Source organism: Ptychodera flava, chromosome 4 (genome assembly GCF_041260155.1).
Source record: "Ptychodera flava strain L36383 chromosome 4, AS_Pfla_20210202, whole genome shotgun sequence".
NCBI classification, from domain to species: Eukaryota; Metazoa; Hemichordata; class Enteropneusta; family Ptychoderidae; genus Ptychodera; species Ptychodera flava.
This window is the reverse complement of record NC_091931.1, coordinates 2,253,151-2,321,444: the sequence shown is the minus strand read 5'-3', so window position 1 is coordinate 2,321,444 and position 68,294 is coordinate 2,253,151. Positions and strand designations below refer to the sequence as shown.

The window sequence follows — 68,294 nt, the reverse complement described above, 5'->3', positions numbered from 1 at the left end:
ACCTGTTCAACTCCCAACAGCAGGATGAATAGACAAGCGTTTATCTTCTCAACAAAGGTTATATGTGTGCAAGTAGCATTGTTAGTGTCGTTTTTGCATTGAAATGCGGACTTGAATTCATTTGTCAACAATAACAATGGTCATGCTACATATGGAGGCTATTTTTGTCATCAATATGCTGAACATTTTAGGATTCTGTGGGGAGTAGAACAAGAAACTGGAGGTAACTACACAGAGCAAAATTCTGAAATATATCCAAAGGTTACAAATAGTCCATAGTACAACGTGTGGTGGTTGTGCTAATAAATACAATTGCCACATCTTGACGGCACACTTATAATATTTTTATTGATTTCATCAGATCAATAATTTTGACTGTGGGGTCACATTTTACAATTGATGGATAGAGGGAGTCATATTTTAATGTGAACATTCTTTTGGCGGGGGAGGTAAACTTTTACATTTCTACGTTTCTTATCGATAAATTCCATCGCCTACCCCTCCCCATAAATAATGAAGCCTTTCTAATCTCGCTTTTCAGACTTCCAACCTGAGTTAGCGCACTGAGAATCACGAGCTCAAATCTGCAGAGCGTAGTATAGAGAATTACAATGTGAAGAAGGATAGCGTCATTTTCGGCCACCGTAAAAATGCCTTCTGATGTCACTCTATTCCGAACTACTTGGTTATGACCGTATATTTTATTTTCTCGTCACGTCACGTCACGTCACGTTCGGTACGGTTAGGCTGCGTTCATAAAAACGGTGAGGGGGCTGGAGGGGGATTTGAAAAGTTTGGGGGGTAGTAGAGGGGGACTTGAAAGTTTTGCTCTACCTATAAGAGGGACCTGAAAATATGTTGTTCCCTTTTACTTTTTACATTTTCGATTCCAAGGTTTTGTAGGTGATTCAATGAAAAATGAATAACATTTTAACGTCATCAAATTATTCTAATGTTAGTAATAAATAAAAATCTAGAATAATTTTGTCACATTTCATGACTTTTATCTCGAAAAAATCTAAAAATGTATGATATTCGTAAAAAACAAACATGTACGCCTGAACATCTGTGAGCAGAACTATGAAATACATGTTTATTTTTTATTTGCCTGCAGCTCTAATTAGGGGGGGGGGTGACTTGAAAAGTGTGGATCATATTGACAGGAGGGGGACTTGGAAATTTTTGAGGCTATAGTCCGTGGGCTGGAGGGGCCCACCGTGCACCCCCCCCCCCCCATAAACCTACTACACGGGTATTTTTTTGTTCCTTGAGATCTGCTGAACTAGTAAAAAGATGTAAACATTGGATATTTTGGGATGCACTACCTGTCTGCACTGGTTTTTGATTTGTATGTACCGCAAAAAATGGCGAAAAATGGGTAGGGGTAAGGGGTACTATATCCTCCCATAAATTGAGTAAACTAGCATGAAATAGCACAAACCTTACATTTTTGGAAAGCTCAGATACTGCTCTTTCTGAGGAATACCAACTTTAGCAAAATTAATTTGTGTACATAGAATAGGACGACTTTAAAATGAATTTTTTTGACAATTTTGAAATTTTTTACCCAAAATACCATGTAACAATTGTGATCTACTTTTTATTAAGCAAAATTTTCACAACTTTTTGTGTTTAAATTATTAATTCCGACATATTAAACAAGAAAAAAAGTGTTAACATCAGATATTTAACTATACACTACTTCTCTGGCGTCAATTTTGAATTGCGTGTATCTGTATGGGGTGTGCAAAAGCTAGGGGTAGGGGTACAACATTCTTTCCTTGATGAAGTAAACTGGCTTGAAATGCCATATACCTTATAGTTTTAGAAAGCTTAGATACTGGTCTTTCTAAAATGCATAAGGTTTTAGTAAAAAAATATGACGTCATAGAATTGGATAACTTTAAATCGATTTTTTCTTGTAATTCAGCAATTTTAACCGGAAGAAAATACGATAACTATTGTTTCCTCCCAATGAAGCAAATCAAACAGATTTATGGATGTTATTTACTAATTGCAATGTGCTGAAGAAGAAAATAAATGCCAAAATTGGGTATTTACAATCAATTATTGTCTCTACTCACTAAAATTGCAAGTTTTGCTACATTGGTATATCGTGAATGGGCATTTTATTGTTATGCAATAAACTAATGCACAGCCTTAAAAAGAAGACTTTAAAACGCACACACATAGCCATATTGCCATTTTCTCCTTAAAGTAAATAGATTGTTGATGACTGTCTATTTTTATAATTTACTTTTTAAATATTTTCTATAAAATAATTTTGATAAGACGTATTTGGAAAATTGTGTATGCCTCCTTGTCTTACTTATACAGCAAGCATTACTAACAATCTATTAGGCCGTGGGCTAGAGGGGGCGTCTACGTGCACCTCCCCCCCCACCGCACAGGATAACTAACCTGTATTTTTTAGAAGCCTTTGGATCCCTAGAATAAGAAATAGGATTTTAACAGACAAAATATAGGGACTCAATAGCTGTTACGGTCATGTTTTGAAGGGTACCGCAAAATCACGATTTTGTGACCCACATGGATTTTTGTCAAACCTGTCTTCATGTACGTCATCTGCTGAGCTTACTGTTTAACATGACCTGGCTTATGGGGTATCATTAGAAAAGTGATGTATTCTTCTTGATAATGGTATGTAGCAATATGCAATATCTTCTATAGTTTTCATGAAATAGGGCCATAATTTACCCCATACCCCAAGTTATGTCGCAAATTACAGTCAAAACTAATCTAAATTCTACCAATTATTTACCTAGACATAATACAAAGGGTAATGCCGTGTATTAACTTTGTGTTATTTGCTACAGGTACATGTTAGAAACCTGAAATAAACTTTTGACAGAAAAAATATTGGGATCCTGTAGCTGTAACAGTCATATTTTGAAGGGTTCCGCAAAAATCACAGTATTACTGAATCACATTCGTTTTTGTTAAACCTGTCTTCTTGTAAGTCTTCTGCTGAGCTTATTTTGAACATAAAGAGGCATATGCGATATCATTTAAAAGTTAATTTACTTCTCTTTAAGATGATATATTGCAATATGCAATATCTTCTATAGTTTTCATGAAATGAGACCAAAACTTACCCCATACCCCAGAGTTTTATGTCGCAAGTTACAGTCAAAACTAATGTCAAATTCTACCAATTATTTTCCTAGACACTTTACAAAAGGCAATGCTTTGTGTAAAATATATTTTATTTGGTACGGGGGCATGTCAAAAATATGAGTTAGACTTTTAACAGACAAAATATTGGGGTTGAATGACTGTTACTTGCATGTTTTGAAGGGTACCGTGAAGTCAGAGTATTACCGACTCGCATATGTTTTTGTTAAATGTGTCGTCTTGTAAGTCATCTGCTGAGCTTACTTTTTACCATAACCTAGTTTATGGGCTGCCATTAGAAAGACAATTTATTTGGCTTTAAAATGGCATATTGCAATATACAATATCTTCTATAGTTTTCATGAAATGAGACCAAAACTTACCCCATACCCCAAAAATTATATTGCAAATTACTGTCACTACTGATTTCAAATTCTACCAAGCTTTTACCTAGACATATTACAAAAGACAGTGATTTGTGTGAAATCTGTTTTATTTGCTACATAGACATGTCACAAATATGAGATAGACTTTTAACAGACAAAATACTGGGATTGAATGGTTGCTGCTGTCATGTTTTGAAGGGTACCGTAAAGTCACAGTCTTGCCCACTCGTATGTGTTTTTGTTTTATCTTGTAAGTCATCTGATGAGCTTACTTTTTACTCTAACCTATCTTATGGGCTATTATTGGAAAGACAATTTTTGCCAGAAAGCGACCGACATATTGTAATATGCAATATCTTCAATAGTTTTCATGAAATAGGACCAACACTTACCCCATATCCCAAATTCGCAAACTGCAAAGTTTTAGAACAGATGTAGTTTGCAAATCAAACTAAGGGCTGGGGTGATGAGGTGTTTGCTATTTCATTACAACTTAAGATGATATTACAATATTACAATGCATATTACAATATGTCGGTCGCTTTCTGGCAAAAAAATTATATCAAAGGAAAAAAAAACTTTTTAATGATACCCCAATAGCCAACTTATGTTAAAAAATAAGCTCAGCAGATGACTTACAATAAGACAGGTTAAACAAAAATGTATGCGAGTTGGCAATACCATGATTTTGTGGTACCCTTCAAAATATTACTGTTACAGCTACAGCATCACAATATTTTTTCTGTTAAAAGTTCGTTTCAAGTTTCTAACATGAACCTGTAGCAAATAAACTAAATTTAATACAAATTATTGCCCTTTGTATTATGTCCCGGTAAATAGTTGGCAGAATTTGAGATGAGTTTTGACTGTAATTTGGAACATAAAACTTTGGGGTGTGGGGTAAGTTGTGGTCCTATTTCATGAAAACTGTAAAAGATATTGCATATTGCAATATATTATTTTAAAGAAGAGTAAATTAACTTTCTAATGATGCCCAACTTGCCACGTTATAATAAAAAATAAGCTCAGTAGACGACTTAAAGAAGACAGAATGTATGCGAGTTGGCAATACTGTGATTTTGCAGTACCATTCAAAATATGACTGTTACAGCTACATCATCCGGATATTTTGTGTTAAAAGTTTATTTCAAGTTTCTAACATGTACCTGTATCAAATAAAACAATTTGATACAAAGCATTGCCTTTTGTAAAGTGTCTAGGAAAATAATTGGTAGAATTTGACAAATATTTAAAAAGTAAATTATATAAAAATAGACAGTCATCAACAATCTATTTACTTTAAGGAGAAAATGGCAATATGGCTATGTGTGTGCGTTTTAAAGTCTTCTTTTTAAGGCTGTGCATTAGTTCATTGCATAACAATAAAATGCCCATTCACGATATACCAATGTAGCAAAACTTGCAATTTTAGTGAGTAGAGACAATAATTGATTGTAAATACCCAATTTTGGCATTTATTTTCTTCTTCAGCACATTGCAATTAGTAAATAACATCCATAAATCTGTTTGATTTGCTTCATTGGGAGGAAACAATAGTTATCGTATTTTCTTCCGGTTAAAATTGCTGAATTACCAGAAAAAATCGATTTAAAGTTATCCAATTCTATGACGTCATATTTTTTTACTAAAACCTTATGCATTTTAGAAAGACCAGTATCTAAGCTTTCTAAAACTATAAGGTATATGGCATTTCAAGCCAGTTTACTTCATCAAGGAAAGAATGTTGTACCCCTACCCCTAGCTTTTGCACCCCATACAGATACACGCAATTCAAAATTGACGCCAGAGAAGTAGTGTATAGTTAAATATCTGATGTTAACACTTTTTTTCTTGTTTAATATGTCGGAATTAATAATTTAAACACAAAAAGTTGTGAAAATTTTGCTTAATAAAAGTAGATCACAATGTTACATGGTATTTTGGGTAAAAAATTTCAAAATTGTCAAAAAAATTCATTTTAAAGTCGTCCTATTCTATGTACACAAATTAATTTTGCTAAAGTTGGTATTCCTCAGAAAGAGCAGTATCTGAGCTTTCCAAAAATGTAAGGTTTGTGCTATTTCATGCTAGTTTACTCAATTTATGGGAGGATATAGTACCCCTTACCCCTACCCATTTTTCGCCATTTTTTGCGGTACATACAAATCAAAAACCAGTGCAGACAGGTAGTGCATCCCAAAATATCCAATGTTAACATCTTTTTTCTAGTTCAGCAGATCCCAAAGAACAAAAAAATACCCGTGTAGTAGGTTTATGGGGGGTGCACGGTGGGCCCCTCCAGCCCACGGACTACTATCGCCGGGGAAATTTGAAAAAAAAAAAGCTTTCCATCGCGATTCCTCCAGCCCCCCCCCCCCCAAAAAAAACCGTCATTTGTGAACGCAGCCTAATACAGCTGCCGTGCTACTGCAGTATCTCTGTTACTACATACCTGTAGTGACAGTGATATCCGAACCACATGCGACAGCTAGCTAGCAGCAGTGTTTCAGCGCCACCGCGTCATTTTTCGAGCGCCGTTACACTTCTCCATACAGTCTCTATTCTGATCTGTTTGCCGTCGAGCGCCCGCAAGAGTTCGAAGGAGGACACAGTCGGTATCTGTAGGGTACACTGGTCGATGTTTAACCAACAAGTATTCCCAATGGTTCTTGAAACTTGAACAGAAAAGACCTCAAAAATATAATCTTATTGAATCGAAGACTCTCACCGAAATTTAATATTATGCATTGACTGAAAGGCGCTCCGACATGTTCGCTTCAAAATTCAACACAGGGCTTCTTTGCCAGATACAGCCCTGAGCGTAGTTGCTATGTATGCTGGTTTTATTTTCAGCTTAAAAGTAAATATAATGCATACATTTATAAACGTCTTTGTCATAATATTTGCATGATTTCGCTGACGCTTCCGTATTTCGGAACCTCAACTGTAATCTCATTGTATTGATGAAATACAGTTTTTTTCATACGACAATGCATGGCAACCATCGACAGAACGATACAACATCGTTCAGAGTACAAAGGACAATGTCATCGCTGGTTTGCAGTATACAGTACTTAGTAATAGACCAAGGACAATGTCGTGACTGGTTTGCAGTGTACAATACTTAGTAATAGACCAAGGACAATGTCGTGACTGGTTTGCAGTGTACAATACTTAGTGATAGACCAAGGACAATGTCGTGACTGGTTTGCAGTGTACAATACTTAGTAATAGACCAAGGACAATGTCGTGACTGGTTTGCAGTGTACAATACTTAGTATTAGACCAAGGACAATGTCGTGACTGGTTTGCACTGTACAATACTTAGTAATAGACCAAGGACAATGTCGTGACTGGTTTGCACTGTACAATACTTATAGACCAAAGACAATGTCATGACTGGTTTGCAGTGTACAATACTTAGTAATAGACCAAGGACAATGTCATGACTGGTTTGCAGTGTACAATACTTAGTAATAGACCAAGGACAATGTCATGACTGGTTTGCAGTGTACAATACTTAGTAATAGACCAAGGACAATGTCGTGACTGGTTTGCACTGTACAATACTTATAGACCAAGGACAATGTCGTGTCTGGTTTGCAGTGTACAATACTTAGTAATAGACCAGGGACAATGTCGTGACTGGTTTGCACTGTACAATACTTATAGACCAAAGACAATGTCATGACTGGTTTGCAGTGTACAATACTTAGTAATAGACCAAGGACAATGTCGTGACTGGTTTGCAGTGTACAATACTTAGTATTAGACCAAGGACAATGTCGTGACTGGTTTGCATTGTACAATACTTATAGACCAAGGACAATGCCATGACTGGTTTGCAGTGTACAATAGTTAGTAATAGACCAAGGACTATGTCGTTACTGGTTTGCATTGTACAATACATAGTAATAGACCAAGGACAATGTCTTGACTGGTTTGCAGTATACAACACTCAGTAATAGACCGAGGACAATGTCGTTACTGGTTTGCATTGTACAATACATAGTAATAGACCAAGGACAATGTCGTGACTGGTTTGCATTGTACAATACTTAGTAATAGACCAAGGACAATGTCGTGACTGGTTTGCAGTGTACAATACTTAGTATTAGACCAAGGACAATGTCGTGACTGGTTTGCAGTGTACAATACTTAGTGATAGACCAAGGACAATGTCGTGACTGGTTTGCACTGTACAATACTTATAGACCAAGGACAATGTCGTGTCTGGTTTGCAGTGTACAATACTTAGTAATAGACCAAGGACAATGTCGTGACTGGTTTGCAGTGTACAATACTTAGTATTAGACCAAAGTCAATGTCATGACTGGTTTGCATTGTACAATACTTAGTAATAGACCAAGGACAATGTCATGACTGGTTTGCATTGTACAATACTTAGTATAGACCAAGGACAATGTCGTGACTGGTTTGCATTGTACAATACTTTGTGGGTTCGAATCCGATTGAAAACTATCCGAATTAGTATTAGCCCAAGGACAATGTCATGACTGGTTTGCAGTGTAGAATACTTAGTATTAGACCAAAGACAATGTCGTGACTGGTTTGCAGTGTACAATACTTAGTAATAGACCAAGGACAATGTCGTGACTGGTTTGCAGTGTACAATACTTAGTATTAGACCAAAGTCAATGTCATGACTGGTTTGCATTGTACAATACTTAGTAATAGACCAAGGACAATGTCATGACTGGTTTGCATTGTACAATACTTAGTAATAGACCAAGGACAATGTCGTGACTGGTTTGCATTGTACAATACTTTGTGGGTTCGAATCCGATTGAAAACTATCCGAATTAGTATTAGCCCAAGGACAATGTCATGACTGGTTTGCAGTGTACAATACTTAGTATTAGACCAAGGACAATGTCGTGACTGGTTTGCACTGTACAATACTTATAGACCAAAGACAATATCATGACTGGTTTGCAGTGTACAATACTTAGTAATAGATCAAGGACAATGTCGTGACTGGTTTGCAGTGTACAATACTTAGTAATAGACCAAGGACAATGTCATGACTGGTTTGCAGTGTACAATACTTAGTAATAGACCAAGGACAATGTCGTGACTGGTTTGCAGTGTACAATACTTAGTAATAGACCAAGGACAATGTCATGACTGGTTTGCAGTGTACAATACTTAGTAATAGACCAAGGACAATGTCGTGACTGGTTTGCAGTGTACAATACTTAGTAATAGACCAAGGACAATGTCGTGACTGGTTTGCAGTGTACAATACTTAGTAATAGACCAAGGACAATGTCATGACTGGTTTGCAGTGTACAATACTTAGTGATAGACCAAGGACAATGTCATGACTGGTTTGCAGTGTACAATACTTAGTAATAGACCAAGGACAATGTCGTGACTGGTTTGCAGTGTACAATACTTAGTAATAGACCAAGGACAATGTCGTGACTGGTTTGCAGTGTACAATACTTAGTAATAGACCAAGGACAATGTCGTGACTGGTTTGCAGTGTACAATACTTAGTAATAGACCAAGGACAATGTCATGACTGGTTTGCAGTGTACAATACTTAGTAATAGACCAAGGACAATGTCATGACTGGTTTGCAGTGTACAATACTTAGTAATAGACCAAGGACAATGTCATGACTGGTTTGCATTGTCCAATACTTAGTATTATAATAAACCAAGGACAATGTCATGACTGGTTTGCAGTGTACAATACTTAGTAATAGATCAAGGACAATGTCGTGACTGGTTTGCAGTGTACAATACTTAGTAATAGACCAAGGACAATGTCATGACTGGTTTGCAGTGTACGATAATCAGGAATAGTCTAAGGAGAAGATTTTGAGTTCTTATCTTCTGATGAAGCATAGCTTAATTGAAATCAAGCCAACCATTTTGTATATATTGGAAACTGAAATGTATGTAGCATTTTTCGATCTCTATGGGGCAAAATATCCGATGAGTCTGAAATCGTCATAAAATAATTCATTTCAAACGACAGTGATATAGCCGTTCTTCAGTCAAATAAAATTTCAGAAGACAAGAAACGAATGTATTTCATAAAACCGAAAGTGTGAAAAATGTCCTTGATTATCTGTTTTGACAAGGCGTTCCTACACAGCGGAGTGCAAAGCCGTCGACATTTTAAACAATATTAATGAACCAACATTGTTCCCATTCACTAAGTGACGACTAGTTTCTTTTTATGTACGGACATTGACATATAAAAATAGAGTAACGTCCTGTAAAGAACAGAGTAGACTTTAAATTGGACTTAGGGTGACCCCTGTCATTTGATAGATTTTTTATTCAATCCGTTTAATCATTAAGCCCGCAGGTAACAAGACAATGGTTCTGTAAAATGCGTGTAACTTTGAAGTGTCATCATTCATTAGGTAAGCTAACTCACAATAATGAATAAGAACACCAGTAGTTTTGATTTTTAAACCGCAACAAAAGAATTACATAGTAGTATGTTTAAGTAACTGATGATGAAGTCGGATTTCTAGTGCCTCACCAATTTATTTGTTCATGCTGATCAAATGATTTTCCATACATGTGTATTCAAAGTCTGAAAAGACCTTAAACATTGCATTTATCTCTCTGATGGTGTTTTCATATCAGTCTATGCTTAGAATTTATAAAGCTTAAATCTTGGTGCATATGTACTTAAACATGGCAACTCTTTGCGCATGTCATATAGAACCCTGTGGCATATCCTTGGAAAGCGTAGGGAAAGGAGAAAGACAATGACATATTTGATCGTAAGTGGGATATGTTTGTTGCTGAGCTATGGTATAATTAGAGTGAAAAGATTCAATTAAAATGACTGACGATAGTTATATCGCTGAAGTCACATTATGCAGGCATTCGCCTGGTTAAGTTTTGTCAGACTTGAAACCATCACATCAAGGATCTCTTTATACAGACTTTGAATCCAAGAAGCCGTGAAACGATGTCTTCTATTTCGATGGAGATTTCAATTTACCAGCATTAGCTTGAATTACCCTTGGCACGTTGATAAATCACGGCATGGTACAACTAATGACAAGAAGATATCAGCTAACCAATACACAGTCTACATTTCCCTGCAGAATATAAGCTAGTTACCGTACATTCGGCATTTGCTGCATGTCATTGATGTATCGCTGGATGCGTAAAATACGTTTATTTGATTTTCTGAAGAGATGCGAAAGAAGTCTTCAATTTTAGCTGCAGAAAGCTTTGTCACAAGGGTCAAAGGTCAGGATTTCATGATCGGATGGGAAAATACATCACATGTGGTTCACCTTGAAAGAATAAGCTATTCCATTCTCGTAATGTATTCTCATGTTGTTGAAAACATTTACTAATGATCCAAAGTAGGTTTGAGTATTTTATAATAAAAAAGCAAAACTATGAAACTATCAATGGTCAACCTATATGATTTATTTTTCTATATACACAGTATATAATGTTGTTGAACTATACCTTTCCATATATGTAATATATCAAGATTTGCTAACATTTTTTGTGTAAATATCCGTCGAGTCAGAATAATTATGTTCAGACAGATGCACTTTCCTCATGATGTGAATACTGTGAGAGGACGGCGCCATGTTCAACGACTATCATAATTGAGTTTAACCGAGGCATGGAAATCCGCCAGTAAAATGTCAGTTGACCGTAAACGAGCGCGTTTTGCGCTTCTTTTGAGTTTTTCAATACAAGATATAAAATATCTAAGCGTCATAACAACCAATTTGTTAACTTTGATGGAAGAGTTAGCTTAGTAAGTAGAAAATCACGATTTTGATTGCCAAGCACATATTGGATGTTTTGAAGCGATGCAACGATTATACCGATGCAGTTACAATACAGATGCCGCGATGAATGTACAAGGTCATAACAACATCATCGAGTTCACAATGAAAAGATTGAGTGAGTGAATGAATGCATGTACATATGTTATAATGCATGTGTGTGCATAGATAAGTACATTATCTCAATGTTTGATGTATGTTTATATGTTTGTCTTTATGGTTTTTTTTGTACACATATGTATGTGTAAATAAATAAACACAAATACACACATTTATGAACCAAGTACTTCACAAGTATGCATATATAAAGGTATGTGTGTGTCCCTGTGTCCGTGTCTGTGTAAACATATTAAAGCACTTCAATCTTTATTTTGTACTAAAAGAAATTGTATATGTTATATGGTTCTGCCTTCTTCTGTTGCATTGTGCATTTTACTTTCCGGAGAAGAGATCTGAAAGCTGTAAAGCAAACATCAGATGACGGCTTCAAGCGTCCCGAACAGTCCCATGTAGTTAAAGATGTTGCCTGGTTCCATAATATGCTCAGGACACACTAAGCTATACGAGTACAATCCTTCAACCACATAGTCCATGAAAACAGCAAATAAATGTCCAAGCTTGTTCGGGATCTTACAAACAATCGCAATGTATTCGATATGTCTTGGACTGTCATTCAGAATTAGCTAAGAAATGAAATCACTTTTAATAATTCATGCTGATAAATTCTGACCTTATATAGGCGTTTTTAGATGGTCTATAAGACTCGTTATAAAGGCAAACAAATTTCACTTGCTCAACTTCAAAACCAGCCACAGATCAATATTGGTGTGATCAAGTACACTTTAAATGCGACTGAACCGCAATAGTTAGACCAAGCGTCTGATATTTGCTAAGCTGCATGAAACGAGATTTACTGGTTATACCACTTGAAACTATTTATACCGCCCTGTATTTTTACACCGAGCATCTCACTTTCTTGAGAAGACACTTGGAAATTAGATGAGTACATATTACCTAAATACATGACCATTTTGAAGTAATTTCGTGTCTAAGAGTTCCCTCAGTCCTTTGTTGTGGCTTTGTTCTGGGATTGAAATAGCAAAATAAATAGGTTTGGTACTGTTTTAATCCAATTTTCTGTATTTTAATATGAAAGTATCAAAGTGTCATCCCTTTTCGGGAAACCTATTACATTTGCTGCAGTCTCGATTTCAGTTCATTCCCAGAAGACTCCAACCACTTATGCTTTGAACCTAATGTATAGAGGCCTGCATTTACTATAGAGTCGTGAACACCATATTGCGTTTGTAACGCTCACCGTATTTAGGTATACACGATCAGTTGAGAAAAGACCATTTTTACGGACTGTGCAATGTTATCACGTTAAATTACATATTATAAGACAGAATTATACTAAGATGTAACACGTCTTGCTGTCTTCATATCTTGATAAATAATCCAATCTTTCAATAATATTTTCAATGTTAAAATCAATATGTTGCATTGAGTTAAGTTCTTTGACAATGTCAAAATGTTGGTAAAAGTTACACTGCATCTAAATGTGGGAAAGGCGGTGGCAAAACGTTGAAATCGTTTTATCATGTACTCAACCTTATCAAATGCACAGCTCTTCAATGGTGTTTATGAGCTGTTTGCCGTTTTCCCAAGAGTTTGCCCAAATGACTGTGGTGGTTTATGGCTCTTTGACGGCCGTTTTTGTCCGATAAAAATACTTCCATAGATTCAACGAAAATCGGCAATTGAAGCGATTAACCTAAGGAAGTATGAATTTTGCACAAAACAACTAAACATGTTGCAATACGACCATATTCTTTTAAAATGTTTTATAAAGTGTCCACATTTTGCATAATTCAACATTACGACAAGCACTATAGCTGTCTACACGGGCATTACAGTCGCACCGACGATTTAGTCAGGGCGAAATTAACATTGTTATAGTTTTCATCTTGTGCATTGCGGACGGTTCCTCTGTGTTGCAAAGGTTGACTATGTGATGGTGGGTGACAGTGTGTAGTGATAGTGTATAATTGATCATGTGATAGGCAATGTACTGTTGACATGACGTCAGCAGTGTACAGTTGGCTATGAGTACCGGTAGTATGACATCGGCATTGTATTGTTGACTATGCAACGGGTAGTGAATTTTTGCACCATGTAATGGACAATGTATTATTTAAGACACTATGCGAGAAAAAAAACTGCCCAACGGGCTCGCACGACTCAGATTTGGCCAATTTCACAAGTTTGCTTTCCCCTCCCCCCACAAAATCATCATGCAATACCGCATGTTTGTCACTGCAGACGGTATTACATAGCAGTGCACCACAAAACGCCACACCAAGGTTTAATAGTATTAATATTCAATATGGCTTCTGCCACACTTCAGTTGTACTTGCTGTGACGAATATTGATATAGCTTGTTGCGTTTAAAAATGCCTCTGGCCCATACGCAAGGAGAATATAAAAATTACGTGTGGAAATAATTGCACAGAAATAAAACTATTCGTTATGTACTAAAGTTATTATTATCATTATTATTATTGTACTTGGGCCTCAGCCCAAGTACATTTGTTTTCATTCCGTGGGAAAAAACTCTGTAAGGTATAACCATTTCTGGCTGAGACCAGGGAGGGCAAAATGTCTTGGCTTCATCTTTCTTGGCATAATAAATGGCGTAATGATGCTAACTTATGGAAGTGCTGCTCTCAGCCAGTCTGAACAAGTGAGATGTGAATATAAATGCTTCTCTATCTGAGTTTTTGCCACAAAATCTTCTGAATATAATCAAAATGTGCATCGAAATGCAACAATTAATGCACCCTCCGTTTCCTAAGCGATGGCACGACCCTTGCTACACCCACTGGACGAGCCAAAGTGGGAGGGGTAATTTCAGTTTGGTCGAACAGGAGGGCTCGAGACCAGAATTTAACATTTAAACTTGAAACATGTTTAATCACTGACAAGATGTGGACTAGTGTTAATCAAACTGAAAGTTGAAAAGGAAAGGTTTTATATCCCGGACACAATGAAAAACATTACGACTGGAAACTGTACCCCCAGTTGAGAATAGTAATGCCCACAGCGATGGAGAACACTTATCCTTGAGCTGAGAAAACCAGACCATCATTTCGAAATAGAGCTGCAGATTCGAGAAGCTCGTTCAAAATAGCTAGGTACACCCCATAAAGGGTGGTTTCGAGTTTTGAGGGCAAATTTCGCCTCCTTCATATAGAAATCGTACGTTTGTTTTTCCAGGAGAACACACCATTTGACACAAAATTTGCATGTAAAGGGGTCGCCAGTAAGTACGTGGTCAAATCTGGCATAAGAAACAATATGAAATGTTGGGTAAAGCCAGTCCAAAATAAACTGATTTGAACTTTTGTGTTTTGTAATTTATACCACTGCAGTAACATTCCTTTTTTTGACAACATCACACAATGTAATACGTTTTGAAACTGAATACTCCGACGTATTCTGTGTCTCCTTTGCTAAAAAATACGGTATGCCGATTACCATGTAAGGAGATGATGACGTCAAGACAGATTTGTAGTGCGTTTGGTCCTGGATGGTGCACGAAGTTTTGTCAAGGTAGCTTGTGTATTTGTTTCCTAAATGGGAGAGATTAGGGTCGATCTAAACGAAGGCCGAGAATGTTATGATACTCTAAGCGAGCTGAACTCTAACGCGAATGGTTGGATAATTTGGAGGATGTCTAGAACCGGGGTCTAGAATGATCTCGTCTCATTAAGATTATTTGGCGGTCAGTATTGAATTTCAACTGCGTCACAAGTTTGCGAAATGAGTATTCCGTCGAACGGTCAACGAACGATGTTTTAGAAATCTGGAGACATGGCACATCGCATTTTTATTTTAGTATTTTATATTACAAAAGATTTAAGAAGCAATGATTTTGTCGAAAATTCTGAAAAAAATATAGGAAGATTTGATCGCGAACACATTTTCACTTGGGGTCAACTAGCCCTGCGTACGATGCTGTGTGTTCCGCTACAGCTAATCGCCCCGCACACCACAGCCCTGCAAAGACCCGTACGTAGGGTCGGTGACTTCAAATCCATTTTGGGACTTCACGTAAAAAGCCAAATTACTGCCGAAATTCAGCGTTCTTGGGCCCAAGTCGTATCCCAGCCTACCTCAGCTACTCGATCGCTTCCAAAAATGACAGTCTTTTATTCACTTCTCGTAAATAACCGTCGATGTCGGCAACGTACTCTCTCGCTAGCCCTGCGTACGATGTTGTGTGTTAGCTGTAGCACATAGCATCGTACGCAGGGCTAGGGGTCGACCGGATGCGCTATTTTGCGGGTTGCGGGTTGCGGGCATGAAAAAATGTGTGTTTTTTGATATCATTTTCGCCCTTCTCACACTTGAGATTAGTTCAACCGCCGATAAAAGCACAATTTTCGAAATCGTTTTCAACGCCGTTTCAAATAATTTTATTGTGGTGAACACGATTATAGTCCTAGGAAACTTTTCAAAGTCACGCTGGATCAAATGCTTGAAGGGGGCATACCGGCATGGAGCGACTATTATACTGCAGGTGCAAGTCATACGTTCATGATATTAGGAGATAAATTATTGAGAGCTGCAGAACACAAACTCATCCAAAAATATTTCTATTAGATCGATTCCTGAAAATAAGGCAACGCACCGGCGTGTTTTCCCCACTGAAATTCTCGCGTAAAATGTTAGCAGAATGTCGTTCTCTGAGGTCGCGACCTCGCTTGAACCGAAACGGCAAAGTAAACTAAGTCCTTTGTTGTACGTCTTTTTCTTTTTAAAGATTTCATGAAAAATACACGGCATTTACAATACACATCACTTCTACGCTTTTTTAAGTCAAATCTTTCCTTATGCATTGCATTTAACTATAGGCATTTTTTAATTTTCTGTATGAGTTGCCCTGGAACCGAATTGTGAATGGATGCATTACAAAGAATTTAGTCCTATGGCCTGATACTAGAAATGTAACAATTTCATTCCGCGAGAAGTAGCGACATTTCCGAGGCGCGATTTTTTTTTGTCAGTCTGGTATTACGTATATTTCTCACTCACATCCATGGCAAGAAAGAAAAGTGATTCAGATCCCTAATTATTTGTAATGGCCAGGCAGCTCGGAATAAATAAATTGGTCCTCGGAATCGCCGCTTTTAGTTTAGCAGATTTTGATTTTTTTCAGAAACATAACGTATTTTCACCCATTTGGTTTGGTCTGTTATAGCATCTTTAGTCCAAAAAATCAAGTTTATAGCATTGATGTTTTCAACAGCCTTCAAATATACAGTATTACGTTAAAATACACCATATAGTAGTGTTTCATTAATTTTAACCATCTTGACCTGATGGTGAAATATGGACTTCGCAGGAAAAGGGATACTGTACGATAGACCTGATCATCATTATTTATAATAGACACATTCTAAGGTTTTATTTCTTATATACTAAATGCCATATTACATATATTAGAAATCTAGCCATAATTCTAAAAACCCGCAGCCCGTAGCCCGCAACCCGCACTTTAGCAGATACCGGGGTCAACATGGGGTCGCAGCCATGTTGCCTCAAAACTTATTTCTGTCTGCACTCAAAACTCAAAAATGTCGGATATGAACCTGAAAAATCGATGCAATTTCGTCAAAATTCGGCGAAATTTCAGCCTATAGACAAAATTTCATCACAAGTGCTACACCCTTCATATTTGGTATGATGGGACACCTTATGACACCACATATTGTACCTCATTAATTATGCACATATCTAATTCTGAGCAAGCCAATAGAGCTGGACGTCCGATTTTTGGTATATAGGGATAACTATAGGGCAGAAATCTAAATATGCCCATCTAAATATTAGACATCTACCATCGAGAACAAAAGAAATTTGCTGTAATTTGAATATTTAAGGAGTTTAAGCAATTTTCACTATAAATAAAGAACCCCTGCCTCAAACTCCACAAAAGTTGCTAGACATATTTTGCCGTTGTCATGCCATTGCTTCGTTTAATAACCAGTTAATCAAATGCCTAATTGACAGGAGGAAATTCAAGACCATATTTGAATAGTAGTATATATTGTCCTCAGAATTACTCTATCACGGCCCAAGTACTCATTGCCTTCAGCAATACTGCCTTGTTATCATTATTATTATTGACATAGCTTGTTGATTCTTCGTAAAATCGTAGGGCTATACATCAATATGATTACAGTAAGTGATGTATTTGATAAAAGTATTATTTGGACTTTACAAGATTCTGAAAAGTTAATACAGTTTGATGACAGTGATGAATTATGCAAATTTCTGTACAGTACAGCATACTCAACGTAGCGTGTATATGAACGGATTTAATGAAAGCACGGGCAACGCCCAAATGCAATGAACTGTTGTTGACAAGCAAATCAACCCTGTTAAATCCGTTCAGTGATTTTTTTAGAATTGCGTAATGGAAAGGAAGCTCAACCCTGATCTGATTTTATTGACGATATTCATATTTGTTATTTTGCAGCACATATCCTAAAATGAACCAAGCATATTCTATAATGAACCGGTAACACAGTGGAAAGTACATCTCTTGTTGATCGTTGATTCAATATTACGAGGAAATTATCTGTTGTTTGCCATTTAATGCTGGTTTTTACAATATGACTTCACAAATATTACTTCCGGACAAAATAACAAAGAATTCAATCACAATGAAGCATCTGTAAATTACGTATGCAGACAGCTGTATTAGCTTTTGGAAAGGACAAAAAGTCAAATATTGACCATTTTGTAAAGAGGATTCAGTTAGAAACGATTTCAAAATACCTCATGGCGAGAATGTGAAGTGAAAGTTCGTCATGGTAGATTTCTGAACGGATTCATTGCGAACCAAGCAACATAATATTACAAAATTACAAATATACGATTTTTACCATTGTGACAATTTGGATTCAGACTATACCAAGGTATTCACAAAATCAGTTGCACAGACTGTGGCTTTAGTGCACGTGGTCTATGCAGCTTTTAGAAAAAGTAGTCCTTGTTAATGCCATACTTTCCAGACAGTGAATCAAACGACCAATTAGTAAACACTGCCTCGTACGATTAATTATATTCATGGCACAATGTGAGTTTCATAAATATGAAAGGTTTGTGTGTGTGAATAGGGAAAATTTAACGTATTCTCTCAAAGCTATTTATAGCAGAAAAGAAGTGAATGAATGCCGATGCAATTATGCTTAGAAAAGATCAAATAATAGTGAACAAGTACATATGTAAGCTTTAGATCTATTTTCATTAAGCACATATTCGATGTTTGTCATTGCAGGTGTTGCATGTTTGATTTAGTTAAACAGTTGTTGTAAAGGTTATGGTGTGTCAGCACTTTCACTTCTCTCTCAGAATCCAATTAAATAAACAAGAGCTAAAAATAGGATGAATTGGTTAGTCAGAGAAAGTTAACAAGGAAAATAGAATATCTTGAACAGTTCGTTTCGTAAGCAAAGTAAGTTGTGTGAATTTAAATCGAAAGTCAAAATAATCATGCCGTTTACATATATTATTTTAAAATTTAGTCTTGTTTTTTTAAACCCTACTGGGAGCTATTGTGTCGATTCTATTGTCGAGATCAGTGTCAAAAAAAGCTATTTGCGATGGACGACGGACTTTTACGCATGTGTGCCATCGAGAGAATTGATTTTTAAGAAGCCCTGTCCTGCCATATTAATAGAATCGGAGGCCGAGGATCTGTAAAAACTGAGCAAAAATCTCCTAAAATGTTAACTCTTCCAAAATTGGCTGCAAAATAACATAGGAATTAAGTTAGTTGCCATCATGCCCAAAGATGGATGTATTTCTGTGTATCTTTCACGGTGTTGCTGTTTTTTTTATGTGAATTCTGTTTGTTTGTTTTCCTTGTAACTGTTATATATTTATTGTTTTTGTATTATATTTTTATTTTCAAACGAACCTGTTATTGGGGCAACCTGTTGATTCGAGACTAAATTAAATAAAAAAAAAGAACGTAAATGAATTCATTTCATCCATTTTCTTGATATCAAAGATTCACCCGTGTTCGCATTAAAGTTATATACCGAACTTGTAAAAGTAGTAAGCATGTACTGTGGCAAGTATAACCTACGAATAGTCAGCGATATGGAAATTCTCCTTCCCCGGTATTCACACTCTCACTTGCCTTATCTGTCGCCAAAATCTTCTTATCTTGTACTTGTATTATGGCGATTTAAAGATTTTACGTTCAACTTCCAAATATTGCTGACACTGGTGCATCAGTGGTGCTGATCATCCACCGCTCAGCATACTATTTTGTAAAATATCTACCACGACGGACATTTTGATTTAAAATCACACTTCAACCTAAGTTGTGTAATGATAAATGACACATGATGATGGAAATACAGATAAAATACAGGTTTTGATATAAGATGTCAGGGGTCAAAGGTCAAATTATTTGGATGTTCACACTGCACACTTTTCACAAGGTACACAAGCTGTACATGTCTTCGATTTTCTTCTTCATAATGATTATTGTGGATAATGTTTGGTCATAATCGTTAGCTCATATATGTGTTATTCTTTTGTTGTGATCTTATAGAAAGTCTTACAGTCCAGACATCAGCTAACCAAAGTCTTACAGTCCAGACATCAGCTAACCAAATTTAATATCTTACTGATTCGGTCACCGATTTATCAAAACCATAGCAGTATACTATGCGAGCTGTGATTAGTGAAACTGAAGGTGCTTTGGCAATGACCACTTTTTGAGGAGGCTTTAATGAACATAAAATCTTTACAGAGTGTCTTTGTGTGTTGTGTGTATCTTCTAAGTCCTGAAACCCGTCTGACATTTCGGTGAATGTCATGATCTCTTGGCATGGTTACGTTTTTGCCAGGATTTTGTGTTGATTAATGATGCTTTGTAGCTGTATCGGAACGCAAAGCCTTATCTGCAACAAGTATATTGAACATTATTCAGATATATCTATTTCTTCAATCAATCTGCAAGACTCACATCATGAGAGCTTTAAAATCAATTTGCTAGAGATTTCTACGTAGTTCACGTGTTTTTATAATGATGTCGGGATAATTTTCTGATGTTTCCCGAGGATTCCAGAGCTCTGTGTACGTTACAAATCATACTCTACGATTTCGGTCAGTTTACGATGTAAAACAACATTAGTTTCTTTCCCCGAAAGCTAGAAAGTCGAGGCGGTCAATACAAATAAAAATGACAAGAGTAGACAGAATAGGTGTGGTGATATGGCATACTGTTTGTGAAGTGTCGTTGACCATGTATAACACGCAGCATGTCACTACCCATACACTGTAGTCATTGCATTTACCGTATTCTTTACCAAACTCTAGGTGATTCACAGTAGGACAGAAATCAATACAAGTAAATAGAAAAGGCGAACGAACAGTTAAGCTTCACCGAGAGCTCATACCATGCAAAGGAAAAACGTTGGTATGCGGAGGGACTTATTTTTGAAATAGGTCAGTGCGATACAGAATATGAGAACTGGTAGTTTATTCGAATACGCTGCGACTGTTGCTGATTTTTTTTTCAATATTTCCGTTTTGTATATCAGTCAAATGAACTGTTATTTTTTACATGTGAATTCTACACCGAACCAGAATTCACTTGGCAACAAGTACAATGAAATTTACTCATGGATAGGCTGAATTGACGAGTTGAGTACATGAACGTGCTTTTAGAAGTAGGACAAGAAACTGCAGTTGACAACAAAAATAGAAAATAGTGAGAAAATCACTAAAAGTTATATATATATATATATATATATATATAATATATATATATATATATATATATATATATATATATATATATATATATATTTCCCTCGAGGACATCTGTATACTTCAGTATATATATATATATATATATATATATATATATATAAGTGTGTGTGTGTTTGTGTAATTTCAACAGAATACTTTACATAACACGATTGGAACTAATTTGGGATAATTGGATCTTCATATTTTTCAAATTTCTCAAAAGTGTTAGGTGCCCTACAGCTGAATGGTGCAATATTACAAATTACTCATAAAACAAGTGTATAACTTAAAAAAAGCAGATGAGCTTACATTTGCAGATTAAACAGACATTACTCCACCATCCAATTATCCCAAATTAGTTCCAATCGTGTTACTTATTCTTTACCTCTTCCCTATCAACTACTTTCAAATTGGCAGTAATTATTACTATTACGTTTACCACAGAAACGGTGACTTTATTCTCGGCCAGCCTGAGTTTTCAAAAGTTAAAAAAGTTCACACTTTACCCCTGGTCGATAATTGCTTACCCTTTTGGGGAGTAGTATTAGGCAAATCAGAGACTTTTCCCTCTGAAAATCCACAAGATATGATTCGATTCGCACAAGGTGCTCGTTTTCGACAATCGTTATTCCATACAATCCCTTCCAAGCACTTCAGCAGCTTACGTGCCATTATTCGCATTCTAGTAACTACAACCATTGTCATATCACTGTCCAGTTTTACCTGTTAGTGTCGATACCGGAGCTCAGTGTATCATCATCTATGTTGTACTGGAATCGAAGAAAGGAATGTTCGACTGCAAAATAGACAAGTATCATTAAACTAACAACACCTAACATTAAACTGAACAAAATGGTGCTGTCCCAAATTGATTGATTGACTTTCTGTCCTGTGTTGCATGTATTTTTGGAAGTACATTTTAAGGTTTCCAAAAGATTAGGTTACTATAAACATCTTAGGCTGTCTCTGTCACTTAAAGGGAAATCGTCGTCGGAACTGCGCCTGTGCGAGTTTCTTGTTTACAAACAATGTATTTCGTGCACGATATCAGATGCACCTCTTCATCATAGCTGCAACATTTAAATTATACGATGTAGATTGTGACAGACATGTTTTAACTTTCATAAATCGCCATTGCACCTTGGATACAGTGTTTACATTGGATGAACGGGAAAAATTTCTTACCAATGTCGATGGCAACTTCATTATTTATTTACGATGGTCCACTTAGGGCAAAGTCTGGTCTTTGCGAAAACGAGTTGTCATTTGTGTCAAGCTAGTTACAAATAACATTTAGTCAATTACTTCTCTGGCCAGGTTTTGGCCGTTTTTGCCTTTCCATGAAAATAAATGTCTTCTGTATTTGTATCCAATCACCAGTAAATATTTTTGTGAATTTTATCCTATCACATGACGCCAATAGTAAGATCTTCCTTGATTCGAAGTATCGTGGAAATATAACTATTTATTTCCACAGTAAAGATATTATATTTCACCAACTCTGATACGAATAATCATATATTCATTGGCCTTACGAACCGATAGTAAAGTCGCTGTAATGAATGAAATGACTTTCAATTCAGGCACGCTGTGTTGGAGACTTACATGTAGAGTATACGTGTAAAGAGATACGTTGAAGTGTTGTAGCTGTGACTTGTAGTCAGATTTGATGTCTTCATTCCATTATCTCTGACCTCGTGTAATTCCCATTTGGAGATTTCCTTCAATCATCTGAAACTAGCCGTTTTAGCAAATGGTGGATTCGAGGAGGGTACGGTGAAATAACGCCATGAAGGAAGATTTTCAGACCCAAGTGTATATTTGATAGAGTAAGACAACTGATCTTCTATTCCTTACGTCGTATATGTACAAATATGTCTCATTGAGGTGTTTGACTTCAAATTATCCTGGCAAAATAATCGTGTGTTATCATTTCACTTGCTATGGAAAGATCGCTAACATTTCACTTGCTATGAAAGGTAGCTAACATTTCACTTGATGTGAAAAATAGCTAACATTTCACTCGCTTCGAAATATAGCTAACATTTCACTTGATGTGAAAAATAGCTAACATTTCACTTGCTATGAAAGATAGCTAACATTTCACTTGCTATGAAAGATAACTAACATTTCACTTGCTATGAAAGATAGCTAACATTTCAGTCGCTTTGAAAGATAGCTAACATTTCACTTGATGTGAAAAATAGCTAACATTTCACTTGCTATGAAAGATAGCTAACATTTCACTCGCTTTGAAAAATAGCTAACATTTCACTCGCTTTGAAAGATAGCTAACATTTCACTTGCTATGAACGATAACTAACATTACACTCGCTATGAGAGGTAGCAAACATTTGACTTGCTGTGAAAAGAAAACCGACATTATCATACAAGATGATATGTCATGGCGTGTAAGAGTCACGTTACCATAATGATATTTTCGCCAAAAAAAGTTTTAGGTATCTTTCAACTCTGTAAACTGATTCTTATATTCATATAGAAAGTGAAGCTTAGCCTGTGTAAGCTGATGTCACGTGATCGCAGTGATCTTATTTGCATACTTTACCTTAACAGCGGCAAGGACTCCGGGAAATGCGAACTGAGCAGATGTGATGTGGCTAGAAGTAACAATATTACTTTACTGTGTTGTAACAATCGTCTAAACATTTATTGTGTACCAGATCGATATCGTAAAATAAGCTGAAATTTGATAACGGTAACAGTTACAAACATCGAAAAATCACCCCCTCATCATCGTCATCATCATCGTCATCATCATCTGCAGAAACACAGCAGATCATTATTCATCTACATCACTATTCGGTGACGTCGTTAAACCTCAAATATCCAACTCGATATGTAATCAACCCTAACACAAGAATGAACTGACAAGCAAACAAATGTTCGCACATGCTCCAAAGAACACAGTCGATTATTAAACCTAACGCATCTTGCGTACACCTACTTCAGAGATTACTTTCATTGGCGGCGTTTTTGTTCACTTAACCAAATTGTGCCACAACAGATATCTTAGCCCTAGCGAAAATCTGGCTGGGCAGGCATTGTAGTCGGTTTGATATTGGAGCAATAGTGAACACTGCCTTGACGGGCGACAAGAGTAACACCATACGTCAGATAGAGAAACTATGCAATCTAAAAAATATTTTCCCAAGCAATCCGGCAAGTATGGAATGATTCCCAAGGGAAAGCGGCTAAATATGCCGTTACCCGAACATGACGGGTCTGTATCTAGTTTCCTATATAAATAGATACATTTTTTTGCTTCTTCTTGTCGGCCATAGCGGCGAGAAACATCTTGTTCGCCTTCTTACGATGCGTGATTGGGTAGACGGTACTTTTCACTCGACTGCCCGGAAGTCATAACCCCATAATGCGGTTTTCGTGTCCCGGCGCTGAAAAGTTCCCCACGTGACCATAAATTGCCGAATAGTGAGACAGATGACCGACGAGGTGTATTATGTAATTACCTTCAGAATTTATGAGTCCCAAGAGCAGGTTTCTATTCGTCCGATATGGACTGGGCTCCGTCTAAGTAATCAGTCATTCCGGCGGTAATTTAAGGTGCTGTTTGCCAGCAAAATCTATAATTGAAAGCCGATGACAAGCGACTTCTGGAAAAATGCAGTTTTTCACAACAATGAATACTGCAATGAATTAATTCAATCACACTTTGTCACGTTGATGCTGATCAATAATTTTACAAATTTGTTATTGTAATTCAGATCAACACTATTGCACGCTATTGCAGTGATCTCAATATGTTTTCTGTTGAATGTGCTCGCTCTTGTGTGCAGTGTTGCAAGGAAAGGATAAAAGCTGTTTTCTTTTCCATCCTTGGATAAATTGACATTACTGTGCTAATACAAATACCAACGAATAATGCGTAATGGAGCTGTCATGGACAATTCTACTGACTATGATTCGACACAGAGGACGCAGAGTAAAACTTTGTACCGACTAAGGTTTGCTTATCAAATGCGACCATGAAATCAGCAGCCATTGTAACGTATAGTCTTTCTCCAAGCCCAAGATATACGGCATTCCAATCGTTTCTCATCTTCGTAATTATGTTGTATCCCGTCACATTGATCGTTGCAGGATCTATATGTAAATATGCACAAGTTCGAATTCGGCAATGCCATGTCAACTTCTGGCAATCTTTCAGTTGTTCGTGCTGAATTAAGAAAATCAATATGATTTGGTATTAAACGTGGTATTTATCAAACTTACGTTGAATTTCCCAATTTTGTGAGAAAATCTCCCCTAGGTGCTTATTAAAGTGGAGGAATTCTCTTTGCTGTTTTGTTGTCGATTACTTCTGAAAGCAAAGCTAAATGTTGAATTGTCCTTATATTGTGAGTTTTTGCCAACAGTTGTACACAGAATATAAAATATTAAAAGTCCGGTACGTCATTGAGTAATCCTGGACTGAATTAGAAACAAAATGTTGAGCTTGACATTTTCAAGGCCTGACAAAAACATGCTACGTGGTGATTGCTATCACTGAAGTCATTGAAGTGAATGTGACAAAGAATTAATTGCTAAATATCAGTGTCTTCAGCAAAGGGCAGGTTCAGTCTTATAGGATTTCTACAATCCAGACAGCACATTAATGATTCCACTCAGAATTTCAGTACATCAGGTTTAACATTCTATCTTGTAATGTTAACAGTAAGTGCCTTTCAGTGGTGCATCGCAGACATAAGTATCTTCAATTATTCATTCATGGTTAGTAGGATATTTTTGTGGAAAACACCGACAAGTAATGGTTACAGCAAACGCTCCTTGAATCTGAGTTGAATACTACTTAGCACGTCAAACAAATATTACTAAATGAATCAGGTTACATGCGGTAAAGTTGTCGGCGTGACCGTAGGCAAAGAAATCTCTAGCATTGCAACTCATTGAGTTTTTCAATTCAGTCTCTCTTCTGATGACAATGACATGAGTGTTGCAGGGAGAAATTTTCTACGAGTGAATTCTAACAGTAAATACATGGTGAGATACTGAGATTCACTTGCAGGTTATAACTGCTTTGCATTTGGACATGTCGGGGCAGTAACACAGATAATCTACACTGACATTTGAAATTAAACACCATATTGTTCGGCTATTTGTTTGTCATTCATTTTACATCTTAATTACACCTTTGTAAGACTAAAGACCATTTTGATATCCAAGATGAAAATGTTCTGATATCCAAGATGAAAATGTTCTTTTTTTCAAATTTGCTTTGGGAAAGATACGACAATATTTTATTTGTACTTCAATCATTGGACGTTGTAGACATTAGTAGTACCAGCTTAGCATTTGACGTTTTAGACACACTAGTAGTACCAGCTTAGCATTTGACGTTGTAGACACACTAGTAGTACCAGCTTAGCATTTGACGTTTTAGATACACTAGTAGTACCAGCTTAGCATTTGACGTTTTAGATACACTAGTAGTACCAGCTTAGCATTTGACGTTGTAGACACACTAGTAGTACCAGCTTAGCATTTGACGTTGTAGACACACTAGTAGTACCAGCTTAGCATTTGACGTTGTAGACACACTAGTAGTACCAGCTTAGCACTTTGACGTTGTAGACACACTAGTAGTACCATTTTAGCATTTGATGTTTTAGACACACTAGTAGTACCATTTTAGCATTTGACGTTGTAGACACACTAGTAGTACCATTTTAGCATTTGATGTTTTAGACACACTAGTAGTACCAGCTTAGCACATTGACGTTTTAGACACACTAGTAGTACCATTTTAGCATTTGATGTTTTAGACACACTAGTACTACAAGCCTAGCATTTGAAAATGCCTTTAACTGTACATACGCATGCCCATTACTGATAACTAATACTTGACAAACGAAGACTTTATTTGCTTCTGTGTTTGCCATTCCTTAAACACTTAAGTGTCGGCTTTCTTGCTGTGTTCATCTTACATGTGTACACGAAGATGGAATTTATGAACGGTCTAATTGTGAATGTATCTTACCAGTAGTTACAAAACTTTCTATCCGTACTATGAATCTTAGCAATTGAATGTAAATGAATTAAAACTGACCTACAGATGACTTTTCTTGCTTCTTTATGGAGTGACATAGAAACGCAGTATCTGCATCTTTAACTGTGATTATCTGAATACCTTGTCGCACTGAAACGTGTCTTATTTCAGTGCAGCCTATCTGTAATTTCAAACACTCCTCCAATAATTAGTCATTTTCACCAAATATTGCCTGATATCAAGTTGCATTCATGACAATTTTCCATTATTCACGCGATCTTCTCTCGTCCAGTGTTTTGAAAACCCTGTCAAATTAGAAAGATATCGCAAGGCTGTTCGGCTTGAATATCATCATATTGGGAAAAAAGTGATACTATTTATCGTTTCATTATTTCTAGCAATTTAAAGTTTGGATGCACAGTTGAACAGCTCTGTAACATCAAACTATCAAAGAGTTCTGATCCGTTGTCATAGCTACGCGAACTGAATGTTTGCCAGGTATTGAGTGGACTTGACAAGAAACAATGACACGTTTGTATCAGGTTGCATAGCTTTTTTAATTTTGTTCAAAAAATGGCCGCTTATTACTTTACAAATTGGCACTGCTAGCTTGTGCACACTATTCAACTACAAATACACTTGACCGAAAGTCATATGCAAAATTGCTTTGCCATTTTCAATTATTAAACTCACATACAGATCCATAGCTACATCCGCAAAACAGATAGACAATTACGATCCAGGATGTCAAATTAACCTAGTAAAATTAGTAAAACTTGTCGGAAATTGCAATCTTTTCTGTTGTGATTAAAGTAATACTAACTGTAACATTTAGCAATATTTTCGGTGCTATTGATGCATGTATCAATTACAGTTCATTTGAATACTTCATATAGCATTTTGAAATATTTTGTATTTCGTTCGTTAATCTGTGTGTCAGTGTATGACATCTTAGCGTGTGACATGCATGATTGTTTTATTGGAAAATGAATTCAAGTCCGGACCAGGTTTCAATAAATAAAACAAGCAGAACACAGCTATACATGTTAATGTTGACAAGTTGAGGATAGGATATGAAAAGTATTTTAATATAAATACTATGGATAGCTGCAAACAGTAGTAAATCTAGCGTTAGATTTTAAATTTTACAAATTGAGAAGTTATCATTCTGTCTTGGGGGAGTTTAAATCGTCACATAATATAGATTTACCCATGATTGTCCGTGAACTTCGTCTACTGACCTTTCAATCTTAACTTCTTTTCCAACCTTGTATTGTAATATTCTGTCATTCTGATATTTTGCACTACCATACACGGTGGTGCAAATTGATTTCAAAGTGCGCATAATTTTCAGAAACCGAAACAGTTATCAAGATCAGTATTTTGACAAACTTTGCATCTGTAGATAATATGCTGTATCTTTCATTGATGCTTGATGTATTTTTGCAACACTATTCATAGTCTCTAGATGAACTATATGTATATAAAATATCCTTTTTAGTATTCTCGTTGTCATGTCAGCAACAGTGTCTCCATCGTGACCTCAAGTTCAGTGAACAATCCGTATCGTACATCAGGTCATTGTAAATCCTTGGCTTTCGAACTCATCGGCGATTCTGTCGTTTTATTTCTCACATAATGACAATTTCTCCCAACTGTATTCTTCAAAGTAAAGGAAACTGAAATTTAACTGATCGAACATGACAGACACATGACTAAGTCGTATTACATATCAGCTGAGTAAACGGCAAAAGAAAAGTAGACAGCCCACGTGGTCTCTGTATAAATACTGCCAAAGACATGTTGTACCTCACTAAATCTAGCTGCTTGTCTAGATCAAGACAGATGTTGTACAATACTGCAGAGACAAAGTCCAGATGATCACTTCTTTAGGTAAATAGAGCAATCTCTTATCAGCCACAATGACATCGGCTAGCCTTTCGAATTTATCAGAGTAGCATTTTAAGAGATTCGTAAAATGTTAGTACAGGGCAAAGACTTCGAATTATCTGACAATGTATATTTTTATCAGGGGAGCATGCCGTCAGTAAAACGGAATCTAGAGATTTGATTTGCCTCTAAAGGTATTTTGAATTAGGCAATTTCATCAGTCTTTAATGCATATTACTGCGTATCACAGGGGTAATGAGCAATTCCTTCTGAGATGAGTAAAATAATAAACATTGATTATCAAATTCACAGAGGAATTACATTCAGCGTCACCCACACACTGAACTACAAAAACTGTACAGACAGGTCAAATGTAGCACGCTGGAGCTTCTACTTCTCCAGTCAGGTTTTACCCAGAAATGTTCTGTTTGCTACAGGTATGGTTATCACAACACTAAACAGTGAAAAGATGCAATAAAACCTTTGAAATTAAGTGTGGTGTAGCATCCAGCATTACGTTCAATGTGTTTTTGTTTGTTTGTTTGTTTGTTTGTTTGTTTTCTGACGCGATGGAGGTTATAAACCGTATCCTGTAACTGTACAGTGTTCATCTTCCAAAGCAATTCAGTTAGCGGGACATATTTACACTGGGTGTCAGTCATGAAAGCAAAGTAACACGGAGAGAATGTTTTTCCTAACCGCTGTGGATTTTGCCTTATGGAACAAACCAAACAAACAAAGAGTAGATAAAACGTTTGTATGACACAGCAAATGTCACTGGACTTTTACGACTGCTGGGAATAAATACAACAGGAAAGATTTGATGAAGTGAGACTGAAAATCGAATGCGGCATCGAAAGTCTACAAAAAATCTTCGAAGAATCATGGAATGTGCTACGATGTCTATAATTACCATGTCTATTATTAAAGATTGTAGAATCGTTTTACTGAGTTCGTTGGCGATGTTTACATCATTTCTTACGATGGAAAAGAGGAAGTTGTATTCTTAAAGTTCAGATCATTGTTTGCGACTATTTGAAGAAATCCTTTCCGAGCAGAAATAAGATAGCTTTTAACAGAGTATACTTCAAGCTCAATAGTATTTACAATTAAAAAAATGTTTAATGGAAAATTATTCCCATAAATGCGATTTTCAGATATTATTCATTTTTAAAGTTAGCAAAGATTGTTTGACAAAAATGACAAAAATGAATTGTTCTAGCGAATTTCGACCTTAAAGTTAGGAACCAGTAAGAGTCATCTATTATACTCTTATAGATACTTTAATATTTCCTCATATCGTGGGAAATCATTGTTACATAGCAAATACATCTTGTGTCCAATGATAATGTGACTATGGTGAAATAAATCAAGTTGACCTTGCAGCGCGCAGCGTAGCATCTGTCGCTATGGCCAATATAGGCAGAATCAATGGAGTAGCTATCCTCCAACTATTGATAAAATAGGTCTCAACTGTCTTACATAGCCACACTAAATTCTAGTTTCAGTCCCACCATAAATACATCAGGATTTTAGCACGTACTGTATGAACGCTGCGGGCTGACAGTATCGTCTCTACCACGTTTGTTTAGAAAGGTGACATTTCATGGACATTTTATGAAAGCACCAAGGGCGATTTGTCAGTCAGATCTTTTGATATTTTGACAAACACGTAGAACATAGGCACTCTGACCTATGCAATAACGAAAAGCCCAAGTCTTTGTCAAAATTTAGTTTTATGTCATTCGTCAAGTCTAATGACTAAAATTACATCGTAGTTGTTGTAAAGCGTCAACTGAACGGTCACGTGATCACTTATCCTTTGACTTTCCTGAGTAATTCAAATGGCCAACCAAGGCTGGCATTCTGTCAAGATATCGACTACATTCAGAATTACTACGTTTAGAATCAACAGTGTATCGCGTTTAAGTTTTAATTTTAGTCTCTGTATAAATGATTCATTTTGTACCAAAAAGGTTTGTTGATTGGATTACAGTTGATATCCTATTGAGTATTGTAAAAACCAAGAAATAAATCGAAGTGAAATATAAACCTCTGTGCTAATACATCTTGAGAATTAGAGTCGAGAACCAGTGTCCTCTGGTGCCACATGTCGATTTCTTGGCGCCAACTGTACGTATACACAAACAACAACTTTTTTACTCATCAATAGCGTAGTATTTGAACCATAGCAACAGATCTACCAGGCTCATAGGTGTTTGCAGGTGATGGCTACATGAAGACAAGGTTAAGATAATCAAGCTAATCAAGCTGCGGTTAATTAAGAGTCCTGTCTAAGTGCTTATAATAAAACATTAATGCCTTAATAGTCAACCACTGAATTTCTCTGAGCAGATTTGCAGACAAATGTATCAAGCTACCCAACCTTCTCCTTTTTAATCATCTTGGTATACTTTGGAATATACATTACTTTTGCCCCGTTTTGCATTTAACCGAGACGTGCTTCGCTAGACCATGACACATTTTAACGATAAACCAAGTGGAATTAAAAGAGAAAATGATATTCGCGATGATCACATCAAAAGACTTTTTCGGTTTTGTGCTATCTCTTTTGTCCATTTATGAAAAATCATTACATAATTCCAAACAAACTCCTGTCAGAATTGTCAGAGATTTTCGTGTGACACAATTTAGATACACTGGTTCTGAAGGCCAGAGTTAGATATCATGTGTTTTGTCAAAATAAATCGTATCAATTTCATTTTTATCAACAATATTTTACCTTAAATCAATGTCCGTGGCTGAATTCATATATCTTACTAAATTGACATGTTGTAAGTTGTGTACACAAATGATATACACGAAACAATGTGCACGACTGATTCAAGGCTTACCTTTGTTTTATCCATCAACATTGTCAAATTTTCATTTAAATTGTCAATATCTCGGACTCGATACATAGCTTAAAATAGTGCCAAGAATCGCAAAAATGAAAGGTCTAAGAATAAAATATTAATTGTAGAGGGAGTAGTAAGGCCTACACCAAGAAAGATGAAGTTGTTTTCGACAGGATGGTTTCACATACAAACTGAATCTACTTTGCTATATTCTACATTAACCACAATGTATTAGAAACTAGCAGGCATACATGCTTCTAATAGATACGATATATCAAGGGGGTTTGTTATGTTGTGCATTTCTCTCCGCCCTACAACCACCCCTCCAAACACAAACGCTCTCGCCCATTCCCCCATATAAATATGCTCTTTCAAACACACACACACACAGACACACACACACACACACACACACACACAGACACACACACACACAACTCACTAACACATAACGTACAAAGAAAATAGGGAAATAGCCATGTGACTTGAATAATAAAAGAATAGTTCCTTTTCATATATGATTAAGATTTTGGCTCTTCCGACAGCAAACATACAGGAACACTAGAAAACCATGACAAATACCTCTTCCGACAGCAAACATACAGGAACACTAGTAAACCATGACAACGACCTTCAGTTATATTCAACAAAACCTTGGTTATTTTTACATGCACAATTGATCTAGGCTCGCTTCAAAATACGTCCTGCTATAGATATTTTCAAAAGTTTGTCCCTTCCAGTAGGGGAGTCAGAGTAACAATCGACATACAATATGATTAATAAGTCTACTCGATTCTACAGACATTTTCAAAAGCTACCATTTGCCCTTTACAAAATACTACGCAATTTGATTCGATTTTCAGTTGTAAACATAACAAAACATGATAACCGTTATCACTTGTTCAGGGTCAGAAAATTCACACAATAAATTTACCCTCAGCGTATAAAATATTCATACAATAATATTTCGCGGTTTCTTTTGATGAAATATGCTTGGTTAATGATTAACTCAAAGAGTCCTGGTAAGAATTAATGGTACTTGTCTGTGTTACAATGCAGTTCCAATTGATGATGATAACCGTCTTAAGTTGAAAATCAAAGCCTAATCCTTGTTTGCCATGATAACGATAATCAGTACTTGTACAACGTCCAGGGCTAGATAACGATTTTAGTTTCCTCAGAAAAGAATGGAGTCAAGCTTCACCGGTTCTTCTCCACAAATCTTTCACATTTTAAACAGTTTTACATCTTTCAAATGCTTTAACCTTTGGATTTAGAATTATTCACATTACAGGGAAACAATGCAACTTTTCGATTCGTGAAAGACATCTCGGGTGCAGCATCAATATATTTTTATTGATTTAATTATTTCCAGTCAACCTACTGATGTAGAAAAATTAAAGAATTTACAAATTTAATTGTAAATCGTATTTTATTGATAACACCAAACTGAACAACATTTTGCCAATAGAGGGACATGTATTGCAATATAAGAATGAACACATTTTATTGAATAAATGAGTTTCACGTTAACCTTTATCCAGACCATTGTCGTTTAACCATTAGTTGTTGCTGAGGTTGCCTAATCACAAATGCTGGCCTCCTGCTCCATCACCTTCTTTTAGGAAGTGACAATATGTACCAATTATTGAAAAACAGTACCAAGTAATTGGCATTGTGAAACAGTATCAAGTTAATCCAATTCAAAGCAAGCACATGCATTTGTATAAAACCATGACGTGAAACTTGAGAAGTAAGCAATAAATACACTTAGTCGACACCAAAAATGCAAAAATTTGGATCCGTTACAGAGATTATACAATTGTAGATATATTTGCATTACAACAATAATATTAGGTTTACATTTGCTTATGATATGATTTTCGTGTACAAATAAATATGTATCTCTAATCGTGGTATAGGACCTGTATTTGTGAAAATAAAACTCAATCGCATTTTCATATTTTCTCCTTCTTTTAGGGAATGGAAGAAGACGGGCACACATACACCAGGCCAATGGCAAGTTTACCTATATGTATATCTTCCTAATTCTTTGGTTGATTTTTATTAAATTTTATTGAAAGAATCGTCATCACATGAGCCCTTTGATTTATATATTGAAAATTTGGCCAGAGATATGTCGTGTGAACCATATATGGTGATCTAGAGGACCGTCCATGTAGTTTGAAATGCTGTTAATATTCTGGTACGGGCATGCCCATAAAAAGTTTGCCTGTAATGGCTGCACTATTGTGATTTGGGCGAGCACGTCTGAAAGCTGTTGGCATTCCAGCGAACACTTTTCTTCGAACTCCCGCTCGCTTTTCTACCATCTCGTTCTTGTCTGTCGGGTATTCTTGGACCTGTGTGCTGGATTTCTTCGGATGTGGTCTGTATCGATCGCTGCGGTTCACTGCGGCCAATGGCATACCAGGATACAGTTTACCTCTTGTGTACAGACGAGCAAGGTTTGATTTTTTTGTGACTTCGTTTTGATCTTCAAATTCTTGGCCTTTATTCTGGTTATCTTCTAATAAGGTTGTCTCAGGTGAGCGCCGATCACGTTCATGGCTATCTAGGTCTGCATCACGTTCATGGCTATCCAGGTCAGCATCATTGCTTCTCTTTTCTTGGTTGAAAGAAACTAGATAAGGCATTCCAGGGAATGCTTTCCGACGACGACCACCTTTCTTCTCAAGATTATCATTTCCAATATCTACAGATGAACCACTCTGAAATGTGTCTGGGCTTTCTTGAGAACGACCAGCCATCTTTGGCATACCAAAAAAGCTTTTAGATGATCTTTCTTCTACAACAGCTGGATAATAAGCTGGCGCTTTGTCGTCTAAAGATACGTCTACTACAGACCTGCCGTGAGGAGATGGTATTCCGAAGAAACTTTTCCTTTCGGTGATCTCTATGGAGTTATCAGCCGTGCTACGACCAAACTGTGCAGGTATACCGAAGAAAGACTTTCGTTTTTCAGCAAGCTTGTCATGATGAGCACGGGTAGGTCTTGATGGCATGCCAAAGAATGATTTCCCTGCACGTTTTTCCGAATCGATTGATCTTCCGACCTCAGAAGGAATTCCAAAGAAACTTTTGGATGAACGTTCAACGAAATCCGTACTTGTAACACTATTTGGGAAACCATAATAACCGTCTGAAGATGGTTCATCGACCACGGCAGTATCACTACGTGTACCACGCCATGGCATTCCCAAAAACGATTTTCTTTTGGCCATGTCCACGCCATTCTCACCATCAACGTCAACTATTGAACGACCCTCGAGTGAAGGCATTCCGAAGAATGACTTTCGTTTACTGGACGAAATATTGGTTTTATCATCACTTTTAGATCTATCTGGTCTTGACGGAAGTCCAAAAAACGACTTACCAGCGCGTTCATCAATATCAATCCCTCTGCCAGATTTCATAGGGATACCGAAAAACGCCTTGGCTGCCTTCTTCTCATATGAATCGTCATCGTCATCTTGAAAGTCGTTTGATGATTTGGAGGTCACAGTCTTATCTTTACATTTGTGAAGTATTTTCTCGGAATTTGTATTATGGTGGATGATTTCTACGCAATCACTTTCATCGCCAATCTACATGAAGACAAAAAAAAAATTGAAATCAACATTTTAACGATTTGAATATGTTAATTGGTATTCGTTTAATCTGATGATTAACAATGCCATACTTGACTGTCTCAAAATGTGAAAGACATCAAAATGTGTTAAGAAGAAGATCTAAATTCACTCATTGAATTGTTTCTAAACTTCAATTAGTGTAAAAGCCAGGTCCATTGTTATCTCTGTGATTAAAGTAAGAATCGTCGTCAGGGAAAGCTTTTACATCATTGGCATTTCTCAAAGCTTGTTACCCAAGTAATCACCGTGTCGATTTTAGTCCATTTTCAAATTGCAAAATTTAGTCCATTTCCAAAATTGCCTCATTCTCATGATGAGAACAGGAATGCAATCGAGAAAGAAATCGTTTGACGACATCGATAAAATATTACAAATCACATTCATTGCAATATGTTTGTTTAGAGTCAGTTGGATGTCAAACTTTGCCCATCAATTGTGTGACAGATGAGATTTTTCAATATATCGAAATGACTATGGAAGCCTTGCTAATCAGAGATGAGATGTACTTCCAGCAACTAGATTAGTATACATCAGACAGATTCTCTATTGTAAAGTCTACGATTGTATCTAATTGGCCTGACGTCTGTCATACCGTCATCTCTCTTCTGCATTAACTAAACACTGCCGTACAAATGATTTTCTTTTCGTGACGACTGACATCCTGACAGAAAATGTTGAAGTCAAGTAAACAGACATGAGTGGTTTGTGACATTCTTATGACAGAATATTGAATTGAGGACGATGTGTTGTGACTGACAGACACTGTTTTCAAAGACAGCGATTATTATGAATCATTAATTATGTGCAATGTTAGAACTTACTTATCATGACTATATTGTAAATCACACACAGTTACTACCCAAAATTTTTGACTAATTTTGACTTCGTTTATCCAGATTTTCCCACTGCTTTTCTTATGATTTCATTTTCTTTTTTCACACTAAAGAATTCACAGGTACAATACTTTTGTACGCATGTAGACATAATGGAACAGAGAATCTTAAAACTGCACGCTGTGTTATTCAGAGTATCTGCCTTGCATCTTGCTATCATTATATTCACGCAGCAATCATTCTACCCAGCCAGAATAATAATTGGACCAATTTTTATGGTACCTTTCGATTCAGAGAATTCCTATGAAGTGAAACGTGAGAAAATCTCAATTGATTACCAGTCATGTACACAGAAGGGACGTGTTTTCTGCATCTGAAAATAAGATACGCCCGGCAAAGACAAAGAACCTACACGTGCAAGTCACCAAGTTGGTCACTGGCGTTTCAAGTGTGCAATCATTGTTGCTACGAAAGCATGTATAAAGTGTCTCAAGCTTTGAATTTAAAACGAATCAATGCACCATTGTTCATGAACAATTCGTTATTGCCCAAATCAAGTATCACACCATCTTCATAATGTATGATTGTGCTTTTACAATTTATACTCACTTTAGAAATAACCTTTGAAATGGTCTCGTTTTCGAAGTTCATTTTAAATGGGCAAATTTAACACAAAAAGTAAAATTAATTACATATATTATGGAAGAATAAATTTGAAACGATATATTCCAGAGTTTCAATCGTTGTGCTTGTGAAGTGTTGTCGATTCAAACATCACCAAGCTAGTCGTCGGTAGACGAATAAAGTAAACTTATGTACTATATAGTTGTAATTGGTAGGTGGTGTTAATAGCTAGAGAATCAAGTGTTAGGCCATGCAATTGTCATATATAAAGATCGTTAAAGAACAAGGTATGAGATAACATGCCTGTGATGTGTATTTTTGATAGATTAATAAAGTGTCACAATCCTATGCCTTGGATGAATACCAAGAGAGTGAGACAAGGCACCAGACTGTGTATTTACAGTGTGTGGGGGTCTTGGTAGAAGGAGCAATTTCCTTCAGATGGTGTTGATGCCATGCGAGAGAATGGATCGCTGTAGACCTAGAGTGTTGTTAGGAAAGAAACAACGAACATGTACCATCCCTAAGGGCTGAACTAGCATCAATTGAGAAATACACCGACACATTGACACCTACACTACACATTCTTTCCATTTTGACCACCTTATCATGGGCTCTAAATGGTAAATGTGTGTGTGCATCGCGTTTACGACTGAATGCCATGACTTCAATGGACAGTAACACCTAGAATGATCATAAGAAACTCAGAGTTCAAAACATTTTAGCTGTTTTATCATTCTTTGGATGACAAGATAGCAAGAGCTAAGAATAAAGAATGTCTGCACTCGACGAGAGTGTTAGGATTTCGCAAAGTATCGATCGGAAAGTTGTTCTGGTATTGAAAAATACATATTTGCAAAAGCCATACTAACATATAATTCATTCAAGTGATGCCTTACGATCAGCACACGCACGAAAAACACACTCTGTCGGAAACCTAAGATTCAGCTGGGGTTAAGTTGCATTGAAGGAAACGTGTACTTTAAAGCTTTATAATCACGTTCAATTGACCGTTGTCATGGTAAATTATCAACAACTGAATGAACCGTAGCTGTTTACGATAATGACACATACATCTATCGACTTGCCTCAAGACGTTTAATAATGAAATGATGTCTGGCTAAATTTCAAGAGATGCAACAACATCACTGTCTCTCTAATCAAAGATAATAGGATTTGTAAAGTGTCATGAAAAGGAAATGCCGCATTTTGATGAATCAACAGACGAAAAACTACATTGAGAGTATTTTAAGTTTTTGAGAAGTTTACAGCCATTCCATCTACACGTATCCACAGGTGTGAATCGACAGACAAATTATTCATTCATTTATTTATTTATTCATTTATTTATTTATTCATTTGTTTGTTTGTTTATTGTCCATTAGTTTATTTATTATCGGTTAATAAGGCTATCTATTAATTTATATATTTATCCGTACAGTATTTAACTCTATATCGAAAATCATTCAGTCATACTTGTGTCGTGGATATGCCATGATGCGCGTCACAGTCGATAGGTTATAAACTTCACTGAGATTGATGTTAAGTTTGCAGTGTACAAATTTCTGACCCTTTATTTTTGTACATTACTAATATTTCATCGATGTGCGCCACTCACTTATCATTGGTATACACTGCTGCTAGCTTTTCATTATTGTACACCGTTTGCTTTTCATTGATGCATAATATCTACTCGTAATCAGTTAGGCCAAAGTCAATTCTTTGTTTTACGCTCACTCAAACTTCCGAACGGTAGGCGAGAAAGCAGTTAAAATATGTCACAAAAATCAATACACCATTATTTGACAATATTCTCGTACAACATTCTTATTCCTGTGACAACATACTGCTAGGATACGTACGACCTTACCGTCCGTACCATATGATTCGATGGTTGTTATATTACTGCCGTAAGGAAGTATTTTGTTGCAATTTAAAAGTCATAGCTCGATTTTGCGACAGAATCTCGTCAACAACTTGTATGGAAAGTTATGCAAGAAAAGTTTGTGGGTTTTTCTATGGAAAACTCCGAAATTCTAAGCGTGAGCAAACGCTGAAGAGGGAATTTACTTACTGTGGCCTTAGCATAAGGTTTCAAACACACGTACATTCTTTACCTCAACTATATGGACGTTGTTATTTAGTTCTATTGCCTTGGCAAGCAAAACAACCAAGTTCCTGCCATAGGAAGGTATATACGGTAAGCATCCAGATTAGGCTTATACATGCATGTGTTTACTGCATATTTTCACAATAATGTATGTTTAGAATTTTGGTGTAAATATTCAAAGAATCAGAAAAAGATATTCAAACATCTCCTGATCATACGTCGGTAATTTACGAGCACTTTACGAACCCATTGCCGCTTATGAGCAGCATTCTGTCATTCTGAAGACTACCTGTATGGACAGTATTCTGTCGTTTCCCTTGGCGGGAAATTTCGTCTAAACGAACCAATCAGGCTGTTCATGCTCAGAACGTTAGGGAGCATTCAGTTATTATGGCCGGGGGTGGGCCGGCAAATTCTTCCTGTGCATCGATCAAAATGAACACCCCTACCCATTGCACCAAAAAATAGGTGAAACCCCCCCTTTAAAGATGACAAATATTTCATAACCCCCCCCCCCCCAATGCTTGAGTAAAGCCTCACACACAAACACCTCTGGAGGGGGCACGATAGAATCCAAAACAGAATTCTCATATTTTTTCAAATGACCCTCCTTACAAACTTGCAAGGTGTTAATGTTCAAATTTCCCCTTCTGACTTGCTATAACTCTAAAAATTGCCCCTCAAGGGAATTGGACAGAAATTACAGGAGGATCGCAATATTTTTTCACATGCATATGTGTACAACATTTTTGATATTATGATTTAATTGATACTCAGCTGTTGACAATGTTGATTCACTATACATGGTAGTCTATGAGAAAACTATGCAATATTTTTTCAATAGAAAACTATATCTATGCATTTATAGACATTTGGTAATGACATAAATGTACTTAATTGGAATAGGGTTGTTACAACTGGTATGTGGACAAAAAATTGACTTTAGAATTTCACCAACAATGTTATCCACTATACATGGGAGTCTATGATAAAGCTGTGAATAATTTTTTTCCACTGAAAAATTTGCTACACTTGTGCATATACAGACGTTCAATAATTAACATAATTGTACTTGATTAGAATATGATGGTTAAAGGTGCATATTATATGTACAAGAAATCTGATTTTAGAATTTCACTGAAAATGTCCCTCCACTGTACATGGGAGTCCATGTGGAAACTATGAATAATTTTTTTCCAATACAAAAATAGATAAACCTGTGTATTTATGTACTCTCAATTATTAATATTGATGTACTTAATTAGACTAGGGTGGTGTCAAACGGATATGTGTGTGAGAAATTGGATTTTAGAATTTCATCTAAATGTTGATTCACTATACATGGTACTCTATGAGGAAACTATAAATAATTTTTTCCAATACAAAACTATCTAAATCTGTGTATTTATAGACATTTGATAATTCATCTTAAAGAACTTAGTTGGACTAGGATGGTTAAAGGTTGATATGTGTACAAGAAACTGGATTTTGGAATTTCACCGAAATGTTGATTCACTATACATTGGAGTCTGTGAGATACTATGAATAATTTTTTTTACAATGCTAAACTAAATTAATTTGTGCTTTTATAGGTGTTTGATAATTGATACAAGTGTACTTGATTCAAATAGGGTATTTGGAAGTTCAGATGTTGACAACAAGTATGATATTGGAATTTCACCGAAAAGTATAATTTCACTTTTCATGGTACTAGTAGTCTACAGCTAACTTTTAAATAATTTCCCTGACAAAACTTGCGACATCTCTGATATGTAAGTAATAGGAATTGTTCGTTGTCCTCATTGGGCTTGATTTACAATAAGACAAGCCTCATAATTGCAAAGGTAAGATTTTCATGTGACAGATGATTATACTTTTGTTCAGATTACGTTAAGTGACTTCAGAGAATGAAATCATGCAGCGAATCATTTTTATCTCCCAGAATATTTCTGAACACTGAAACTGCTTTTTGACGGGACGGATACTTATCAAAATTAAGTGAACCCCCTGAGCTGTTTTAAAAATACATGACCCCTCCCCTTTGCAGTTTTCAAATTTAAGGTGGCCCCCCGGATTTTGCCGGCCCATCCCCGGCCGTAATAACTGAACGCTCCCTTAGAACTACCATTGACTTGCCCATAGTATTGCTTGACTGATGAAATTACGCTACAGTACGGTACTAGGTTGATGGACTAAATCATAAATCGGTCCGATTCCCTGTTCTAGTACCCCTTCGATTACATCGCTAAAATTGAATAAAACATCCACATTAAAAGATAAAGCAGGTACAGTACGTTAAATTACTTGTACTTCAATGTGATTTGCAGACATGGATATTGCTTCATTAAGTCAGGTGAAACCGCTCAGTGTACACAACTTCAGAGAGGAGTTTCATGAATTTTGTGGACGCAATTTTAGGCTTCTGTGTATTTTCATGGGTCTTTTCATTACACTGTATAAATCATCATCCTTTATCAAGATAGTCATATCCTGGCGCTTTGATATGAGATATTGTGATGCCCTAATATACCAACCATTGCAGTTACCGAATAAAACAACATCACTATTAGCGATTGATATCAAATTTAGAATAACTGCATAAATAAATTTAAAGTGAAGCATTTCATTTGTATTGATGGGCAACCCTGTATCCAATAGATTCGAGTATTTTCCTTTTACATTCTAATCTTGTGAATAGTAAAATGATACTGGATGTCATGTTAATTTTGATTATTCACGAGTGTGTTGCTCATTACTAGAAATGAATTCTTGTATCTTAGTTATGCACACTTAATATCAAAACGTGCCCTGTTTCATAGCTAGTTCAACGAATGCTGTATCAGACGAATTAGAATGGAATGAAGAAATGCATAAGACCATCTCAATAAGGATAATATTTGTGTATCAGTGATGAAGACGATCTAGCTATTTTCACTGATCATAACAATTCGCTGTAGCACGTCATACTCTCCGTTCCTGAGAAAGATAACAAAAACTGCATGGTATGCACGGAATCTGTAGCAATGCTACACAGCCGTAACGGTAAAGTTGATGGCATTCATGTACAATGTACACGAATATATCGTGAATTTGATGGAATTCGTGTCAATGCTATACGAGTTTACCCGTATCTTTAATGAAATTTTTACCAGATACATTGACTTTTAGAGGTGCATGTTCACCATGGTGATCTGGGTGCATTTTTGACAGTAAACAGATCAACATTGGGGCAAGGCATTCCACATTTTATCCTCAAATGTAGTTGTGACAATGACAGAAATGAAACAAACTGAGAAGAAAGCGTGTAATTGATGACACTTAGTTTAATCTTCTTGCTTTCTTTTATTCCAGCATGACAGGCAAATTTTGATGTAAAATAGTGCCGTGATGCGATAGTAATGTTTAAACCGTATTTTTATTTGGGTTGATTAAGTTATCATACTTTGGGTGTGTAGGTTAACAGTATGTTTTTTATTTCATGCGTTTAAATTTTCATTTCAGTTTCTTACATTCAATCGATATCGATTTGTTTCCGTGTTTTCACCATATAGCAGAAGTTGCGTTGTTATGGGTGTTGAATCGCAAGTCACCATATATACTCCTAGTGCAGTGCACTTCAAGGCTTACAGTGTCCATTATATCGTCAAGGCTTACAGTGTCCATTATATCGTCAAGGCTTACAGTGTCCAGTATATCGTCAAGGCTGACAAAGTCAAACTCTCAACCAACTGTCATTCAATCCAGTGGTTCAATGTTTCATACAATAAGTGACCCTTTAACCTTCATTTAAGTCGAACAAACTCAAGAGTTTTCCTCTTTTCTATAAACAATGTTGTAAGTATCGCTATCCCTGTGTTGTCTCTTTCTCGTATCTCAATCATCTTTGCATCAATGTAAGGTTCAATAAAATTACAGGAAAACAAACTAAATAATAAACTTTAAATTGCGTTCAATATTATTGTAAATCCCAGTGTGAGATCTGCCTTTCTGACTAACGATAGGATAATCGCCGAAGGCTATAGGATTTTCGATAAAGGCATAAAAAGCGATACTACACGTTGACCTGCGTAATTTGCAGTGCCCAGAGTCTGTTGTGAAAGACCTTATCGATAAGCTAGAGATGATACTACGCCATGAATTACAAGCCATTTTACTAATGAAATCCTAATACTATTTTATGACTTTGAGAGATAAGCCGGAATCTCTTCTCTACCCTTGATACTGTTTAGTAGTCCAAATTGCACAAACAGGCTACTCCGACAGATATATGGCTAATAAGAATTTGCTTTTCAAATCAGATGTTATACAAATCATACTAAATTGTAAAGTTGATTAATATTCTTTACTGTTTACTTCTCCCATGTCTTGGCAACTCACCATGAACACTTACACTGTAATGCATATACAGCGTTGTATCACATTATCATGGTTTGACGTGGCAGAGCTACACAATTACAGAGCTTTACCAGGCTAAACAAAGTCAACTACTGTACACGTATTCTACTCGATCCACAACAACAGATTATAATGTCATGAAGTTTCTCACTTTCCATACCTGACTAAAATGTAAAGTTTTCTTTCTTTCTTGCAAGTGTAGGCCTATATTGAATAAATCTTAGGTAAATACTCTCAAACACACATAGTATTATGACGATGTGAGACCAACCAATGTAAACTTAAACAGTAAGTAGGTTGAGGTTGCTTTCCGAGGTCGTATGAAATTTGTTAAGTTTGTAGGAGGATCGGGGATTCTATTCAAATAAAAGTATTTTTTGTCTTTTAAATTGAAACATCATTACAAGAGTCAGCAAAATCGTGACAATCTAGCCACGGTTTGGTGAGAGTAACCGTGATCCACCACACATAATGCAGAGGCATTGCTATGTTGTAAAACCCAGTTCAAAGGACAGATATATTTAAGTTAAATAAAAAGGAAATGCTTTGTGCTCGGCAAACAGAGTAATGTCATAATTAGAGCTTTAAATGTCGTAATTGGAGCTTAAAATTAGAGCTTAAAACGTATATGGTTTTTAAGAGAGCACACTATGATGTTACAATCACAAATCTTGAAGCATGTATCTCTGATGTCAGAAACTGGATGTTTTCTAACTTCCTGTGTCTAAATGATGACAATACTGAATTTGTGATTTTTTCTTCATGTAATGATCCCACTGATAGTAGAGCAAGGAAAATTCGTATCGGTGATGCTTTGATTCCAGCTAAGTGTGATGCAAAAGTCCCTGGGTGTTCTTCTTGATTCATGTCTTTCTATGAAAACCACGTCACGTCGGCTCGATCTGCCAGTCCACTATGTTTCACATTCGTCGCATTGCCCTCATCCGTAAATATTTGTCTAGGACAACTACTGAACAATTAGTTCATGCTCTAATATCCTCCCGTATCGACATGTGTAATTCTTTGCTGTACGGCATACGTCAATATTCAATTAGTCGTATCCAACACATACAAAACATAGCTGCCAGGATTGTCACCCTTTCAAATCGCCATGCTTACACTACTCCACTTTTACAGGAATTGCACTGGTTGCCAGTTCATCAAAGGATTACTTTTAAAATCTTGATAATCACTTTTAGATGTATTCATGGTTCTGCCCCCAAATATCTCACAGAAATGTTAAGTCTTTATACCCCAAGGCGTAATCTGCATTCGGCAGAGCATTTCAAGTTGTGTTCGGTCAGAGCGACAGAGTACCATAGACAGAGTGGCAACACTTGCATGCCTTTTGTTCCATGGTCGTCTCGGTAGACTATTGGCTTTTCATATTAAAATGAGCTTCAAAGGTGTTAAACTTTTTGGAGGCTTTGTTTGTGGTTGATAATTACACGAGATTATGCGAAACATACGACGAGATGGCATCGTACTGCCAGTCGCGTAGCAACCATAGTTACTTTGTGAGCGCTCAGGCCAGAAACACTGCTTCACGCCAATCGAAACATAACACGCCAGCAGTTTCATAAACATGTCCTTTCTTGACGCACGTGTAAAAGACGGTATGACTGACCGTAAACCATTGAGTACAACCAGACAGTATCGATAAAAGACTTTCAAATTTGGTTCAAACACACTCATTATATATTCATAAAAATATGAGAGGAATTTTTAAAACGGTAAAGCCCACTTTCCTGAAGCTCAAAACATTCCCGTTTTTGCCAGCACATCAATTCCGATCAGCACCACACGACAACAACAACACAAACTTTGTCGAACATACTTTCGCTTTACAATTGGTGAAAATCCGAAAATTACCGAAGGGTGCATGGTCGGCACTCTTCGGAAAAGAGAGCCAAGAGCTTCGTGAGGCGAGGCAAACATGGATTGCTTATGTAACCGCTTCACGCCTTAAACAATAGGTGTTGCCACTCTGTGTATGTTACTCTGTGGTCAGAGTGACAGAGCTTTCAGTGTCGCAGCTCCCAAATTGTGGAAAGCTCTTCCGCTGAGCATCCGTTTATGTTCAAACTTTAATAGTTTTAAGCGTTTGCTAAAAACCTACCTTTTTAGACTTGCATTTTTAAATTACATTTTTAGATTGTGTTTGATTTTATTTTTTTTAATATCTGAAATTTCAATTTCGTAGACATTTTTAAAATTGCTTTTGTACATTTATTTTTTTTAAAGTGTATTTTAAGCGTCTCTGATCAATGTTTTATGTGGATTTAGACGCTATACAAATATTATTAAAACGTTGACCAAAACTACAGAAATCTATAAAACTAACGAGTTGCTCGATCTTCTAAACTTGTTACATTGTCTGCTAAAGTTATAAAATGATATGATAGAAGGTTATTCATAAAGTTGAACCCAGGAACAGCTGCTATTTTACATAGACAGATACATGCAAAAATCGATTTCGATTAATTTTATTAATTACAAGAAATTGTTCACTTTGGTTTTGGCAAACTTATCAAGAATGAATGTTGTAAACTTCTTCCAGGATTCGAATAATAGAAGTAAATGTTATTAAAGGAACCTTAAAACATCTGCCATGTCAAGTTATTTCAGATAGCTATTTTCCCATTCATTAGAGTAACAAATGGGGTAAAAATTCCACAATTTAAAATCATTTTGACAAGGCATTGAATATATGTGAATTGCGTTATCGTAGCTGTGATTAACTGTTCTAAACTCGTTGTGTCATTTGATACACATTGGCACAACATTCATCAGTATACACTGTCCTATTAATACTTTTCGAAAAAATCTCTATAACAGGTTTGTTCTAACGCTTATTGTGTAAAAGGACTCATCATGACGTCATAGCAGAAATTATGTCCATACAAAAATGACTATTTTTTATTCCGAAATTTGAACTTACACGTCTATGTGCTGTTCTATGAGTGTACCCACAGGGTATGCCAAGCAATATTATTGTACCCCAACGCAACTGTGCCGGTTGGGGCACATCTCTGATAAAACTCCTTAGTCGCCACTGCAGCTGGAGTGGTTCAAAGCTGAAAAGTCGAAGGAAAGTGGGGCTGTTTATGGTTGATTGGCTGGTCGATCCTAGCGCTGCGCCACCAGGTAATAGTCGAGGGTGAATGTATACCCGATATATATATATATATATATATATATATATATATATATATATATATATATATATATATATAATATATATATATAAACAGATTACTTCAAGTACAAAGTAATGAAATCTATTACTTATTACTCGAGGACATCTGTATACTCATATATATATATATATATATATATATATATATATATATATATATATATATATATATATATATATTATTATTATGTACGACAAGTAGTAGCGAGATTTACTTTTCTGAATTTCACAGAATTACAATGTTACTTGATGTCTGGCATTTCCTGCCAGTGTTGAGTGCCAATCTTAAATACAAAATAAGTGCCGCATTGCAAGTCCCACGTATGTCATCAATGTTGTTGCTCTTTTACATATATGCGATCGGTCAAGTTTTCAAATTATGAAACGAACACTCACTGTTTACAGCACTGTTAGATTTGTTGCAGACACCAAAGGGATTTTGCTTAACCATTGAAAACTATACATGCATTTCGTCATAATTTTGTGTAACTATAGAAACGTGGCCATTGTTATGATTTTAGACTATAAGATTGCTGCAAGTCATTATATTAGTCGCGCCGGCGGATTACTTACTACGCATGCGCAGATTCATAATATACTATGCAAGCAACCGGAAGTGTACCCAACTAAATTCATGGGCAACGCCAGGTTTTTATGAGTGCTCGTAAATAAACAAATACGAAACATGCAAAGTATTATTTTATAAAATGCCATTAATAAATATATATCTTTTATTGGCCAGTAAGTATCATTATCCATCTTCTCACTGCTACAAAATATCGTTACTTAGTATCACGCCTAAAAATAGGAAAAAGAGACGTAAAGAATGCTTGGATTGAATTTTAGAAAAGCGCCCCGTGTCAATACTTAGATGCAAAAATTGCCAGTTTTTGATTGAATGCTAAATTTCAGCTTGCAAGTGGATGTTTGGCAGTGCAGTTACTATTGCAACGATAATAAGCACAATATGTTTCTTGTTAAATACGATAGGTAGTTATCATGGTAAAAATTGCCAATTTTTGTCCAACATTTTTACACATTACAGAAAATATATACCTGCAGGGTCTGACATCGTGTACGTGAACTGTTTTCTTAAGAGGGTAAATTAGGAGTAACAATTATTCTTCTATTTTATCCTTAACTATTACAAGTCACTGATGAATCGATACAAATAACATTTCTGATCTTAACCCCTGGCGCGACACCAAGGGCGGAGCCCTATATAATATTACAGAGATCTAAAAGAAATCTTATCATGAATAACCAAAACCGTTTTCATCATGTGAGAAGATATTAATTCGATATGAAATTTTACATTAGTGCAAGATGCGAGGTATAATGATATTCAAATATGCAGATTACGTTAATGAGCATTGTTTGGGTATTAAAATTCTATGCTAATGACCCTTAATCAATGTGGAATATTCATGCACCTCGGATCTTGCATTGTATAGAAATTTTACATAACCAACTGTATGGTATGTTGAACTCACGGCTATAACGTTATTTTGTGTATACTATATTTCATCATTTTTATTGTGATACACTGAGTTATACCAGTACATAGTGTACTTTTATGGTGTTGATATAGTGGCATAGCAGCCTGCGATTAAATAGATCGAGAACGGACCATTCAATATGCAAGTAGCTTGTGACGTCGACAATCTTTAAAGATTATATGATTCATTCTGGTACTCGACTGATCTATGCAAAAAAGGAGAACTTACAGTCCATTAACAGATATATATGAAAGCGAGAAGTCGAGTAAGATAACTCGATTATCATTGGACGGAAAATTGGGAAATACTGGTGAGATAGTGTATGCTATGACATGAGTTATAGGCACTGATGTTAAGAAGATTACGGACTGCTCAAAGCCTCCCAAATACCCCTTCCCTTTTCTCATAAAACTGCACTAAAGCAATTTTTACAGAAGATCCGACAAAGTCATACTATATATATTTTCCCATCATTTTTTTCCACTACTGCTTTGTTTCTTCCCAATTTCTATATAAACTATTGTCAACGGCATGTATGTAGAGAAGTTAAAACAAACAAGTACACAGAATTCCACGTACCGGGGTCACACATATTTTACCTGTCAAACCAGACCCCTCGACTGTTAAAGCTTGTGCATCAACAGAAATTCTATTCTCCATGTATAACACACACACACACACACACACACACACACACACACACACACATATATATATATATATATATATATATATATGTATATATATATATAAATATATATAGTTATATATAGTTATATATGCCAAATAACATCTAGATATGCATAAATATATACATATGTATGTTGTGTATAATTTATATATATATATGTATATATATATATATATATATATATATAATATATATATATATATATATATATATGACTATTTACTGGGTTAAGATAAGAGATAAGAGTTAATAGAGGAGAGACAGATTGACTGAATTAACGTGAATTTAATAATCTAACAATCATCAGAACAATTACACGATTGAAATATTCAAATATCTGAACCAATGTTTGTCCGATATCATTATTGATCCTTGGCAAATTGACATCATAGATTTTAAATAAAGCTACAGGGTATGCTTTTTTCAATGAAGACAATGACAATTTCTTTTCTGTATCCTGGATTTGAAAACCAAGTTGTGTTAAAGAGCTATTTAGAAAATGTCTAATGTATCTGATAAAGTGATAAGCTGGAAACTGTTAAGCTGGAGCAAACGCTAAAGAGGCGTCAAGGAGAAAAGGGGAACGCTTTTAAGTCCGTGTAATGTGCTTGCTCTGTCGTTATGGTTCAAGTTGCCGACTTTTCTACTGATTATCTACTCGATATGCCATCAGAATAGCCGTGAAGACGATAACGATTTCACAGTATACAAGAATGTCTTCTAAAGCAAGGCATCTATACCTGGAAGTACAGGGTTATTAGGCATGCGCAAGAAAAACTCCTTACTGCTATCATACTGAGACTGTTTGGTGCGATGATTTACAAGGAATCACATATTTGTATGTCATACAATTACAAAAGGCATATGGTATCCCGCTAAACAGAGAGAAAAATGAATTTAGGTTCTACCAACCACTTCAAATTTAAGCTGCTCAAGTCCGAGTCGACCATAATATTGTAGATTTAACTGAACACCGAGCATATGCCAAGTAATACAACCGTAGATTTCTTTAATACATTGAAAAGTTATATCGTAACGACGTGATGCCAATCGACTCAACCGTTTCTTTTTTTTCGAAATATAAAAGTTTTAGTAGCGATCTGGGTTTTCAAATTGGTATTATTGCACTAGTAATTTGCTATAAAGTACAATATCGCTAGGCCGTACACTGATTAAGATCAGCAAAGGCTATAAAACATCTAAAGAGACACCATTCATTGTTGGCAGTATAAAACGATGAAACTTTTAATGTTGCAGCAAGCAAAGTGAATGAAGAGTATTATGAGGTGTTCGTGTCTGGTAATCCGTCAAACAACTCCCCAATGGCATGTTGAGGTGTGCAAAACCATAAATTTCCACGTTGGCTCTTTACAAGGCGAAGGATTGTATGAAATCGTTGTCAGGATCTCAATCACGTCTCTCTGGCTGATCACCTAATGAAGCATTCGCTTTTCGCATATCATCGAGCAAGGAAATTGAGAACGACGAAAATTAACAGCTTTGAATGTCTTCAATGGTTAAACACTTGGTTCAACTACAAATTCAACTCCGATACTGAGGGATTCCCTGTAATACTCTCCGTTTGCAGGTGGCAGACAAATGGATATAACGTAGGACAATTTGGCAAAGAACAATTGAAAACCATGGCAACCATAAAGCATTTACTCCGTCAATTAATAGCAATGTCCGTATGTATGTATGTATGTATGTATGTATGTATGTATGTATGTATGTATGTATGTATGTATGTATTTATGCATCCACGTATGTGTATATGTATATATGTATGTACGTATACAAGTTAATGTATGTATGTATGTATGTATGTATGTATGTATGTATTTATGCATCCACGTATGTGTATATGTACGTATGTATGTATGTACGCATACAAGTTTATGTATGTATGCGGGCAAAAGGGAACAAGTACAGTTGACGGCAGGGGTAGGTGGAATGATTAATCGAAAGAGGCCGAGTTTATTGGCCTGGAAAGTTCCGTGGAGAACAGCAGGGCGTCGATTTTTTTACTACACGCGAATTAAATACAGATACCAAACTGAACAGAAAAAAACAGTTCTTACATGAACCTTTTCCCTCAGGTTGTTTCCATTAAAATTGTGTATTTCAGTGACTTTCTATTGCATGCAATAACGGAGCATCACTTCAACATGGGCCGCTAGTACAATTGACAGCAGTCTCTGTCTGTCAGCAAAAGAATTGGCTGTCAATGTGTGTGGTTGAGGAGATTACTGGAAAAAAACATTTGGTTGAAGAAAAATGTATTCGGACAAACTAATATTTGCCAACAAATTGCCATGTAATATCATGTTTTGCCAACATGATGGTAAGATCACAAAAGTATATGAAGTAATACGACAGTACTTGAAATTTGAAAGTTTTGGGGAATTGTTCACAATCTACATGCATACAGACAATCAACAGAGTTAGATCAAATCTTCATATTTCAAATTTAAACTAATATTCCCACTTTCTTGAGAGACAAAATGAAAGCGACCCATCAAAAATGAGGGCTTGAACTAGATTTGATGTGACAAACACGATGTTAGTTGCTGAAAAGTGAATTGATCATTTTAATGAAAGCTGTAATAATTAAAATTTTAATCCGTATATTTTTGTTGGAATGAATTATCCACAAGTTTAATGAAAAAGTGTAACGGCAAACAACATTCAATTTGCATGAAATGCGTGAATTACTTCTGTCACTATTTTTCAGAAAAAACATTTCCATTTTTCTCCTAATGTCAAATTAATACCACCTACCATCAATATGTAAACAAGGATGGTAAGTAATAATAATAATAATAATAATTTATTCTTCTAAAGCGTATAACATAGAAATACACCATCTCTATACGCTGTACAGTTAAAATCTGAATAAATACTTTCACAATACAATAAAACACAATACGATACATACAATACTTTGGTCCACTAGAATAAAGAAATACACAAAGGTAAAAAATTCAAAATTTAAAATACACTTCGTCAATCAATAAGTCTAGAAAGCTGTTTTTAAAAGGTAAGTTTTGACCTGCGATTTAAAATTATTAAAAATGTTGGTTGATCGAATGGCCTCTTGTAGTTTATTCCACACCTTAGGAGCTCACACTGAGAAAGCTCTGTCTCCATAACTCTTATTAGTCCTAATTTTTGGCTGAACTAGTGATACACTGGAATTACTCCTCATGTTTTCTCGTAACGGCATCCTGACAGTTATCAGTTCAGTGAGGCAGCGCGGCGCCGTATTACAATAAATAATTTTAAATGTTAGCCAAAGAATTTTGAATTGAATTCGCTGCTCTCACTGGCAGCCAGTGAAGAGCCTGCAGGACAGGAGTCATGTGACACCTGTCCCTCACCCTAATCCTGGCTACCAGCCGAGCAGCAGAATTCTGTATGAGCTGTAATTTATTTATTTCATAAGCAGGTAGACCGAAAAGTAAGATGTTACAGTAATCGATTCGAGACGTCACGAAAAGCGTGAACCAATTTTTCTGCAGAATGCTGATCCAAACATTTACGAATTTTCCTATTCTCCATAGGGCGTGTAATGCACCACTACACACACAAGTAGGGGTCCTAGCATTGACTTAATTCAGTCTTATTAGTGATAACCATATTGGCAGTACGTGTTCATATGCAGGCCGAGTATACAAACTAAAAACAGGGAGCATACCCACAGTCGCTTGTCAGTCTACACAAGGCGGCCGCCGTGTGATATGCATGAGTAATGCCTACCGCATAGCGGCTGTCGTGTATCGATTCAAAAGCTATTGTGAGCGTACCTGATCATAATTTTGACGCGAATCATACGCGGCAGCCTCGTCTTGACTGTGAACCATGACGTCATGGTTTTTGAGGCTCAACTTGGTCGCCCAGCAGCGGGCCCGGGCACGATATGACAGCAAGCACAGAATTGCTGTGAGAAATCATGATTTATTAATTATTTGATACCAAAATAAGGGATTATTTTCCGACCATTTATGAATTCCTGTGTTCTTACCATACAATAGAAGTAGGTGGGATCAATGCAAATTATTAAATACTGTGACAGTCTTTGATGATAATTGTTGGCGGGTATCGATGGTTTTTATCATTTTCAGTATGGAATGACTGGTGTGTATGCGAAGGCCGCGGCTTTACCAAATCATCCGTAGCTCCATGATATCGAACGATCCGTTTCAATAATTTATTTAAAGAAATTAGAAATTCGATGTTTTGTCCAAGCAAAAATTAATTTAGAGCTACACATGCTGGCCGCCGTACAAATCATACAATGCTGTATATGAAACTTGGCAATCTCTCCGTCGTTTTCAGAACTAGTTTGATGTACACCTACCTATCACACAACATAGACAGACAGACAGACAGATCGATAGACAGACACAGATGATCGCACAGGCAGCAAAGAGTGTTTCCTTGAGCAACTAGGTGCTGAATAGGAATCACAAGTTGTTTACGGGCAAGTGTGGTATTGTTATATTTCTTCAATAAGGGAGCTTTCAGTAATTACAGGGTGGTGGGCCGGGGGAATTTCGCGCACACCTGTACCGTAAAATGTGACCCTCCCCCTAACCTCCAGTCTAAAATGTGACCCTCCCCCTTGTCCGACATTCTAAAACTTGACCCTCCCCCCAACCACTGCGGTATTCTCCCTAGGAATAACTAAAACAGTATCAGCTAATTTACATAACAATTGGTTCAATTGTTATGATAGGGACAAATTACAGAGGGGAGGGCTGGTGTTTTTGGAGGGACAGTCGCAATTTATCACGCAAGAATTTTTGAAGAGATATGGTATTTCATACATTTGAGGGAGGGTCACCATATTTTGTGCGACTATAAGAAGGCAAGATGTAGCTGATTTAGTGCTTCATCTAAAAATATCAAATCATAATACATGGAAGTCTATCAGGCAAATTATTGACAATTTACCCCCACAAAACATGCTATAACTGTATTTTATATATGTTTTATAATGTATTTAAATGTACTTTGCTTGAATAGGAAAGTAAAATGTGCATTTGTGTACAAGAAATAAATTTCTGAATTTCATCTAAAAAATTGGTTCACTATCCGTGGTGTCTATGATGATATTATGAATAGTTTTTTCCAATACAAAAGTAGGTAAATCTTTCCATTTGAGTACTCTTGATTATTGATATTAATTTTCTTGATTAGACTAGAGTGGTTACAAGTCTATGGTTGTGTAAGAAAATTGATTTTGGAAATGTCCATTCACTATGCATAGCGGCGGATGATGAAACTATGAATAATTTTTTTCAGTACAAAATTAGATAAATCTGTGCATTAAAGTATGCTTGATTATTGTTCTTGATTAGACTAGAGTGGTTACAAGTCTATGGTTGTGTAAGAAATTTGATTTTGGAATTTCACTGAAATGTCAATTTACTATGCAAGGCGGTCTATTATGTGTACGTATTTTGTTGGTGATTTTCTATTCAGGAAATATCACATGGACAATCAAAGTTTTGGCCATAAAATCAGCTTCTGTCAAAAGTGACCCTCCCCCTAAGATAGGTTTATAAAAAGTGACCCTCCCCCTTGAACTGTTTTCTAAAAAGTGACCCTCCCCCCAGTTCCCCCGGCCCACCCCACCCTATAATTACTGAAAGCTCCCTAACGTACTTGGAAAACCCTCCCCGTTTCCATACTTTGCCATGCTTGGTCTTTTACAGCCTATAGTGAATGCATTAGACTTGCACGATACCAAAAGACACGTACACCTCTCTCTCTTTCTCCCTCCCCCTCCCCCTCCCTCTCTCTCTCTCTCTCTCTCTCTCTCTCTCTCTCTCTCTCTCTCTCTCTCTCTCTCTCTCTCTCTCTCTCTCATAACGCTCTCTGCTTTCATTTTAGCATTTTGTTCATGGTATTGTGTCGCAGATTTCGCATAATCATTTGTTTTAGCGTTACACTTTATCTTGTCATTTGATTAAATTGCGTCAAGGTCATATTTGCAAATGTTGTTTCAGAGCTTTGTTACCTGATTTTGCTGAGTAGATTCTTGATAATAGTTGGCTGTGATACTGGGCTTTAATGCCGATGATGATGATGTCAGATTAACATCAAAATGTTTGCAGGTGGTGGATTATTTCACAATATAAATGTATTTGATATATCAATCTTTCTCATCTTTTTGGTTAACTAATGTGAAACGCCTCTCAATCTTCGTATATGATATCACCATCTACAATGGTCTGTACCTTGTCTGCTCAAAAAGTTTTGTTTACATAAAATATTTCAAATTATTTCTCACTGCATCATTCTGACTTGTCAAATGCCACATTACACATTCTCTGTTCACCTGTCCGAATTTCTCTAAATAAATTTTTCACGCAACCGCCAATGCTTGTTATGTGCCAAAACATTAAAATGAAGATTGTTTCATATTTATCAGACTTAAAACTTTAAAAGACGATGTCGAGAAGTTTTTTATGGTCGAAATGTTGCAAATGTGTAACGAAAGTGATCAGTATCGTTGTAACTTACATGTATAGCTGAAATCTGAAGTTTGAAGATGGAATATTGAATTTGCTAATGGCTAACTGTCATCACATAACCCTTTTACGAAACTAAGCTGTCAAGAACATATGACTTTCTGCGTTAAAGTAATGAGTGTACTCGTTGCTAAGAATATTTCATCTTCTTTAGTAAAGTTTTTCTTGCTTTAAATCAGTATTACTTTGGCTTAACATGTTTTGCAAATGATCAGTATTTGAAGTTGATGAAAATGGACTGGCTTTAGAACTGTCGAAATTGAAAATGAAAACCACAATTATTTGATGTCTTGGCGCGGCATGATGTCATCACATAATGTTACATGACAAAATGATTACTCTTGCCCTCTGCTGCATTTACGTGTTCTGTTATTACAATAATGCAAGGTAGATTTGAAAGTTGACTTAGCCTGACACTTTTAAACGAACAGATAGGAAGATGTATCTTTTTTGTAGAGACAGCGGTGCGTCCTACGCGTTCGTTGGATTACAAAACTGCTTCATACATTATCAACGTTAAATCAAAGAGTAACGCTGTTCACTTGATGATTTGCGACAGAGTGTCTGTCTGTATCTACTGTTTGTAAAGTAAATGTTTGTCTTCAATACTCGTAGAAAAGATGAATACAAAACTGTAAAATTGGAAAAGTTTTTTTCTATATGGCCAAATCCCAAAATCCATGTTGTTTAATTTCGTGATAAAGGTAAGGGCTTGTGTAGAAAAAAGTTCATCGGCATGTCGCAGAGTTAATACGCATAATGGTAATTATGCCGTAAATCCTAACAATAGTAGAGATATCATTCGCTGAGCAGCTTCATATCCGAACAATTAAATTTCACAGCTATTCCCGAGATTACTTTCATATAAAAAATATCATGATCGTGGTAGTATGTTCGTCTGCGATAACTCAATAGTCAGCTGCAATTAAAATACCTCTTCCAAACGTTGTTCTGGTAATTTCACACAGTTCTAAACCAAGTAATAGTTGGAGAGGCATTCATGCTGAGTACTGTTCGCCTTCCAATGTGTTACAGTATGCCCTCCGTGCGTCGGCTTCGTTCAGTATGCACACCCAAGATAACGCCTAATGGTTTCGCTTCCCTCATTTCAACTACAAAACCGATACATTTTTACGTGACAACTTGCCCACCACAGAATATCTGCCCTTTTTTGCATTCACTGAGAAATTAGCCGAACGTGTAGTTTGTATAAATATTTTTGGAAACTGAAAAAAGTTGTGTTCGATCAAAATCTCTGAAAACGCCACATAAAATTTAGGTACTTTTCTCTCATCAGTCACCAGTTCACTAATATGTGGCAAAATTCCTAATGTTGCTTGTCGCTAGTAAAACGTAAAAAAAACGTAACTTTAATCTTCTACGAACACTTTTTTGTGCATGCACAACTTCGTTTTTTCTTCATCTACCATACACCTGTTGTCAGTATAACAGTACAACAGATAAACCTCTTCCTAGACGCGAGCGGCGATGCACTTTTTCTTCTCGTATGGGTCGAACAATTTTAATTTGTCGCAAGAATTTCGATGAATCATAGTGTAGCGATGTCACAGCGTATGGCTAGCAGATTATTATGATCATCATGGCTCCGATCATCTGTTATCAAAGGGATTAGGAAAAATACACTGATTTATCAATGACACGTTGAAAACGTGTTGCCCTTCAGTCTCTGTACAGATTTCAACCCTGTTAATATACAGTGTTTTTAAGAGACTCGAAGAACAAGCGACGAACGCAATGACGAGGAAGAAACGGAAATTGGCCTCAGATGAGCTCCTAAAATCAGTGTAATTTTGGTTGATATCTATCAGTCATAATCCAGATTGCACTAACATATCATTGACAACTCTTTGTGCAATAAATTCTACTTTCAGTCTGTAGTAACTGACGAGAATCAAGGCATTACAAAGTATATGTCATCCGCAATGACTATACTTCATATATATTTGATGTGTTCAGCTAATGTACTGTAGATTCCAGTAAAATGGCTGTTTTACTGTCTTTGCCTTTAAACGTCTGCGTCCCCTCTACCCGCGTTTCATTTCATTTGAAACCAGAAGGGAGTATTACTTCGTTCGCCGATAATCGCGGAAACATACCGAGTTTACAATACACGTGGACTAAGATTAACCAGGTAAGGAGGCCGATAACCAACTTGTAACCCTCATTTGAATAAATGATGTCAAAGTCGACATCGAATTCAATTAAATTTCAATTAACTCTGACAAAACAAGTAAGACAAATAACTCCACTTGGCGATAACTCAGATGTAACGTCTGTTATTGATATTTCATTAGAAGAGAAACAAAAAATCATATATTTCTAACAAAAAATCAGGTCAAGGATGACATTAATTTTAGAATCAGAGATGGAACAACGACAGAGAAAGCATTGGCAATGATCGAAGGTGTTTGTCCTGGACAGAAAAGTTGCAGACCACGCAATCCGACTATGAATAAACTTTTTAAAAAGAGTCACCACATGTTACATTTGCATAATACAAGAGGAGCAACAAACTGAAAACTGTGTGTCACTACTTCCTGGGTAGAACACTATCAAATTTGGCCTTGACAAACTGACCATATATAACAATCGAAATCTCTCTTTATTCAACAGAGCCACGCTTTAAGTCTCTCTTGAAGTTTATTGATGCCGGAATGCTTTGTTATACATCACAATAGAAATAAGTTACAAACTCATAATATAAAATGTGGAAACTTTTAAACATAAATCGTATCCTCACTACCAACTCCAGGGTTTAAAACAACATGTCTTCGATTTCAGCGAGCATAGTTAGTTTTTTATGGCTCACAATTGTTTGTCGCACGTTTTACGGACAACATTGTAAGCTTACGTTTCATATTAGCAGAGTATTCAGACACGATATCATCGCTTTCAGGAATCGTCTCAAAGTTTCAAAATACAACAATCTGATATGATAACTCAGCGATATATAGTTCGATCAAATTACCAGTCTTATTTTCATAGGCAAACACTATAATTCATCTAGTATCTTGAGTCTATTATATTGTCCTAGGTACACCCACTTCAATCTGATAATTGAAAGTTGGGCACGACAATTGACTTTTTCTGTTGTAATGCTTAATATACTGGATAGCAGCTAGGTACAAAGCCCGTCACACGCCAAACGAACTCCGCAGTTTTAAACATGTAAGCGGCAGGAATTCTTCCGAAATGCGTTCCATTTCTATCACACCATACTGACTTGTCATGAGGACTAGTGACACATATATTCAATGGTGCATATGTAGACTAATTTATACATATGCGTATTGTCCGAAGCATATCAAGGTCTTACGGGGACTGTCCACCACACTTCCTGAGTAACTTATCAGTGCTGCATTTTCCATTGCTATCACACCATTGTGTCGATTCTGACTCGTCATGAGGGCAAACGACACATACATTACCGCCCGAGCATGGTAGGGCACACATCAACGAAAAGTCAGTGTTTAATCAGTTATCATGTTCAGCTGCAGATAGCACAAATGAAAGCAGTAACCGTAGCCATGGAAACATTAGAATGCTGATACGAGTTGAAAATACCTTTGAAAACGTTCCGATGATATTTCAACTAAAATGTCATAAATTTTAACTTAAATGACTACAACCTCATTGAATTTACAATGTCATTCTTTTTTTATCACCCATTACTGACCGCACATAATTATTATGCAAACAAGCACGGTTTAACATAATCGTAATTAACGACCATCCCACAATTACACATCTGTTCAATGTCGTATTCTTAGGGCAATAAGTGCATCTGTCCCGTCTCCAATTAGGGATTAAAATCCGATTACCATTTTCCGCGATCACGGGAGTGAATATTTTTATGATGCTTAATTTTTCGAGAGAAAATATTCACCAGGCATTTTCTCTTTACACTTTAATGAAAACAAGAAACCTTCACTCTAATTTCGAGATACTCTGTTTTGTTCAAACCTAAATAAAACACTAAACAAACACAGTTAAGTGGTAAACCATCTCTTTCAAACTAAGTCATCAGTCAATATAACCTCACACTTAGACACAAGCAAAAATAAACAAAAACATCCAGAAGCCTATTCGAGCCAATACAGTCTTAGGTCGTGATATAATACATGATAAAGAAATCTGTTTGATGCCGAGGCGTTTTGTAATGATAAGACTCGACAGAACACAATAAAACCATTCCTTCAGGAAATGAGCAAAAAACAATAAACAACGCTTTCATGTTTATTTGTCATGGTTTTTTTCATTATTTTTACATGAAATGCAAAGATCATTATATAGTGAGAACTTTGACAACGTTTGTATTCTATATATATACGTGTATTGTATTGAAATGGAAAACAGCACACACACACACACACACACACACACACACATAGTTGTGTGTGTGTGTGTGTGTGTGTGTGTATTATATATATATATATATATATATATATATATATATATATATATATATATATATATATATATATATATATTATATATATATATATATATATACAAAAACACAAGATGTATACAATGTGCCCTCCCGGTTATCACCATAATGGCTTTATGGCAACCTCTGAACTTGGGCACAGAGAGTACGGTTATATATATATATATATATATATATATATATTATATATATATATATATATATATATATATATATATATATATATATATATATATATATATATTTGCACATTATTGTGCATAAACCGCATTCTGAATTCTAAGTCAACTGCAAATTGTCACAACTGTTTCGTTTTTTCTTCCAACAGTCTTTCTTCTTCTCATTTCTCCGGACAAAAGTGAGACATATGGTCTCGCACCGAAACTAAACACATCACCGTGAGCGGCAGTAAAGTCGACATGGTTACAGAACAGGTTAATATGCTACCCAGATCATAAGAGGTGCAGAAACAAAGTAACGAAACTAAAGAAACTGCATCTATACATAGCAGACTGAACAGCTAGGATTGTCATATTGTCGGGTTAACCAAGCAACACATCAACATCAGTGACGTATGTGACTTTTAACAGAAACGTATACGTTAGGGCAGGGAGACGGAACTTTCAATGAATTCAGACCAATAGAAGTTTATGATAAAACAATTTCGGACATCATAGACGAGTTTACATAGATTAATGCCAACAACTACCCATTACTTTTTTTATACGATTGGAATTGTATATTCAATGGTGCATTTGTAGACTAATTTATACATACACGTATCGTCCGAAGCATATCAAGGTTTTACGGGGACCGTCCATCACAGACTTCCTGAGTAACTTATCAGTGCTGCCTTTTCTATGTCCTGGTTACAAGGCGCATAGGAAAAGGCTGTAATAAAGTTAATTTTTCTCAATCTATCAATTATGCTGAATTCACGTGTTCTGTGATCATTTTAAACAGTGTAATAGCCGTATGAATATATATTTGACTGATGACCACAGGAATTTACCAAAATTTGTCTTGAACCGTTTTGATCCGTTGCAATCTGTAGGCACTAATTTTATATCAAATGAACGTTTCATTTTTGATGTGTATTTCAATATCTCCAATAAGAGATTTCATAATCTATGACCTATTAGGAGAAAAATAAGTTCCTCTGTTTACTTTGTAATCCCTTTCAAAGAATTTTTAAATGATTTTATCTTTTTTTTTGTTATTACAGAGAGCAAGTGACATGTTCAAGTCAATGGAGTTGCCCATTCTAATGCATACGTACTAATTTGCATCTGAAATGTTTACACTTTGAAAAATGTGTCAAGTTGATTGGAAAGTAGATGGACAAACAATATGAGGAAATTGGAATGGAGTAGATCCGTGCTACATAGAACAAAATTACGATGTGTAGAGTTTAGAGGTTTTACACTTCAACGGCATTCTAATATCACAAACGACGAGAAAGAAATTTCGAATCGTCTGCAATGGAAGCAAGTGATTGGTTATCGAAGGCGTTGCCAACACAGTCCAATGAAATATGTTTGATATAACTTAATTTGTTAATGCACATTTTAATGACAGTGATAAGTAATAGCAAAGTTTCGTGCAGAAACCCTATTCGATATAATATTGTTGAGAAGCTGATGCAACTAAAACTGTCTACTGAGCGGACATACTATTACTTTTACTTTCTTTGGATGTTTTGACATTTCCTGGATACTCTAGTATCGCCAACACAAATATAACACATCCTTAATCCTCTAAAATTCAACTGAAACCAAAATTAAAATGCTATTGGACACGCATAAAAATCAAGAGAATTTATTTAGCGTAATACATGAACCAGTCTCCGAAGCATGAAAAACAATTGGTGTTACTGTTTTCTCAATCACTCACTCACTCTGCCGGTTTTGGTACTTTTGCTTTGTTATTATAAAAACTATTCCTTTATGTGGAAATGAAGGAACGTGGTCTGTGTTTCAAAATTTAGGAAAATTGTTGAAATATGGTTAATCGCGTTTCAGACGGCACCCTGGTCGCTGAATGAATTTGGCCAGGAACCACCATCCGTTGACAATCGAACTGCGTTAAAGGGAAGGCGGAGGTACGAGACGAAGATCATCGCGCCAGCGTTGACTCGACAACCAAAGCTCAAAGAAATCACTTGGCCCATGACACTTCTATGATTTCCAGCGTTCCCGCGTAACAATAAACACATATCAGCAGACTTTAGCGTTTGTCACCATGGATATTCCTTAAATGCAATGAATAATTTCATTTAGTGAAACAGTTGACAATTACACGCTTTTCTACTTTAAAAACGATATCATTGCCATCAGTGTATTCAAAATGATGAAAATATCAAGCTGTAAAATCGAAAATACAAAGCCAGTTGATTAGACTTCCTTTTGTCGGCACGACAAAATAGCAATAACTACCTACACTTATATTATGGGCGTTCTCAATCCCTGCGGTTGAGATTTTCCACTGTAAACTTATGAACAGATCTATCTTGGAAAATAAATTGAAAGCAGTGGAATGTTCTGAAATTTTGTCAGTTGATGTAGTTTTCTCAAACGGCGTAAAATATGTCGAATCGCGAAATGATGTGTGTGTTTTTTTGGCTTTGAGTCGGGACCCAGATAGACGTTGTGTAATATACGGTGGTTTCAATCGGGTTCGAACTCACAACGTACAGTACCCAATCACCTAGTGGAGAAAGCCACAGACAAAACCGCTCAGCCAAATCCCCAATGTGTAATATTAACCTTAACGGTGGTGTATGGTTGTCATTAACCAAGAGACCACATCTTCTGAAGTGCAATCTACATAACTCTACGGAAGTGAAATTTCAAGATCAAGTCCTCTGTACGGACTTTAGCAAAGCTGTACACATAAAACTATGGAACAATCGATCGTAAGTCATAACTTCTGTATATTGTTCAGATTCAAAAGTCTATTGTGTAAAACCTTAACTTTTCAATCGTTCAAACTCATGATAACAAAAGTAGTGATATGTTCCCATAACAGGTGACAACAGCATATATATATAATATATATATATATATATATATATATATATATATATATATTATATATATATATATATATATATATATATATATATATATATATATATTATATATGTATGTATGTATGTATATAAAATTGAGGTCGGATTGAAGGCAAGACATTACTAAAAATGAGTTTCCTCATCCTCGATGTGACAGCATCTGTCGACAGGAAAACGCCATTTTAAAGACATCAAGATACTGCCGATCGTAATGTGCGTAAGGTTTGATATCCGATATTGTTGAAATTTAAGGAAAACGAAGGCTGTGTCCACCTGCAAGGCTCCTCGGATGATATCACCATTTGGCAGCTTCTTCTATACAAAACGATTCTCATCGAATGGCTGAACATTTGTATGTTTTCCACAATTTGTTTAATCTCGCTCTTTATGAAGGAATGGTGCTTTTTATGTAACACAGTGTTGTCATTCTGCTGAACACAGATGAATAAACTGGTTGACAATGAAAAATGCACCTGCAATATTGGAGGAAAACGTCTGGCGATTCCCATCGGGAAATAATCGTTCCTCAGTGAAACAAAGAAAAGTCATTTTGATAAGTGAGATTCGTTTACCTGTTGACTATAAAATTGAGGTCGGATTGAAGGCTAGACATTACTAAGTTTGGCTGTCAGCGTTATGAAAAATCTAGAATTTGACACAGAATGTATGTCTGTCGAATCTATGCAACCTGCATGTCGGCTTTAGTTTTACTCACGACGATGAAACAACAAGTCATATGTCAGATATACTGCAGAATTGTTGTCAATAAAGTATTGTTCATTCCGGCAAGATCTGACGTAAAATTCTTTCCTTTACATCCCTCTTGATTTTAGTGCAAGTCCTTTATTTTGTTGCAATAGTTGTCATGTACAGCATTCTTGAATAGTTTATGTTTAGGATTGTTAAATTTACTATATTGACATACAATGAGTAGGATTCAGCTATACAGTTGCAATTGTTGGTTGAGATGAACACAATGGTACACTCTAGACCCTTTATTTGAAACAGAAAATTGTAGACAGACAGACCGCTGAAGTAATTGGTCACGAAAACAAAGCTATTATCTATACCACGTTTCCCTACAATATAGTCTGTTTTTGAGAGTAAGACATCACGAAGTGCCAATGAGGCCTTGTTTCATCTTCGACTACGATACAAGCGACGACAAATTTGATTACCCGTTGCTGTGGCAGTCACTTAGTTCCATGATGGACGAAACATTAACTTAGTATGCCAAAATATGCTTGAAAGGTCTGTTGTTACACGGTGTCATTTCTTTCAACAGGTACTTGGCGTTTAAATTTAGAATTAGTTTCTTCCTTGAAAACATCACCTGAACTGTTCATCGCGTACTGGGGAAATGATATTAAAGCGACACAACGTTGGTGTTATTACTGTGCTTTGATGTTTTCAATTTCGCCGTGTCTCAATACAATTATCGACCGGGCCTAAATGAAAGTAATATGTACAGGTGCCCATTCGCTTCAAAAGCTCAATCCAATATTACCTTTATCTATTGTAGTTCAACCACTGGAAGCAGGCATGTGAGAGAAGAGATATTAATACTGCATTCTGAATTCGTCCTTGGTGAATTCTAAGCATGTACAACAATGATTCAATAATGGTGTAAATGTATAGTTCCGGCTTTGTGGGACTCTAAGACTTAATAAAAATCTCCAGCAATCTTGTACTCAAACTTAAGCTCACTTGAAATAATTATACAGGACTTGAGCCAAAAACCGCTACAATTGATCAATACGCACTGCCAAACGTTACTATGGTTATACCGATATATCGTTGACATAGTGGGGTTGCTATGGTGAATGAACTCCGATTTATTATGATTTCAGATGAATATTGATCATTGAAGGATCGTATTAACCGTTCTGTTTAAAATTATTTCATTTTCCTAAATTATTTTATTTCGTACACACATAATACTATAGACTAAAAGCCTGATGAAAGTTGATCTTTGGTTCAATATTTAGGTATTATCATGAACAATTAACATTATCTGTGAGTTCGGTAAAGTGCAATAAACATCTTTAAACAGCTTGATAACTTTTAGATGGCGTACGTTACTCTCATGCGATGTGACGACGTACGATAATTTAATGACACATGTGCAGCGTGGTACGGCATGGCATATTGACGCAAGATTTAAGTGATAAAGATCATTAGCATGATAAAACCGTGATTAAAATTATGTAGCGTATTGGCGCGATAAAACATGGTTACAATGGGAGTAACATAGCCAGGCTAAACTGTTACAGAACAATAGCATGGCACAGAGTATCAGCAGGATGAGAGAGTTAAATTTCCGCACAGAATTATCACATTTTGTAAAGAAATATTAAAATTTGAAAATGACTTCTCTTTGCAAAATACAGCCACAGAAACAGAGATAAGGATGCTTTTGTTCGTCTACGCAATTTTTTTTCAAAACGTTTGCCAAAGTGTCATGTACAGTATGCGTCGAATTTAGAAACTACAAATTACAGACGACGATAGCATCAGTGTGAACATGTTTTCAATGTTATCGGGTTTATTAAAATTCAGTTTCAACTTGTTCTGTTTTTGTTTGCTCGCTTGCTTTACAATGAAATTATTTTCTACTCTGTTTTCAAAAATTAATTTATATAAAATAATGCGAGATGGTTCAATCGGATTTATTTTGATAATAACAATGCAATTCAAATGATACGACAGAATCTACTGTTACAGTCAATAGTGCTACATTAATGTGATGCTGATCTTTTTTTTATTCTTCAATATTAAATGTGAATTTACCATTTAGGAAATCTAAAAAGCAAATTCCAACTTGGACAAAAGCATTAAAACTGATGTCGAAAATGAAAATACTATGTGTAAAAAGGTCCAGATGCTTGGAGTTTACTGAAATGAGTAATTCGAAGCATCATAGAGATGAAATACAGAACAACAGAGAACAGGTTAAACTTCGACTATACAGCTAGACGTTTGTATTGAAGTAACAGGAAGTCGTAGGTGCCATGCCTGAACAAATTGACACAGCGATATTTTAAAGAACACACTTAGGAATGTGATTCAGTAGAAGAATTCGAAACGGCATCATATAAATTACCAAGTTTGCTCTTTCCTTTTTCCCTGAACGTTTTGTCAAGTTCGGTTTAATGGCAGTTTCTACTGCAACTTTATGTCAAAATGTCTTTTTTTCGAAATTTTAATCAAGCGCCTTTTCGTCACATCACATTTGTCTATCTAGCTAGGCATAGTCTTTGCCGTCGAATTCAACACATTACGTTATTAGTAATGTCAAGCAGCTTGTTACATGTAATAGCCGGCAGTCGTAAACAGCAGGGCTGCTTCTACTCGACCGATCTCGTCTAACTTTAGGCGAAATCTCTGAGCTGGAATAATTCATCCCTAATAATTTATGGGATTTCCCAATTCTCACGCGTGGTGACTTGGAGGGTGGATGTAACCGTATCATTAGCAAAGCTGATGTTCGTATAATCTATCATGATTTCAATTTTCATCGAATTATCTGACCAACAGACGGCAACATGGTCGTTGAATTGGCCTAACGAGCAAAACTGCAGCTAATTTTCTCGCAGACTAATGATTCGTCAGGAAAACTCAATGATTTTGTAATTACGAGTTAAACCCATGAGCCCAAATTCAAGTTGATGAAGTGACGAGCTATCTACACCGACATGCCACAGTTGGCACTGCAGTAAGGTTGATAGAGTCACAAACGTTTACTTCATATAATTCAATAGGTTTATGAAAAGAGCTTTGCTGATGAACCTGTGCTCAGCTTTTCTTTTTCCATCCACTGAACAGCAAGACTTGAAAATTTTTGATGACACAATATGTAGTAAGACTGAGTAGTTGATATCTGGGTCTAATCAACATAGCACATCACGACTCTTCAACATTTAAACAATTTGATGACACAACGCGAAGTGTATTATTTCTACGCTCACGTTCCAGGATGTTCTTTTGTCATTAATTGCCAAAACCAAATATCTCTCCAACTATAGATTGCTGAAGGCGATGTTGATCCAAATTGCAAAAAAGCCTAAAGTACTGCAAGGAACAAGCTGATTAAAAGTATGGCACACAAATTGCTTTATATACATCAAATTGTCTTATATAGACTTACCTCACTTGATATACTGTCACTTTTTTGTTTGTAGCTATAGTAGAACAGATTGCTAGAACACTAACTAAAACTGGTAAAAGCAGCATGCTTGTTGGCTGAAAAAGTGGAACATAGACTTCTGCCGCAGAAATCGTCGAGCGCCTTGTGTTCTCTTTCTTGCTGGAGTCAAGCTAACTTTATATCTTGTGTGAAGAGCCTAAAGTACTGCAAAGAACAAGCTGATTTAAAGTATGGCAGCGACTGACATGCTCTGAAGGCGAAGTCGTCAATCAATCTTGTAGGCGCTGTGTGTTCTCAGCCAACAACAACCAGCGAATAGAGATTTAGGAATGACACCCACTTTGCGATGTGAGCAAATACGATTGCACATACTTGTGCACTGATATGACGAAGTGATGTCGTTAAGGTAACAAATGATGTTGCCAGGGTAACCAATGATCATGCTGACCATCTGCGCATAGCGCCTCCTTACATTGCTATTAATAGTAATATTGACGTCACTTCCGCAGTAGTTTTCACTCGGAAAAGCAGTTTCTAAACTTGAAAGAAGGGTATCTTGTTGTTTTTCATAGACTAAATGATGATGTTATGTCAGTTATGACATACATTACGGCTTTGTTGCAACCACAGCAAACTTCACCGATCAGATTGACTTTACAAAACTGACCGTTGTTTTAAGTGTCAATTAAAAACATTCGATGGCCGTAACCACTTCATATCAGTAAACATGTTTACAGTCACAAATGTTTGTTCTGAACGTCAGGGGCAAGAAACATGTGATTTAGAAAAATACTCATCAGTTTATGAGCTCTTTCACTTGATGTGTAAGCTAATTAAAATACACATATCAACTTTGTCTTTTTGTTTCTACTAAATCGATTACCATAGCTTGTCAGTCTTCTCTGTAAACTTCAATATCAATAGTATGCACAAATAAGTGATATGTAAAAAGTCAAAGTAATGGTAAAATTCAAAGTATTGGAACAGTTAATGATTTGGAGCGAAGACATTAAAGAATTGTAGTAGCAACGCAACTCAATAAACACAGAGATGGACTAAGTGACTGACAAGATAATGTTAAAAAATCTTCTACACGTCATGATGTCAGAACGTTTTTTA

The 68,294-nt window shown here is 36.1% G+C and overlaps 1 protein-coding gene across 1 annotated transcript; it reads right to left on the bottom strand.

Moving 5' to 3' along the window:
* Positions 1-33,357: 33,357 nt before the first annotated feature.
* On the bottom strand, positions 33,358-67,569 carry LOC139130649 (uncharacterized). The gene is made up of 2 exons (XM_070696391.1): positions 67,176-67,569; positions 33,358-35,552 (listed from the first exon to the last, which is right to left on the bottom strand). Exon 2 carries the CDS (start codon positions 35,379-35,381, stop codon positions 34,140-34,142), a length of 1,242 nt encoding a protein of 413 aa, XP_070552492.1. The 5' UTR covers positions 35,382-35,552; positions 67,176-67,569; the 3' UTR covers positions 33,358-34,139.
* Between the last annotated feature and the right edge of the window lie 725 nt (positions 67,570-68,294).

Coding starts and splice junctions, on each gene's coding strand:
- LOC139130649 (XM_070696391.1), bottom strand. CDS start 35,381: ATGAAATCTGGCAGAGGGATTGATATTGATGAACGCGCTGGTAAGTCG.